The sequence below is a fragment of the Xenopus laevis genome, chromosome 3L, assembly GCF_017654675.1.
Source record: "Xenopus laevis strain J_2021 chromosome 3L, Xenopus_laevis_v10.1, whole genome shotgun sequence".
NCBI classification, from domain to species: domain Eukaryota; kingdom Metazoa; phylum Chordata; class Amphibia; order Anura; family Pipidae; genus Xenopus; species Xenopus laevis.
In genome coordinates this window covers 121592864-121664952 of record NC_054375.1, presented here as the reverse complement: position 1 = coordinate 121664952, position 72089 = coordinate 121592864, and the positions used below count along the sequence as shown (strand labels likewise).

At 38.7% G+C, this 72089-nt stretch overlaps 2 protein-coding genes across 4 annotated transcripts in view; one reads left to right on the top strand and one right to left on the bottom strand.

Annotated features, from left to right (window-relative positions):
• The window catches only part of lysmd4.L (LysM, putative peptidoglycan-binding, domain containing 4 L homeolog), a 16675-nt gene extending 8674 nt beyond the window's left edge, over nt 1–8001 (top strand). The window contains exons 2-4 of one of the 3 annotated variants that reach the window (XM_041585152.1): nt 1997–2105; nt 3339–3624; nt 4194–8001. In XM_041585152.1, coding sequence (XP_041441086.1) covers nt 2101–2105; nt 3339–3624; nt 4194–4790 — 888 coding nt within the window. In that variant the 5' untranslated portion in view covers nt 1997–2100 and the 3' untranslated portion in view covers nt 4791–8001. 3 annotated transcript variants of the gene reach the window in all.
• A 6640-nt stretch (nt 8002–14641) lies between these two features.
• mef2a.L (myocyte enhancer factor 2A L homeolog) lies at nt 14642–56848 on the bottom strand (the record flags this gene model as incomplete). Its single annotated transcript, NM_001101746.1, is given in 12 exon segments — nt 14642–16722; nt 19588–19714; nt 20929–21055; nt 25471–25655; nt 32676–32735; nt 34729–34751; nt 34754–34773; nt 34775–34951; nt 36234–36371; nt 36439–36555; nt 49519–49722; nt 56653–56848. Coding segments are annotated over 12 exon segments (1548 nt in total). The 3' UTR covers nt 14642–16406.
• Nucleotides 56849–72089: the final 15241 nt, after the last annotated feature.

The following is a 72089-nucleotide window of genomic DNA, read 5'->3' as shown; positions in this document are numbered from 1 at the left end:
AGAAAGATGAGTAATAAAAAGTAACAATACATTTGTAGCCTTGCAGATTGTTTGTTTTTTAGATGGGTCAGTAACCCCCATTTGCGGGAAAGAGTCAGAAGGCAAAAGCTGATCACTTGTAAGGCTAAGGCCACACTAGGCGATAGCGCCGCGATTTGACTCGCGGCGACTTTTCGCCGCGACTTTTAAGCCGCAATCGCTGGGGAAACTTTTGCGCTGGCGTCTATGGGGAATCGCGAAAAATCGCCAGCGTAAAAACACACGCAGCGATCTTTTTTCTATTGTCGCTCGAAATCGCCTAGCGAGGCAATTTCGAGCGACAGTAGAGAAAAGATCACACGCGGCGATCTTTTTTCTATTGTCGCTCGAAATCGCCTAGCGAGGCAATTTCGAGCGACAGTAGAGAAAAGATCGCCGCGTGTGTTTTTACGCTAGCGATTTTTCGCGATTCCCCATAGACGCCAGCGCAAAAGTTTCCCCAGCGATTGCGGCTTAAAAGTCGCGGCGAAAAGTCGCCGCGAGTCAAATCGTGGCGCTATCGCCTAGTGTGGCCTTAGCCTAAAAGAGTTGCAGTTGCCCAGTGACTAAAATGACTTTGCTGTGCTCCCTCCCTTCAGAACTTCCATGGTTCAATTCACTTGTACAAACACTCACTTGTCTTCACTGTTTTATGAGCCTTCTGTGTATGTGATAGTGCAGTGTATTTGTCCAGCCTTTCATTGGGGGAAAGATCGTCAGAGCTATAAACTCTCCTCTCTCTAAGATTCACAGCAGTAAAAGCAGGGAGAAAGTGTTCAGCTCTGTACAGAGAGACTGGCATTGCCATCCTATATAACTACATCATTAATGAGACTGAACATGACACATACGGGGGAATGTAATAAAAATCGCTAATGGAAAAACTATTCGCAATGCCTTTGCGCAAACAAATTTTGCTTTGTGCGAATTTAATATAGCTTTTGCGAGGCCGGAAACTGTTTAGCGACCACTTCCGACAGTGAAAGACCGTTTGCGAATTTTATAGTTTGCGCCATGCGCAGTCAATGTAATAAAACTTCTTACTGAAAAAGTCGTTATGTTTGCTCCAAAAGATTACGACACCTTCAAGCACTTCTTATGAGTGCGCAATTAAAATTCGCAATGCGCAATTAAAATTCGCAATGCAATAACAGTTTAAGGAACAATATTACATTGCGAGATGTGGATTTTTAGTCTTATTGGTGCGAATTGTTTTGCTCTTTGCGACTTTTATTACATTCCCCTGTTAGGGTGCTATGTAATAAAAGGTACTAAGTTTGCTCAGGGGCAGTAACCCATAGCAACCAATCAGCAGGTAGCATTCACAGGTCACCTGTTTAAATGTAAACACCTTATTGGTTGCTATGGGTTACTGCCCCTGGGCAAAGTTACTGCCTTATATTACATATGGGGGTTAGACTTTCTTAAAGGAGAAGGAAAGCTACGGAAGCATTTTATTGCCAATAGATTAGCCACAATAGTGCAAGCTACAATGCTATACTTATTTTACCATACCTGAGTAAAAAGCTCTAGAAGATCTGTTTGTTTAGGATAGCTTGGTGTGACATCACTTCCTGCCTGAGTCTCTCCTGCTCACTTATAGCTCTGGGCTCAGATTACAGCAGGGAAGGAAGGGGGGAGAGGAGTAAACTGAGCATGCTCACACCCGGGGCAAGGAGATTTAAGATGGAAACAGGAAGTCTGATACAGAAGCCCATGTGTACACAATAGAAGGAAAGAAATGCAGTGTTTCTTTTGACAGAGGACTCGGAGCATCATTACTTTGAGGGTTTACTGGTATATTTAGGTGGACCTTTTTGATAAGGCTTACTTAGTTTTAACCTTTCCTTCTCATTTAAACTGACTGCTGTTTGATCCCTGCTTCTCTTTGCTTATATCTCTCTAAATCTCACGAGAAATGACACAGAGAGCTCTTCTACACACTTTGCCGTTTATATTTGTCATATTTTTGTCGCAGTTTTTACACTGTTGTTCAAGTATTTGAGACACCTGGCTACAGTCAGACCCAAATATCATGAGTGAGAAAAGGGAAAATGAAGTGAAGGAGCAGAGAAGAATCCTATGAGGTTAGTTCTAAGCAGAGCAGCATGGCAAGACTTTAATGAATGAATTTTCATCCGAGTAGCCAGTAATAACCAGCAGGTGGCAGTGTTGTCACACATGCGTTACATGTGTTATAAATGTTATAAATGTTTCCTTTAGATGTTGGAGAATATAGAGGGGCTTCATTTTGGCTGCTGAATGTGCCACATCATTGAGGCTTATCAGATGTTTTTGTTTTGGAAGTGGTTTTCTCATATTACATGATGGTCGCTCACATTTGTCAGCTGTTTTGTCCACTTTATGTAAAGCTGGATGTTCCACAGCATTGGTGGAAGACCTCAGACAGTGTGCATCTTGTCTGTATGCATCCAAACATTTTGGGGATAAAATGGGGGATTAAAAAGTTTTTCCCATTCCTCAGTATGTACAAGCAAGCAGAAAGAGCGCTATCATGCCAGACTTCATCCTTAAGCTGCGAAAACCTCTTGAAATAAAGAAAATGCGCATAAGACTGTCCAGATATTAATATTCTATTGAAATATTCAATTATGGAGGATAAAGTTATTTCCAATCCCCTTACCCTGCATATGTTGCATGCGGCTAAATGTCTGTTACCAAAAAAAAAATGGAAGTCACCAGAGGCTCCCACAATCGTAGATTGGCTTTCCTCTGTTGAGGATTTTAAACCAATGGAAGAAATCACTAATATAATACAGGTATAGGATCTCTTATCCAGAAACCCTATATCCAAAAAGCTCCGAATTACGGAATGGCTGTCTCCCATGGACTCCATTTTATCCAAATAATTGAAATTTTTAAAAATGGTTTCCTTTTACTCTGTAATAATAAAACAGTAGCTTGTACTTTGATGTTTAAATGAATTTCTAGTAGACTTAAGGTATGAAGAGCCAAATTACGAAAAGACCTGTTATCTGGAAAACCCCAGGTCCCCATCATTCTCGATAACAGGTCCCATACCGGTTCTATAAATCTGTAGTGAACTGCTCTTGTATTCTTTCCATGGACAGTTAGAAATCTATTAATGTCCTTTGCATAGTGACAGTGACTAATGATTATTAATAATGATAATAAACGAATGAGTGGCCCTTTAATCCAAGTATTCAGATTTGGAAATCCATGGGACACTGCAGAGGTCAAGTTGTAGCAGCCAATCATGATGCACCAGAAGGCTTAGTGTAGTTTACTTTTGTTCTTATTTCCTCATATATATTTGTATTTTTTCCGTCTCTTCATAGTGATATACTGACCATGCGTCTTCGAGAAGGACCCACGCACTCTTTCCAGCCCCCCAGTTCAGTCCACTCTTCGCTTGGCAGCCATGTTTACACATTCAGCAATGGCACAGCAGAGGCAGACAGCTCTTCAGAAGAAGAATTTGATGTGATGGAGTTGCGAGCACGGGGCGGTGAACAGCAGCGGATAAATGCATCACGTGAGAAGGTTGGCAATGTCATTCTACTGGAACGCGCCATCACAGAGGATGATAACCTCAACAAACTGGCACTACAGTATGGCTGCAAGGTGAGAACATGAGGGATGTTAAGGACCTCCGCTCAAAATCCTTTACTTTTGCACTGATGAAAAGTCACTTGATTTTTTTTGATTCGGTTCAGCCAGGAACTTGGATTCAGCCTAATCTGAATACTACTGGAAAAGGCCGAATCCCAAACCAAATCCTAAATCCGGTGCATACCTACTCTCTGAGGCATAAGAAAGGGACTGGTGTTAGAAACAAATGGTTTGCCAGAATGGTTTTGTACTTGGTTTAGTATCACAAGGTAACCAATCAGCAGGCACCTGTTTGAAAGCAAATATCTGATTGGCCATTCTGGTTTACTAGACCAAATGAAACTTGATTGTGTTACGTATGTTATGTTTTAGTTATAGTCACATAAAACATTTTGTTGCTGTCCCTGGTGAAACCGACAGTTGATGTATGAGCTGTTCCAGTGTTCTGATTGGCTATAGATTGCTTATAGACCCACAAAGGCAAAAGCAGTTACTGGTCTTTAGAATTAGCTTGCGCAGTGAGGTTTCTACCCTGGTCTTGAATAGGGGCCCTTGTTTATATAATCTTTCTGCTTTTTCAGGTTTCTGACATCAAGAGAGTGAACAATCTTATCACAGACCAGGATATCTACGCTTTAAAGACAATCAAGATCCCTGTCAAGGTTCATGGACTCTTAACAGAAAGACGTGATGAGCTGACTGCTTTCAATGCAAGTGCTCCACCTGAGCCGGAGAAGGAGCTGTCACTACCCTCCATGGAAAGCAGAGACTTCACTGTTTATTTCAAAGCGATTGATCAGAACATTGAAGAAGCAGCAGCACAAACCCACGATCTGTTCAATGAATCTTTTGCCTTGGATTCACCCAGCCTTCCACCCACACGAATCCTGGGGCAGAAGCAGCCCGCTTCAGGGGCAGACTGGGGGATTCGGTGGTGGAATGCAGTTTTTATTATGCTTTTGGTGGGGATTGTTTTGCCAGTATTTTATATAGTTTACTTTAAAACACAGGGAGATTCAGAAGGCACATTTTCCATTGAAGGTAGGACAAATGTCTCCACTTCTCTGAGCCCACACACCAATACAGGGCACTCTATGGAACAAATGACACAGAGAACATCTGGTTTCTCACCCGGCCTTCTGCAGGACACTCACAAACTGCTCAATCCAGGAGGCTGATGTCGGGAGGCGGATTACGGACGTTTACAAGATCAGGTTCTAATGTGCAGAAGTCACTTTACATCCTTTTGGTGCCATATGAATCCACTACACTTCGCTCATGGGTTTCAACCAGACTGACTCAGATGTTTTATCTTATCAGTAATATTTCAGAAGGGATGGGATGAACCCACAGCCTCCCAGGTTGTCTCCTCTCTTGTCTCTGGATTTAGGAGAAAGTTGTGCTTCTGGCTCTACCCCTGAATCACTCACATAATTATCCTTCTTTCATTTATATGAACGCACTCTGTTTTATGTTGGTTCCTTTAGGAAACACTAGATTGTTTAAAAAGTATTATTTATATGTTGGAATGGGGCAGGAAGAAACTTGTCAGAGTAGTGGTTTGTTTATCTTTAACAAATACTTTGTGATCTAACAGGGGATGCGCAGTGGTACAGGCTTGTTCTTTAATCACAACCCTCTCTGCTCCAGTGGTTTATTCCATGCCAAGACTTGGATTGAAGCTGGTAATTCCTAAATAATGACTTCATGTTACTCCCATTGGGAACGTGCAAGTGTATTGGTGGGGCAGCTATTGCATAAAGTAAGACTGTCCAAACCACTGTGCTACCTTCTATCACATAAAAGCTTTGTATTTTTTAAAAAATATTTATGTATGTTAAAGGTTGAATAGATTTCTTTGCTCTGCCTTAGCTGAGGGTTCTGCCTTCATAGTTATATCACCCACAGGCACGTTGATGAGGAGGGTGCAGTTAGCATAAACAAGCATTTCAGATTAAGGATAATTAATTGTGCCATGTATTTTGGAATGTTATTCCTCAGATCCTAAATGTGCAGGGTCGGGGGCCCACCGGGGCTGACACATCAGGGGCACCGCTGCTACTCCCCAGTGGTAGGGCCCCACGCTGCCGGCACGGTTCTGCTTTGCGCATCATGCCTTCCTTACGCAAACGGGGGGAGGTCAGGAGTGCTGGGCCCAGTGTCGGAGTGCCCAGTAGCAGGGCCCCTGCCGCTCCCCCCTCCGAGTGGCATGGCCCTCTTTCCCTCCCCGTGATCTGGCGGTAGGAGGTCAGGATCACCAGCTATGTCTAGCGATCCTGTCTCCGCCTGCGGGGCCCATGAGGACTGGGGCCCACCGGGGTTTTTCCCGGTGTCCCGTCTGCCCAGTCTGACGCTGTAAATGTGTATCATAGATCACTGCCATGAAGCAAGAAAGAACTGTTGCTAGAAAGAAAGTTCAGTGGACATATGCATACCCCCAAACTTATGTATTGCACATTGTTTTAGGTACAATTAAACCCCTTTTGACAGCAGATACAGAAAAAAAAAAAAAAAAGCAAACTATTACTGAATTTCTTCAGCTATCTCAGGGCTATAAACAAGTAAATTTGCCTACAGCAACAGGTTTTGTGAGCAGAGTAATCTCTACATGTGAGCCAGATCAGAACATTTGAATAGTGGCTTTGTGTAGTGAATAAGCTGTGGGACTGCAGATTGAAGGGGTTTGTAAACACAGTACGTACCAGGGCTAGCCTAATAGTCGGCAGAAACTCCATGAAACTGTTCCACCAAGGGTTAAAGCATAGTGGGGTTTAGTACACTTGGGTTATGTAGGGTGGAGCAAGAGTGTTTACATCCAGTTTAAATACTGCCGCAAATATGTAAGTCAACAGGTCAGATGCCTCATTCCTCAGAAGTAATGCTGAACTGTTTCTCTTCAGGGAAATATAAACTAAGCAGTTCATCCAGATACACGCTGAATCACCACTGTGCGCAATGCGTTTCATGTCATTCCCCCCCCCCCCAGCTGTAGTGTTTGTTTACAAATTAGTTAATGAGCAATGATCCCAGCATAGAGTACAGGATGGTGCAGATAAAAGGCAGACATTTCTAGATACAGACTCTGGTGACATTTCCATATCCACATGTATACATTTCAATACAAATTTATTTATGAAAGTCTCACCATTCATCCATTTGGGAATATTTGCAATATTTTTCTAACTACAATGAAAGTAACATTTTGTTGGCTGTATAGTAACTCACAGATACCTCCAAGGAGAGAAGATATTGGGGCACAGGGCTGATGGGCTGCTTCTCACACCCCCCCAGCCAGTGCCAAATAATAACATTTACTGTGCCAGCTCATAGTGTAGGGAATCTGCACTCGTATTCAACACACCCTGGAATAATAGGGGGAGAAGTATTTTGCCAGTGGAGCTCTAGTCTGGAATTTGGAGGTTGGCTGTGGAAATGCTGTAATGTTCCCTTAACAGAATCGCTTACTAAACTGCAAATCTACTGCATTATTGGGATGTCACATGTCTCTAAATAACTGCCTAACATTTTTAGAGTATTGATGTTTGAAACAGCTTCAAGAGTACAGTCATTTTAGCAAACTGCAGATTGTTTGGTGCTGGACATTACCTTCATATAGCTGATCCAAGACTCATTGGAGCAACACTTGCTTTGCACCCATAGGAGATATTACCCATTCATTGCTCTACATTTGCTCCAGCAGTTCTGATTTAACCCAATTGCCCAGCTATTTGTTTACCTCGGGGCAGTTTAATGGTACTGTCCAGAATTATATCTGCTAGTGCCTCATCATTTTCATGGAAGGGTGTAGGGGGACGTATAGCAAATAGTTATATTTAAAAAGATATTTTTGTAAAAAATCCAATGTTCTACACAAAAAAATCGGTGAACACCAGAAAGAGTTTCTCAGTCATTCTCAGAGGCAGTTTACCATAATAGGAATATTTATTTGAAAGGGACGCACCAAATCCATATCTGGCTTAAAGCCACATAACTTTTTTAATTGTTTATTTCTAGATCATTATAAAAGTACCAATGGCAATAGATTCATAGAATTCTGGGTAATGAACCCCTAGGGGGGAAAAATGCATGGTGCTGCTGCGGGTGGCATACAAAGTGTTGAATCTCTTGGCAATCGGATGCAATTTTCTTTGGATTCTGCAAGTCTGGGTTGGGACTTGAATACTGCCTTGGGCCAAATCTTTTGTAATGGGTTTAATGCAATTCTACAATAGCAGGGGTTCACTGGGTGGGAAGCTGAAATGCAGGAGAGAAGTTTTGGCAATGACAAACAGCAAATGAATAACTGCAGAATGCGTTTTGTTCCAGTGATCCTCGTAATCTCTTACTGTAAGATCTGAAAGTGGTATTAAAATAAAGTAATCCGTGTAAGACTCTGGTTTTCTTTTTAATTGTTGTATTTGGGTAAAAATGGTAATTTTTTTTTATGGGTGCAGGTGGACACTTTTCCCATGGGAATACTAGCAAAGCTGCGGTATAACTCGTATCTCTCCACTAGGAAACTGAAAGGTTCACCACTGAAACTCAATTACTACTATTATACATTATGCACCATATCTATAGTTCATTCCTTGTGTAAGGAGCCCAGACAAGTGATGATACAATTGATTAAGCAGTTTGTGCAGTCCCTGGGTGTATATTGTACCTGCAGCTGCCCCTACATACGCTCCATAGCTCTGACGCTGTTCCACACCTCCACCTCTGACTACTGGCTGCTCTACTTTCACCTGTTGGAATGAAGATAAATAAATTCAATAAAATCAATAGAATACGTGCAGAGACACTCTGTATTCCACCTTTAGAATAAATAGCCACCATTTTTATGAACGAATATAGTTAATTTACTTATACAAGCTTGGGGCCCTGGCACAATATAACTGCACCCAGATGCTCTTGTGTCTGTCCAGCTCCGCAGCAAAGCTCCAGCAGCAGACCCCATACAGTATATATTCTTATTATAGGTCACTTTGCTCTTGGTAAAGTGTGGAATTCAGTGTGCCTGCCTAACATAGACATTATTCAACAGAGCAGTTACTGGCTCTGGTAACCAGTGCAGACTAATTATATAGCACCCCTCCTTCCCATTTATGTTACCCAGGGAATATTTAGAGTTAGGGTAGGACTTAGACTATTTCCGCGCGATCCGACGCTCTGCGCAAAAACAAGGTAAGTGAATGCATTGTCGGATGGTGTCGCAGCGTTGATCGGACGCTGCGTCTGCATCAGACAGTTGTGTCACGTCGGATCAACACTTCGACTTCATCTGATACTTCCATTCATCTGACATTTCCTTGTTTCTGTCGCATCCGTGATGCCTGCGTTTTTGCGAAGTGCGTCGGATCGCGCGGAAATCTTCTGTGAAGTCCTACCCTAAGACAGGAGCTAAATTGCACCACTGGGTTGGCTGAAGCAACCAATCAGATCTTGGCCTTCATTTTAACTGGTAGTAGACCCATCAAAACATTTTGTTGATTGGTTGCTAAGAGCAACTGGATTTGTGTGCAATATTGCAATATTGTAAAGTGAGTCCTATGTGTAAGCTCCAAATTCTGAGAAGGCCGTTCCATTTAAAGTAATCATTCATATATATTTTTTAAATGGTTCCCTTTTTCTGTAATAATAAAACAGTAACTTGTACTTGATGGTAACTAAGCTGCACAAATCCATATTGGTAGCAAAACAATCCAGACAAAGGTGAGCATTGATACAGATTTTTCCACCTGTACACCTTCCCTGCAAAGACTCACAGGGTGTGCCACTGCCCATCCATCTGCCATAGAAAAAGAAATTGTGCAGAACTGCACTCGCTGATGTTAGGGGGACAATGGAATTAGTGCAAGCAAATAGTGCAAGAGGATAGGGGCAATAGCAACTACCCTCTTGCAGCATGCGAATGGCACACGCATTGGTAAGCTGCAAATGATGGCAATTGTCATCCAAAAAGTGCACATTGTACCATCTTCTGCATTTGTAAATGAACCTTCTTATGTTTTGGGCTTCCCAAGGCAACCACAGCCCTTTAGCAGTAAAGATCTGTGTCTCCAAAGATGCCCCAGTAGCTCCCCATCTTCTTTTCTGCTGATTCACTGCACATGCTCTGTGCTGATATCACTTACTGAGCTTAGGGACCCACTCACAATATACAGTACACATAGAATAGAAATGTCACAATATAAGGCTGATTAGTAATTAATACTGATAATTACTACATGGCAGCACAGAAACCAGTGCAACTAGCATCAGAATTTCATAATCAGACCTGTAGCATCAGCTTTATTACAGGCCAAACTAATTTTCTGCTGGATAATTTCCGACGACCCCTAAGCTTAGCTTCTCAACAGCTGCTCAGAGCCCACTGAGCATGTGAGTGTCACAGACACTTTCCAAGATGGTGACCCCCTGTGACAAGTTTGAAGTCCTGGATCATTGCTGCTATTGACAAGCTGAAACTTTAGGCTGGTGCAATAAGTTCAGTATTTAAAACATGGTATTTTTAGCCATATTCATTTTAGGGTTTAGTTTTCCTTTAAAAGGCACGCTGCATTACAAAAAGCATCCAATGAGGGCAGTGCATATTGAGTTTACTCTGTATAATGTATAGTTATCAGTAATATGAATGTTCCCATGGTAATCATCTTGCTTCCTGGGAATTCTACACTACAGCGGTTGAGACAAGACACCTTAGCGACGTTCCTTAGCCCACAAACGGCACGTTTATTCCAAAAACGACACAACCCGGGGTGTAGTGCACAGTAAAAGCCATTATATTTAGTGAATGCAAGATACAAATAATTTACAATCTCTAGTATTTCTTTAACCATTCAACAAAAAGTCACAAGAATATCCATATGTTATAAAGAGAACATATCCAGGGAGAAAATCTCGGCTAAATGGCTAGTTGAGTTCCCCCTTTCCATTGAGTGAGCACGACAAAGGCCCGCTTCTGTCGCCAGTGAATATACACCTGCACACTGAGAACTGCTTAGAGCAACTACAAACATTGTCAATTGGTTTATTTAAATATCATTTACATGAAGCAAACAGTATCCACTAGCTATACAAAGTGAACTAACCCAAGCAAGAGATATTTGCATGTGTGGTTGATCGGGATTCTGTACAGCGTTTTCTTATTTATAATCCCAGTCCTGGTAAGTGGCTCTAGAGTATGTGGACACGTTCCACTTCATTACCCTGTGTGTGTGTGGGCACTATGCGTATCTTGTGTGCAGATCGCAAATCATATTAAACATATTTGTCTCTGCATGTAAAAGAAAGAAATGATGGATGATATACTCACCGTAAATCAGCTGCTGGAGCCTTGAGTTGGCCATCGGCGTATACAATACCTTATTTTAGACTTTTGGTGTAGAAAAAGGGTCATCTCTTGTCAGTTAAGGATTGGTAGGTCTTATGTCTATTAAATAGAACTAGAGTCTTTGCGGTTTATGTAATAAAAGGCACTAAGTTTGCCCAATTGCAGTATCCCATAGCAACCAATCAGCAGGTAGCATATAGCGATCACCTGTTTAAGACCAAACTTGTTATTGGTTGCTATGGGTTACTGCTACTGGGCAAACTGAGGGCCTTTTATTACATATGGGCGTTAGAATCAGGGGTACAGAAATCTTCACTGGGCAGAAAACACACAAGCCTTTGGATCAATTTCAGACCCAAAATAAGGCAATAACTATTTTTTATGCACGGTAACGACAGTTAGTGCTGTTCATATTTTCCAAGAACTGCTTTAACATGAACACAAGGCTATTTCTTTTCCGGGGAATTGCCAAATTGACCCTTTTCTTCCCATAGAAATGGACTGAATTGGACTGCTCAAAGCACTCAAATCCGTGTTAATCAATTGGCCTTTCTATATAAGCCAAAAAGCTTCCAAAAATGTGCCAATTTGTTAAAACACTTCTCTTAAAGGGGTTGTTCACCTTCCAAACACTTTTTTCAATTCAGTTGATTTTAGATTGTTTCCCAGAAATAAAGACTTTTTTCAACTACCTTCCATTATTTATTTTTTACTGTTTTTCTAAAATATAAGTTTAAATGTTCGTGTCTGGTGTTTGAGTCTGACATCTCAGTAATTCAGGTGCAGACTCTGAACTGTTACAATTTTGCAACATTGAGTTGATTCATTTCTCAGCAGCATCTCTGGAGTATTAGCAACTATTGTATCAATTCTAACAGCTGCCTGTAATGAAACCCAGAGATTCTGCTCAGCAGGGACAAAGATATTAATGTATCAACTAAATGTATCAATTTAGAACAGTTTACAGGGTCAGCGACCCCCCTCCCAGAGCTGCTTCAGAAGGAGAAAAATTACACCTTATACTTCAATATTAAAAAAACTGCCCTGGGTTCATTTACTATACCTTGGGGGTGGTGGTGTTACTAGATATAACTGGGCCCCACAGCAAATTATTTTTCAGGCCCCCAAAATCTTTAGCAGTTGACTTGTTTTACCAATATTTGGCAAAACTGTATATGAACTAGGGCCTCATGGGGCCCCTATACCTCCTGGGCCCTCCTGCAGCCACAGGGTCTGCTTCCTCTATAGTTACGTCTCTGCCTTGTGGCTAGTGTGCAAAGAGGTGCAAGTTAAGAAGCACTTGTGCCCCAGGGTAAGCTGTACCTTCCTAATGCACTCCATCCAAGGACCATGCCCAGTGTTGGACTGGGACACCAGGGACCCACCCAAAAACTTTACACCAGGGGCCCACTCTCAGTGCTATTATAATTCCACTCCTCAGAAACCTCTATTCTGCTAGTCTCTTTACTTTACATAATATAATCTATTACTCAAACTATTTAGTCTCTTTGTTCTCATAGAAATAGATAAGGGCCATGAAATATGTCAAATGTTTTGAAGCAGGAGGGCCCACCGACACCTGGGCCCACCAGGAGTTTTCCTGGTATCCCTGTGGGCCAGTCCGACACCTGACCACACCACAAAAAGGAGGTGCCGAGGCTGCAGCAATACAGGTAAGCAGCATGCAGTGTGCAGCAAAAAATAGTCAGAATCTGGCCTTTTTTGGCACTTTGCACACTGTGTCGTGTGTAGTAAATGACCCCTAAAATAGATTTTGTTCTGAATAAGATGGAGCAATGCAAATTGATAACAGAACAGCTGCTTCTCTTTTGTCACTCTGATATATCCTGCCAAAGTGCCCAATATTCATACAGAATGGAGTACCTGTACTGGACCTGCTTTTCTGGAAAACGGGTTTCCGTATATCTAGTAAGTTGGCTCTATGTTTTACTGAGTGGAATCAGCAGGCATTTTTTGCATTTCTCTAATCAAAATATAGTGAGAAAAGTAAATAATTATATTTGGGCTTTTGCCTTACGACTATAAAAATATTTCACTGTCCCCATGAAAATTGTCTTGCCCATAGGAGCCATTATATTGCCCTCTCCCATAATCCTCATTTCCTTTTTCATCTCTCCAGCCAGCCTTACCCTATAGTTATAATCTGAAGTCAAAACAATGGTTTAATGGCTTGATGTGGCATCACTGGAAATGGACAGAATCAGGCTGTAACATCGGTTAAGGAACCGCTAGATAGATGGAAAAATAAGATGCAGTCACATAGGGAAAATAGTTGCTATGAGCAGATTTGAACCACAAGTAACCAGGGTAATGTGTTACCACTACTAGTCTCACTCGTATTAAACATGTCGTGGAGGATTTCATTTTGCTTGACCTTAAAATGAAGATAAAATTGTTCATCTGCATAGGAGCTTCGCATACAGTCAGCATAGCCATTTTCTTAAGGCACAAAATAGTCGGTAAAGTGGAGTGTGGTTTTCCTGTATGTACACCCAAATAAAAAGAGCAGATTACCCTTTAACAACAATAACAACTCCTTTTACAAAGGAAAACTCTTAATTTCAAACCACTGGAGTGTTTAACTCACTCACAAGCACAGGAAAGTGGCAAAAAGCAATGAAAGGACTTTCTGCACAATTTTATGGTGGAAAACTATTATTTGACGCCAGTATATGTTCATATACCTGGACAAGCTTCATGCATATTTTGCATGGTGTAACTGGGGGTGAATGCGTGACTTCCTGGTGCTATATAAATAAATGATAATGATTATGAACTCATCACAACTTTTCCCCTGTAGACAAAATTTGGAGCATTTAAATGTGCTGAGCAAAAAGAAGTAGAACTCTGGTCACTTGGCAGTTAATACCAGTTAATGTTAAATTAATGTCTTTGCATACTGGATTATTCAAAATTCAATAAAGAGAATTTGGAGCAAACAGGCATGGTTTTACTTGTATTTGTTTCAGTTTAAGCATTTTCTGCCTCAGAACCACACTATTTATTTATTTATGGCAAATTGACGGTCCTGTTTTACAGACGTCTGCAGTAAAGGGTATAGTTCAATAACAATATGGCAGCTCATATGCGTACATGTAAATGCAAATATGTAGTTAAAAATGTTGCTGGGCACTAAGCTGTATTATTTGGAGTAGTAGTTGCAAGGCCCTTGGGGCTAACCCAATGACCTGGCATCCCTCAGCTCAGCCTGTGATTTTGATGGCACTTTAATAATTGTGCATCTGGAGAATGGCATGACTTCCCTCATGGCGGAGGTGAAAGGGGATCTCAGCGGTCTGGATACAATACGTTCATACAATATGATCAGTGAGAAGCTAAATAAAGCCATGAAATCATAAATAGAAATTAGAGATGTTCAGAATCCAGGCTGAAAGTATTCAGAGGAACCAAATCTGAATATTTGGCCCAGTCCAAAAACAATGGATTTCTGCACATTTCTACCCTAATTACAAATACAAACGGAGTAAGGCTTCCATTGGCACACAGATACGTGGAAGAATATAAAACAAGTATGGGATCCGTTATCCAGAAACCCTTTATTACGAATTACGGAAAGGCTGTCTCCCATAGACTCCATTTTATCCAAATAATCCAAACTTTTTTAAATGTTTTTCTTTTTCTCTATAATAATAATAATAAAACAGTACCTTGTACATGATCCAAGCGGAGATATAAGTATTTCTTATTGGAAGCAAAACCAGCCTGTTGGGTTTGTTTAATATTTACACAATTTTCTAGTATTACGATCTGTTATCCAGAAAGCCTCAGGATAACAGGTCCCATAGCTGTATAACAAACAGGAATGGAATCCAAATAAGCATGCAGAAATTATTGGGGGAATAGGGGGAAGATAATTGCCTGGTTTCAGGGCATTCTGGATAGTGGATTTCTCAACAAAATATTCCATAACTTTTATCTTCCCATAAAGTTATACTTAGTGGGTAACACCAGATATCTATTTTTGCTTTTCAGACATAAGCAAAGATCACCTTGCATCACCGTGTCCAGATACATTTCCAAGAAGAGCGACTTTTGAAGAGATCCATATATTTACTTTTTGCCACTTTTCTGTGTACAGAACATAAGAACACAGATTAAAACATGTTACGGTGATTACAGCAAAACCCAACCAATTTCTATAGTTCTCCTGAAAGGGAGGGAAACATGTAAAACAGTACTGGCAATAACCACGTACAAGGGCAGTACAGCATATCTGACAGAATTGTACATATTACTCACACAATACTCTTCTACTCTTTAACATTTCAAGTCCTGGTGACATATTTATGATGCTATGTACAGAAAGTTTGGCTCAAAGTTTAAATTACAGATACAATATAATAAACGTATCATGGCTTTTATCTTTCTGAAGTTGATGCATTTGAGTTTTTTTTTGTACATCTATTTATTTTGCTCTCAAAGCAAGAAAAAAAAAAACCTATAAAAACAAATCAGGAAAGAAAAGAATAAATCTATAGTCTACAAAAAAAAAGCCCAAACATACAGCTTTGGTTTGTATAAATAATTCATAGCAGAACGTGTTCAAAAGTATATAACTTTTATATATATATATATATATATTTATAGTCAATAAGGGCATTGTTTTCCCATAATATAAAATATACACAAGCTAAAATCGGTTCTTGTTCTTTTAGGTATGAAAGTAAAAAGAAACTTTAACATATTCCCAATTATAACTTAATATATTAATTTTATATGCCCTTTTTCCAAGGCTTATAGATCTTTTTTTTATTTATTTATTAACCTCCCCCAATACAATGCCCTATGACTCCCTAGATTCGAAACATAAAACTTTCTGACCTGATATCATTGCTGTTTGTGTCGCACGTGCAAAAATAGTTCTCGTGGCTTCAGCCCTTCACCTGCTCCCTTTCAAAGAGGGATCTGTAGGTATTAATTTTGGATAAAACATTTATTATTGTTTTACATTTACAGTATTGCTTTCTTTGTTTCCTGCATTCATTGTCCTGTTTGTTCTATCAAGCCAAGTGTCAAACCCATGAGGTTCCAGATGGGCTAATACAATGCACTGAATGCCCTTTTGTCAGCAAAGGGGTTAAAAGCACAGGGATAAGGATGGGGGGGATAGGATCCTCTCCCCAAGCGCGGAAAGGTTTCAACCCTCCACATTTCCCTTTTAAAAGGGTCATTTACTATTGTAGTTTCAGAAAAGTATGATTACACTGAGGCCTAATGCATTGCTTCCCCCGGAGTTGTTAGAAAGTCCACATTAAGTGCCACATCACTGCAGAAAGTTGTAGGTGTTTCCAGTCATTGCAGCAGGTACCTGATGGATGTGTGTATGACACAAATGCGGATATACAACTTGTGCACCTGTGACATATAGTTTTAGATATGCTCAAGGGTTCCTCGCCATAAAAGGTGTCTGGAGAAATATTTATGTCACCCAAGCATCCATCCTCATGCGTTTCACAGAGGGGCTGTCCCTGTCCTCGTTATTGGCAGGTCTTCCCAAGCCAATCGGTGAATGAAAGTCATTTCTGACGTCCTCTCGGTCGCTGCCATCATAGGAACTGCTGGAGCTGCTCAGGCTGTCCATTTCTGGGCGAGGTTGGTGTTGGTGGTGCTGATGGGATTGAAATCCAGAAGGAGTGATCCTATCACGGGGGGGTGATATGGGCTCGGACTTTATATTGATGTTCTGGTTTGTGTTGATGGACAAATTAGAACCCTGAGATAATTGTCCAGTAGCCCTGGGAAGCCAAACAGAGCACATTATGTTATTACACAGCGGCCGCCGGGATATGTAGCTCAACATTTGCACATCATTCGCAGCAAGTTATAAAAAACTATATAAATACTCCAATAAACCCTCATAGTAATGCTAACTCATAGGGGCAATTATACTAAAGGGCAAAGTGACTAACGTGATGTCATTTTGGAACTTCGCCGATTTACCGTCGCTGGCGTAACTTCGCTAGCGAAGGAGATAGACTCTAGCAGAACTTTGCTCCCTAACGCCAGGCAAATTTGCATTCATCAAAAAATTTACGAAAATTTTTCTAAGTCCCAAAAAACGCTGGCGTCTTTTCCTTTTTTCAGGGTGATAGGCTGTAAAAGAGCGTACATTTTTTTTGGAGTAACCGGCTTCCCCCCTACATTTCCTAACATATGGCACATAAACTATACACTGGGCTCATGTGTAGGGCAATATAATAACTTTTATTTTATATAGGTTTCCCGGATTTGTGTAGTGTAAAGTATTTGCTGCTACATATACGTCCATTCAACATTAAAGGGGTGGTTCACCTTTAAGGTAACTTTTATTATGATGCAGAACGGCCGATTCGAAGCAACTTTTTAATTAGTTTTCATTATTTATTTTTTATAGTTTTATAATTATTTGCCTTTTTTCTTCTGACTCTTTGCAGCTTTCAAATGGGGGTCACTGACTCCTGTCTAAAAACAAATGCTCTGTAGGGCTACAAATGTATTGTTACTTTTTATTACTCATGTTTCTATTCAAGCCATCTCTGCCCCACCCTACATCTCTAAACTCATCTCTATATACTCACCCACTCGCTTACTACGCTCCTCTACTGACCTGCTACTCAACTCTTCTCTCATTACCTCCTCACATGCTCGCATTCAAGACTTTGCAAGGGCTGCACCCCTCCTCTGGAACGCTCTCCCACGGTCTGTCCGACTTTCTCCCAACCTTTCTACTTTCAAGAAATCTCTGAAAACGCACTTCTTTCGAGAAGCCTACCCTCACTCTGCTTAACTACCAAACGCAATACCACATTTCTCACCCACTTAATTCGATCTTGCCCACTCCCACACCTTGTGTATTACTCCCTTCCCTTTAGACTGTATGCCTATGCATAGGGCCTTCCTCACCTTTTTGTACCTGTATTGATTGTGATGTTTGTTACTCCATATATTCTATGTATGTAATTCATGTGATGTAGTTGTATAATCACATTTACTTTACAGTGCTACGCAATATGTTGGCGCTATATAAATACATGTTAATAATAATAATAATAATAAAAGCCTCTCCTATTCATATTCCAGTCTCTTATTCAAATAAATGTATGGTTTGGACCCTAGCAACCAGATTGCTGAAATTACAAACTGGAGAGCTGTTGAAGAAAAAGCTAAATAACTGAAAAACCACAAATAATAAGAATATTGATCTCTACATCATACTAAAAGTTTACATACTAAAAGAAAAGTTATCTCAAAGGTGAACAACCCCTTTAACTTCCCGCAATATGCAAATTAGGCAACGCTATCGCAACTTTGCTTTGCTTGGTGCAGTAAAGCTAGCGCAACTTTGCCAGCGTTCGGCACCCTGAACACAACTTCGAATTTTAGTGAATTAGTGTTGTCCTGGCGAATTTACACCCGGCAAAGTGTTGCGCTGTGAGCGAAGCCGTCGCTGGCGAATTTTCGGAGGTTAGTAAATTTGCCACATAGAGTCCTCTATCAAAAGAAACTCCACATTTCTGTCCTTCTATTGTGTAAACATGGACTTCTGTACCAGACTTCCTGTTTTCAGCATTAACCTCCAGGGCTAGGGCTTGAGCATGCTCAGTTTGCTCCTCTCTTACAATGCATCATGAATATTGCTATTAAATATAAAAGCATTAAAAGTCAGTGGAGCTCAACGACCATATAAAAGAAATAGAAAGAATTGCTGAATGGAACTCAGAGGTGACCTCTAATATCTGTAAAATTTGAATCTGGGAATGCATTACGCCTTTAAATACATCTGAAGCAGAGTCTGATCTGTTGTTATGAAATTATGAAGCAGCAGTTTAGGTCTGTCACTTACAGTGGAAAGCAAAAGAGTGGGAACCCTGTGCCAAATTGTGTTTTTTTTTTGTTTTTTTTTTTTTGTTTCCTGTCATTTAGGACATTTCCACTTACAAAATTAACCAAACATGCCATTTGGCAAGGGGTGTCCACGTTAGCATATGTCCTTATATAGTTTTACTCTCTTATCTGAACAAGTAAATTATATAGTGACATATTTCACAATGTTTGAGACTGAAGTGGAAGAAGAAGGGGAGGCTGACAAAGTGAGGGCACTGATGAGGAAAGATGCAATGATATTTAAAGGAGACATTTTGTGTAAAAAATAAGAATGTACCTGTGCATTATACTCATTTAGATACAGAAGAATTGTGCTTAGAAAAGGCTGATTTATTGAATATTTCTGCAAAAACCCTAATAATCCCTCCCTTCTCTTCCAATTCCTGCTCCCCGAAATTCCCAGGCTGTGCAGGGGGCTGGTAGGTCTCAGCTCACTGGAACCAATCAGCAGCTAGCAGGACCTGATAGGGAACTGAAGCCTGTCTGTGCTTGTGTGACTGCAGGGCTGCGATTGACTGTCCTCTTCATATTGTGCTTCTGGCAGGGACCGTTAGGAAACGCCCACCCCTCATTTGAAAAACAGACAGGGACCAGAGAACATCTATAGGGGCTATTTTTAAAGATAATATAAATTTTTAGCACCTGTAAAAGCAACACCATATATTACTTATAATTGCCTACAAAATTAGGGTTTTTTCATTTATGTTGTATGTCTCCTTTAAGTAATGGATACTCACACAAAGGAGCTGAGGGCTGCTTGTCCTACGTGATGCTGTTGCCAGGCTGAAACCTGTCCTAGAGGCAATATTCCTGGGGAGTTAAACCCCTGCAGCATTGACAGATCTGCACTGGTCAAAGGATAGTCTGTGGAGCAAACACAAGCAAACAGCATTGTTTAAACATTTAAGTGCCTTTAAGAACTGTTAGTGCATGTAAGTGCATGTATAGTCATTGCTACAATGAAGAATACCTTATTAATACTGCCCAAAAGAGCTACAATGCCTGCTTGACCTTGACCCTTAGCTCATGCCCTCAATTTCCAGCACAAATCCAATGCTGCCTTCAACAGTACAATGACTATCTGGGAGCAAGTTGAATTGCTTTGTACAGGCACTGTTTTCTGCAGCTGGAGCAAACATACCCTGTGTGCTACAGGGGACCAAAGATAAACATCTGCATACAAGCCGTGTGTGCTTTAGCCTCAGAGCATTGCTTTACATTTAACATAGTACATTAGCAGCATAAATAATTAGGTGCAGTAACAGAAGTTTACATTAAATGCACATGTAGTAAATCATGTAGTAAATCATGTAGCTAGTAAAGCTATACATAGTATGGCTGTAGTATACCTATATACCCGTCAATACTTGTTTTGTGTGTCTTTTACCTATAATATGACCTAATATAATGTGTCTAACAGTTACAAGTAATATGGGTGTATTGTGCATTATACAGTGAGACACTTTTTTTTGGACTGTTCAAACTATATCCTTTTTTCTCTTTTATCCCTCTTAAAGGGGTTGCTCACCTTTAAGTTAACTTTTAGCATGTTATAGAATGGCCAAATCTAAGTAACTTTTCAATTGGTCTTCATTATTTATTTTTTACAGTGTTTTAATTATTTGCCTTCTTCTTCTTCGGACTCTTTCCAGCTTTCAAACTGGGGTCACTGACCCCATCTAAAAACAATTGCTATGTAAGGCTACAAATGTATAGTTACTGCTACTTTTTATTACTCATCTTTCTATTTACACCACCTCCTATTCATATTCCGGTCTCTTATTCCTATCAATGCATGGTTGCAAGGGTAATTTGGACCCTAGAAACCAGATTGCTGAAATAGCAAACTGGAGAGCTGCTGAATAAAAAGCTTAAATAACTCAAATAAACCACAATAATAAAAAATTAAAACCAACTGCATATTGTCTCAGAATATCACTCTCTAAATCAGACTAAAAGTTAACTCAAAGGTGAGCAACCCCTTTAATGCTATGTATAATAAATTGTGTGTTTTCTGGTTAGTTATAGGGGTCAGCGCTGCCCTAACCAAACATTATAAACCATGCATATACATTTACCTGTATTGTAGGCAGTAGGCATTGCAGAATAAATCAGCCCCTGAGGGGCTAAACTGGGAGTAGCTACTGAAACAATTGGGGTGGCAAGTGGCTGAGTACCTTGTGAACTGGTTACTCTTTGGGTGTTCTGTAAAGAAAAAACACAATGGCACAGTTATGGATCTTAAATATGCAAAGTAAGAAAAAATCTTAATAATCGCTGATATTGCGTGTGCATATAGGCATGTGCATTAAGGGAAAGTTAAAGAGGTCCTCCACCTAAAACCTATTTTTGCATAATGCAATTCCAGGCAATTTTCAATATATCTTCCTGATTGTTTCTGTTCTCTCCATTACTGGTCACTGCATAACAGACCTGACCTGGAGGAGAACTGAATTCTGCTATATGGTTTCACGAGTCAGAACCTGAAACCAGTAAGGGAAAATGCAAATGCAAGGGCTATGTGTACTTTAATTTATGTCTTGGGTCAATAGAACCTTGAGCACTAATTTACTTAAAGGAGAATTAATGATTAAATGTACACATGATTATGCATTTGCTTTGCAGCAATCTGCTGACACTTTCAAAGTGAAACTATTAACCAGCAGCCACATGGGGGCAGGCTCAGCCTGTGTATTAATCAACTATGTCAAGAGCAATAGGGCTCATGTACGTCTGCAAGTGAGGTGAGTAAAGTGCAAGTTTGACAGCAACTGGCTTGTTTTTCTCCCCACAATGCATTTTTTTCCCAGAATTCCAGTATCATTGCTGTTGCACGGGAGTAACGGCCTGCGTTGACTGCAATTTCAGCCGGCATAAATTACCACAACTGCGTGTGCGCTCAGGGCCGCCATTAGATATCACGGGGCCCCATACAACAACATTTTCTGGGCCATACCCCAGATCCCGCCCACCCTTTACCAGTTAAAAGACCACACAGACATCAGCGCTAAAAACAGTAAATCCCCCCACACACAGTTATAAAAAGGGCCCCCTTATTATTATTATTAACATTTAATTATATAGCTCCAGTATATTACGCAGCGCTGACCCTTATAATTTTTTTTAAAAAATCTGTGGTGCCAGGGCCCCCGATAAAAGTTTTTTAAAAAATCATTGGTGGTCAGGACCCCCAATAAGTTAAAAAAAAAAATTTGATGCCTGGGGCCCTATTATTATAAAAACATTGGCACCAGGGCCCCCCCTTACAAGTTAAAAATAAACATTAGGGCTTCAGAGAATATTTATTTTAAAAACATTGGTGGCAGGGGCTTATAGAGTATTAAAATAATACATTAATGGTTAGAGTTTAATAAAATAAAATAAAAAACTCATAGGTGTTCAGTATAATTAAACTCAAGGCTTCAGGACTTCAACTTCGGCTCCTTTCGTGGCTTCAGGACTTCAGCTTCGGCTCCTTTTGTGGCTTTGGGTCTCTTTGCGGCTTCGGGACATCAAATTTGGCTCCTTTCGTAGCTTTGGGATTTAAACTTCGGCTCCTTTCATGGCTTTGGGTCTTTTCGCGGCTTCAGGACTTCAACGTCGGCTCCTTTTGTGGCTTTGGGTCTTTTCGCCACTTCAGGAGTTTGGCTCTTCAGGAGTTCGGCAGCTGTGGCATGGCTTCGGCGTTGTCATGGGGGGGCCCGGCTATTTCGAAAAGTGCAGCCGGGCCTCCACTTTAGGACCGGGCCCCGTACATGAGTACCTCTTGTGCCCCCCTGATGGCGGGCCTGCGTGCACTGCATTGCAACTAAACCACTCCCATTGGCACAGGGCGTAGAAGGAACCCTGGAGTTACAGCCGGGTCAGGAGGTAGTAGTAGGTCCAGGATTTTCGGAAACAATAGGCACAGCAGTGCTCTATTTGGTATGGAAGGTAGGAAGGAAGCGGCACAGAGTGCAACTATTTGGAAGTGCAAAGAGTGCTATTTGAGGCAAGTACTTTTAATAAAAATGGTTTTACATGCAAATGACTGCAGAGAAATTCCGGAAAATGCTACTGCCCTTGTGGACATGCATGAGCACTAATATGTTTAAAATACGCTCTACTCCTCTCCCCCTCCATGATGGGCAAAGTAAACATAAATAGATACAACGAGAGCCAATAGTTACCAAACAGTTAAGAGATAAGATAGGGATGCAGGGAAGCAACACAAATAGCATCACCTGTAATCTCTGTACTAAAATTATAAAACATATAAAGTGGCCCAGATATTGAGAAAGTAGAAACACTCACTGTACAACATGCAACACACTAACGACACAACGGATTGCCATGCTGCATGCACATTTAACCACCTTAGGGTGCTGTGCCAGGTTAATGCCTAAACAAAGGCTGGATTCTACTTTAGATTTAAAACAAATATTGTCATTTGCTTATTTTTAAAATGAATGCATCAAACTGTCTCCTTAAACGAGGTACAGGAAAGAATAAAAAACTAAATATCTTTCAGTGTTCTATATAGCTGAATTGTAAAGGCCTATAGAAAATAAGCGGAGACCTGTTTGTGGGTGTGGAGTGATTTTACGTATTAAAGGCACAGAAGGAGTCAGTGCTCTGATAAGGCTGCAGATGAGAATGAATAATGCAGTAGAAAAGGCAGTGTGTAAGTGTATATGTGTGTCTTGGTGCTGTGTGTGTGTGTGTCTGTAGTGCAGCTCCTGTGAAAGATGAGCTCATCCTACTGTTGGCAAGCAATGACCTCACCAGGGATGATGTAACCTCGCTGGAGGAGGACACAATGCTCTGGCGCTCACAGCTAAGCTGCGGGGAATCCACAATCACCTGAGCGACAACAGCAGATGGTTGTACGACTTAGGACTCTCTCCCAGATTCAAATGTTTCAAGGAAAGGGGAGCTGGCACCCCAATTCCAGTGTTCTCTTTAAAGCCACAAATACTTAAGCATATACTCAAATTACTTTTTTTTTTTTTTTACATTTACATTTTGGAATCGATTATTTGTAAGGTTTCATTTTTAAATTGATCTGCTTTAAAGGGAACATTCAGTTCATGTTGGTTGTAGCCATGCATACACAACTCACCAAATCTAATTCGTCCTCTTCCGTCTGTATGTAACAAATGAGGAAAACCACAATTATGCAGACTGTTGCATTTATTAGAAAAGTCATGTTTTGCATGGACAGGTCCACCACCAGAAATATATAGATAGCCCCCCAGAAGCCAAGCATAAATGTGTACCCCTGATGCCTGCTCTGTGGAGGACAATCTTTAACCTGAGTCAGGCATACACATGAGCAAAATGGGGCTGATCCACTGGTAAAGCAGGCATATCACGGTGGCCAATTAGGGTGAAATTTAGGCTTATGCCTCATGGGGAGAAAAATTGGCCTGCTGAAATACACAGGCCAAAAATCATACCCAGGGTCAGACTGGGCCTGCAGGACAGCAGAAAAAAACCCAGTGGACCCAGATGACCCAAACCCGTTCCCATGTCTGGGCTACCCTGTCAAGGTTGAGGAAATGGGAGGGAAAAAAAGCTGGTGTATTCATCTCTAGCGCACAGGGGACGGGAGGTCAGAGGAGGGCCCAAGAGGTTGCGACATGGGCCCTTGAAGTTACACCGAATATACTGTGGAGCAGGCACTCAAATGGAGGCAATCTTCCACCATGTAGTTAAAGTAAAGTGAAGAAATGTATTGTGTCCACAGTCTTACTCGTTTCGTGTTACAAACAAGTCACTACCTGGTGGAGGATTGCCTTTATTTGAATGCCTGCTCCACAGTATATTTGGTTTATCTGCTCCCTGTGCTGAGGGCTCAGGGTGGTGTACTTGGGCCTCTCCCTAATGTGGTCAGTAACAATCTTACTATTAGGAGACCCTCATTCAAGTTCATCTATACTATTCCCTAAAGTTACACCCCTAGTGGGCTTTAGATGCACCATTCCAACGCAGATCATTCCAACAGCTTGTGTATAAGTACTATGCCTGGGTGCAAAAAGCTCAAGCAAATGTATGTAAGCACATCAAAGGCCTCGCACTCACAAGTCTTACAAATGAAAATAAAGTTGTTTATTTGGCAAAAAAAATAACTAACGTTTCGGCTAGTACACTAGTGTTGATATTGACTAGTGTACTAGCCGAAACGTTAGTTATTTGTTTTGCCAAATTAACACCTTTATTTTCATTTGTAAGACCTGTGAGTGCGAGCCTTTGATGTGCATATATATATATATATATATATATATATATATATATATATATATATATATATATATATATATATATGTGTGTTATGAACTACGATGGGACCCAACCAATTGTTGTCATGCAAAGGGAGGTATGAACCCACAAAGTATGGAGACTTCTCTACAGACAGTTATTCTGTTCAAAGATGACCTTTGTGGATTATAGTTTGTCTATGTTATGAAATCAGAGACACCAAGATAAAAACTTAAATGTTAGATGATGTCAGTTCTCACAGAAACAAAGAACATATAGGTAGAATCAAAAGTTTGTGGTCACAAGCTCAAGCATTGTTATACAAAACGTCGATTAAAGTGCAACATCTCTATCGCTAAGACTGCCAAATGACTACTTACCAAAGGAGGCATCATGCCTTTACTGGAAGGAGGAATAACCACACGTAGGTCAGGTTTTCGGCTGTTCATAACAAGGTTCCCTCCAGGGGGTGGGGGAGATTTTGTAGGCATCACTTTCCCCAGCACATTCCCTCCCGTTGGTCCTAAGTGGCTTGGAGAAGCGCGAGGGTTTACAAACCCATTACCTGCCGAAGTAAAAGATAGATGTGAATGGCAGCTAACAGGCTGACGCTGGCAGAGATGGGTAGAAGGTGAAAAGGACAAAGCAAGTAGCAAGGATAATGATTCAAGTTGTGTGCTAATACTTCAATCGCTTTAATTTCATTATCTAAATTTCCTTCAGGGTGCCAGTTTTTCCTGTATAGCAATACGACATGCAAACAATCATGTCTATTATAATCTCTATTACACGTTCCCTCTACAATCTAAAGCGCATCCTTTCCTGATAGTGTCAATGGTGTGTTCATAACAATTAAACACCAGAAAGGCACAGCTTAATTACTTTATATTTTTTGGTGTTACTGTTACTTTAACAACACTCACAGTTCAGTGATCAGTTGCCAAAGGTTGGAGGATTAAAAAGACAGGGCAGATTTTTTTGTCTTTGACTATTAGGAGTTAGACACAATGGCACATAATTAATATTCTTCACATCTAATGGCAAGTCCATTGTACAGATTTCAGGCAGGCAGAATTTCGCCCTTTTAGAAGGATCTGCAAACACAGTTTGGAAAGATGTAATAACATGGAACTGTAGTCCCAGATCAGCAATTTATAGTAACAATTCAGGTATTTGCTTTTAGGCTGATGGCACACATAGCGTTGGCTCCACTTCTCTAAACTTGCGTTTTTTTTCTGCAGGCTGAAAGCTGTGGAACCGATCTGATCTACAGCTGTGAACAGGTACATGTAGCGAAGGTTGACCAAAAATGCTTTCTTTCGAGTTTTCAGCCAATCTCCACTCTGCGTACCTGCACCTGCAGAAGCTGTATTTTCAGTGCAGATCAGCGAAGCTGCGAAGGGAGCGAATCTGCTTCTCTTAGTCTGCAGAGAAAACGCAAAATGAGCGAAGTGAAGCTGAAACTCTGTGTGACCTCATAGTCTTACTGTGGGGCTGATCTCGGCCTGCAGAAAAGCACAGGCCAAGAATCAGCCCCTACGCTGCTATCTCCTTCCTTCCTTGCCTGCACCCAATGATTTTCCAGAAACTAGATTTTTGGCTCCCATGGGACAGGGAGTGGCCCAAGTTAAAGAACATTCACGCTAAAGTTCTGTATAATACATTATGCTAGCACTCTATATAAAGAATGACTGATTGCTATGGTTTACTGCACTACAGCAAATCCTTATGTCACTGTAAAGCTGAAAACTGTAATTTTTAGCAATAAACACATGGGGGCTCAAGTGAAGGATTCGAATATAAAAAACTTCGAATTTCAAAGTATTTTTTTGGGTACTTCGACCATCGAATAGGCTACCACGACCTTCGACCTGAACTAAAAATCATTAGACTATTCGACCATTCGATAGTCGAAGTACTGTCTCTTTAAAAAAAAACTTCGACTACATACTTCGGTAATTTAAACCTACCGAAGGACAATGTTAGCCTATGGGGACCTTCCCCATCACTTTCCTACGCTTTTTTTGAGCGAAGAAAAATTGTTTGATCCATCAATTAAAATCCTTCGAACGATTTTTACGATCGATCGAAGTATTTGCGCAAAATCCTTCAAATTCGATATCCGAAGGATTTAACTTCGAGGGTTAATTAACCCTTGATATTCAACCCTTGATAAATGTGCCCCATAATCATTCTAAATAAAGAATTTCTCAGTTTACAGTTTACAGTCTAAAAAAGAATGATTTATACTGCTCTTCAGATGGCAGAAACCAAAAGGTTCGGCTAGAGACTGATAATATTCAGCCAGAGAAAGAGTGATCAGCTTCAGGAAAGAATCAGTGTCAGAAAATCTTTACAAAATAATGTATGTGTGCTTTGTTGCCAGTATTCAACTCTACTAATTCAGCAAGTGCTTGTGATGGGGAGTGTCGAAAGAAAGCTGCACTGCATCCTTTCTAAAAACCACATTCCAAATTGACACAGGCACATGTGAGGGATAAAGTTTCGTGACCACTAAATATGCAGCTTGAGTCACACAGTTTAGCACAGTGTTATAGGTATATGGGGGTTATAATGTTGGCCTATGAATGATCATGTTGCCATTTATTTATAAATATACACACCCACTGTATAAAATCTTAATAGTTTTTGTTTTAGGATATGTAATATATGGGCTAAAATGTTGGGGAAAAGGTGGCTGCTCCATTCTAAATGCTATGCTTCTTACCCCTTATGATCCACTTGTCAGGTCTAAAGTACAGTTATAAGCTTGCCCTCACATGTAACCTTTTAGTGTATGGATTGAACCATTAAAGGGGTTATTCACCTTTGAGTTAACTTTTATTATATTGTAGAGAGTGATATTTTGAGACAATTTGCAATTGGTTTTAATTTTTTATTATTTGTGGTTTTTCAATTATTTAGCTTTCTATACAGCGGCTCTCCAGTTTGCAATTTTAGCAATCTGTTTGCTAAGTTTCAAATTACCCTAGCAAACATGTATGACACTGGAATATGAATAAGAGAGGGCCTAAATAAAAAGATAAGTGATAAAAAGTAGCAATAACAAAAAAAATTGTGGCCTTACAAGACTAGATTTTCGGCTCCCATGGGACAGGGAGTGGCCCAGGTTAAAGAACATTCACTCTAAAGTTCAGTATAATACATTATGCTAGCACTCTATATAAAGAATGACTGATTGCTATGGTTTACTGCACTACAGCAAATCCTTATGTCACTGTAAAGCTGAAAACTGTAATTTTCAGCAATAAACACATGGGGGCACATTTACTAAGCTCAAGTGGAGGATTCGAATATAAAAAACTTCGAATTTCAAAGTATTTTTTTGGGTACTTCGACCATCGAATAGGCTACCACGACCTTCGACCTGAACTAAAAATCATTAGACTATTCGACCATTCGATAGTCGAAGTACTGTCTCTTTAAAAAAAACTTCGACTACATACTTCGGTAGTTTAAACCAGTTTGCAATTTTAGCAATCTGTTTGCTAAGTTTCAAATTACCCTAGCAAACATGTATGAGACTGGAATATGAATAGGAGAGGGCCTAAATAGAAAGATAAGTGATAAAAAGTAGCAATAACAAAAAAAAATTGTGGCCTTACAGAGCATTCATTTTTTAAATGGGGTCAATGACCCCAATTTGAAAGCCGGAAGAGTGAGAAGAAGAAGGAAAATAAAATACTATTTAAAAATATATGAAGACCAATTGAAAAGTTACTTAATCTATAGCTATATTTAAATATAATATCTATATCTGCCCCATCTCAAACATCTTCTGATTTTGCACATGCCATCCGTATTTCTCAGTGTCAGACTGGACCTCCTGGGCCCACTCTTACAAGAATTAGATGCAGACAGTGCTAAATAGAATATGTGTCTAACAGATATGGTGGGAATAAGAAGGGTTGATGGGAAAGGTCATTGGCTGGAGATTCTCTGGTGCTCACGCAGGCCAGTCTGACCCAAGTCTTCCTGCTGTAATAAGAATTTCCTTGTACTTATCGCTGTAGCATGTTTTGCTTATCCATGGGTACATCTTTACAGCTGTAACTGTTATTTACAATACAGCAGACGATGACAACCACATGTGACCAGAAACGCTATATTATTTTAGTATGTCAGAGGAAAAAACATGTTGAAATAAAGAAGGGTTTAGTCATATGCATCCTAGATGCACCCAAAAGGTGACATGTATCCCTTGTGGTACCAGAGGGAGGTACAAATCAATGTGGGTCATATTTCCTTTTAGCTAGAAAGGCTGCGGCATGACAGAAATGGTGCTCCTATTACAGCAAAAATAATAATGCATCCTTATGCTATTAAATATTTAGCATGGTCATATTTCTGTAGCACGTGGCTGAAAAAGGCTTCCTGTGCGAAAGCTAGCCCTCTTAAAGAGATACTACTTATAACATCATTTTATTAATATATACTGCATCAAAACTGTATTTATGTATTTGCACTGAATCCATGTTTCTGTTGGGGTTCATGTCCCTCCTAGCTTTCTTTATTGAATTTCTATTAAGGCAAATTCTTAGGCGAATAGCACATGTAATGCTCTTTTGCTGGCAAACTATAGTTAGCTGGAAGGAGCACTGGGCAATTCTTCTCTACTAAAAATATATCCTATTTTAAAACTATTGCAGAATCATTTCCTTTGCCTTGTTTTAAGGATGTAAGAGTGTGTTTCTAAAAAGTGTATAACATGATTCCCAGATTCTTTCATTACAAAGAGTTAATCAGATATTTATAAAGGTGTGTCTATTTATTTTACACCACACCAATGAGTTACTTGGTCCATTAATATTTATGTCACCTCACATCTTGTAAAAACCATTCAAGTCAAAGTGACAGATTCAAGTAGGAAAGGAACTGTAAAAAAGAATATGAAACTAGTCATACATGGGCAGATAACAACTGCCAACTCTGCCCCTCCAAACTGGGTCCATTATTAGCTTGTGTTTGAGAGCCTCTGGAGGTCATACTATCCTGTCATTGGCCTGAGGGGGGATCAACCCAATTTGGCCCAATATGTTGGTAGCCAAATCAGGAAAAGAATGAGGAGGGAAAGTAAGAAGGGAGGAAAATAAAGCAAGAGAAGGGAATGAAAGAAGAAGAGAAGGAAGGAAAGAAAGAAAGAAAGAAAGAAAGAAAGAAAGAAAGAAAGAAAGAAAGAAAGAAAGAAAGAAAGAAAGAAAGGGAAGAAAGGAAGGAAGAGAAGGGAAGGAAGGAAGAGAAGGGAAGGAGCTCAAGAAAGGAGGAAATATGACCAGAAGGGAATAGTTAAGAAAGACCATATATACTTTGTTGCTGTACAAAATGTAATGTTATGATATGTTAAGAGCGACTTTGCTGCACTATACATCAAACATGTACTTCCAGGATGATCAAAGAAGCAGCTTGTATCAGCAATAGAGTGTGCATCATTCCCAAATTCCTCCCCTCTGTGCATTTCCTTTAGCCATCACCGTCTGCTAATTGATGGATCGCATGCACATACACAGCCATATGTAAACATTAAAGGAACAGTTCAGTGTGAAAATAAAAAGTGGGTAAATAGATAGGCTGTGCAGAATAAAAAATATTTCTAATATAGTTAGTTAGCCAAAAATGTAATGTATAAAGGCTGGAGTGACTGGATGTCTAACATATTAGCCAGAACACTATTTCCTGCTTTTCAGCTCTATAACTCTGAGTTAAGTGACTTGAAGGGAGGCCACATGGTACATATCTGTTTAGATATGGTTTAGATATTGGTTACTGCCTGGTAACCAGGGTAACCAGTCAGTGTAAACAGAGAGAGTTGAAAAGCAGGAAGTAGTGTTCTGACTATTACGTTAGACATCTAGTCACTCCAGCCTTTATACATTACATTTTTGGCTAACTAACTATATTAGAAACATTTTTTATTTTGCACAGCCTATCTATTTGCCCAGTTTTTATTTTTTACACTGAACAATTCCTTTAATAGTTAAAATGCGGGGGCATGTGGGGGTGCAACAAGAAACACTGCTCAGGCTCACAGCTTAGTGACTTGCCATCTGTGTGTAAAAGCTGCACAGAAAGATTTTCCACTGAAAGGCAACTTGAAAGTTAATAGCTTTAACAGTGAAAGGTCATGAATATTAATGAAAATGTAACACACCTTTTACTGCATACATACATAGTACTTGAGATCTTGGATCTATTTCATTTCAAGGGCTGCAACACCCCCCCCCCCCCCAAAGCCTTGGGCTGCACAGGATCTCCAAAACTCTTAAATACATAATTTTTGGATTTGGACAAATACCAAACATGTCATAAAAGATTCAGACAAATACCAAACCTTAATTTGTATTTTTCGTTTTGAGTAAAATTTTAAAATCCTTGTAACATTCATTTGACCAGAACTTTAAAGGGTTTGTTCAACATTAAAATAACTTTTTGTATTGTAGAGAGAGATATTCTTAGACAATTTGTAATTCGTCTTAATTTTTTTTTATATTTGTGGTTTTTGAATATTTTAGCCTTGTGTTCAGCAGCTCTGCAGTTTGGAACTTTAGCAGCTCTCTGGTTGCAAGGGTCAAAACTTCCCCAGCAACCAGGCTGTGTTTTGAATGAGAAACAGGAATATCAACAGAAAGATAAGCATTAAAAAGTAACAATAAATAACATTGTAGCCTCACATAGAAATTGTTTTTTGGCAGCTGGGGTCAGTGACCCCCCCCCCATAAGTATTCATAAGATCAATTGAAAGGTTGCTAGGAATTGGCCATTCTATAACATACTATACGTTAACTTAAAGGAACAGTAACACACAAAAATAAAGTGTTTGAAAGGAATGACAATATAATGTAACGTTGCCCTGCACTGGTAAAACTGGTGTATTTGTTTCAGAAAAAAACCTATAGTTTATATAACCAAGCTGCTGTGCAGCCATGGGCGCACCCATTAAAGCACAGGACACTCTGTTTATCTGTTATTTGCTGTGTATCCTGTGTCTTTTCTCCTTTTTCAGTTTGAATGGCTGCCCCCATTGCTACACCACAGCTTGTTTATTTAAACTATAATTGTGTTTCTGAAACAAACACACCAGTTTTACCAGTGCAGAGCAACACTGCATTATATTTTAATTACTTTGTATTTTTTGATGTTATTGTTCCTTTAAAGGTGATCCACTCCTTTAAACTCACAGGACGTCAAGGGGTTTGGAATTGGTAGACTAAACATTTAGAATTAGCATTAACACAAATGAGAAAGCTAAAAAAAAAAGTTCTTGGATTGAACAAAAATCCTGAATTCAATTCAATGCTAATTTGCTTACGTTGTTGCCATGTCCCCTCAAAGACATCATTGTTTTTGCAGAGAAATTCTTTGACCGTTACTTTTCAAGTATAGGCTCATTCTGATAACAGGCTTTTTCATCATCAGAATGTGTTAATTCTATTCTACAGTTCAGAGGAAGCTAAATAGCAGCTAACAAAAAGGCTACTGTAAACACACATACTATGCAATGATGTCAGAATGCCTTCCTAAATTCTTCCCATTAGCTATTCTATTAACTAGCCACAGTTTCACTCACCTACTGGACTGGTACCTGCTCCATTTGGCACGGAGAGATCAGACGAACACAACATTACACCTGCCAACAGAACAAAAAGCAGAAATACTGACTTAAACCATTTATCAAAGAGTGTATTGCAAACAATATAAAAAAAAATAACCATAAAACCATCAGTGGTCTTATGCAGGGTGCAGGGATTTTAAATCTAAGGTTGTTTTACCAAACAGGCATATTTATCAAAAAGCTACTGCTGCACTCAAATCCAATTCTATTGGGTGTTTAACACCCCAAAAAAAGACAAGCATTGGGTTTAATTTCCAGTTTTATTCACAAATGGAGAAACTTGTAAATCTTAAATGTTCCATTATCACTATGGTAAGTAACTATTCAACTTGCTAAAAATGATAATACAGGTCATGGGACCGGTTATCCAGAATGCTTGGGACTTGGGGTCTTCCGGATAATGAGTCTTTCCTTAATTTGGATCTTCATACCTCAAGTCTACTAGAAAATCATGTAAACATTAAATTAACCCAATAGGCTGGTTTTGCTTCCAGTAACGATTGACTATATCTTAGTTTGGATCAAGTACAAGGTACTGTTTTATTATTACAGAGAAAAAGGAAATCCTTTTTTAAAACATGGATTATTTCGATAAAATTGAGTCTATGGGAGATGGCCATTCCGTAATTTGGAGCTTGGTTACTGCTATTGGCCAAACTTAAGGTCTTTTATAAAAAAGGGAAAGTTGTGATCATCACTATTTTTAAAACCTTTAGGCAGGGGTTCAATGACCACAAGATACATATAGACAAATACAAGAGTCATCTGTACTCAACCCATTACCAATATATTTAAGACATAGACATTTTGTGCATACTGCTACTGAAAAATGCCTTACCCTTTAAACAAAACAGGGATTGTTTGTCCATATATTGCAATATATTTAAGCTGGCCAACTACGTCAAAGTCATCCCATATCTGGCCAGTCCTACACTCAATTTTCATCTGATTCATTAAGAATTCTATTGCTTCATTACACATTTTACACAGGGACTAAGTTTTACCTGCAACTTACTCACTGCTTTCAAGGTTAAAACTCCCAAACATGGTTGCCCTTTTATTGGCCACCAGTGGGATCACCTGATTATAGCTGGGAAGGGTGGGGGCTACAACATGGAGCTGGTCATTGCTCCCGTATAAATTGGAAAATTGTTAATAAATGGTAAAAGAGATTGTGAACAGCCAGGAATCCTTCTGGTTTGTTAAATTTGCCCCTACCTTTTGTGAAGGTTAACAATCCCTTTAATTCTTAGAAGTGTACTTTCTTCTTCATCTCAAAACTTCTCTTTTTTCGGCCTCGTGTTTTTATATGGTCATGAAACTCCTTGGTAACTTATAATATCCTTATATTTTACAAGAGGGGGTACTTTATTCACTATATCTATACCTGGTGCACACGTATAGCAAAATAAATATTTACATCTTTAATATTCCATATTATAAAAATGATTTATTCATCATTTTGGCCCCAAACTTGAGCCGTCTTAAGGAAACCACCTTCAGTTTCCCCAAGACGGAACATTGAATAAATAATTTGTATAATTTTTCAAACAGTGTGGGTTGCTTATGGAACATTCAAATTTTAATCCCCCTATTCAAATGTAAATTCGAATTTGAGATTTAACACACCTCAACCATGGAAACAGTCCTAATACGAATATTCGCCACCTAAAACCTGCCGAGTTCATTTACAAGTCAGTGGCAGAGGTCAGTTGAGCCAGTTAGAGATGTAAATAGCCTTCCTGTCATTTGAGGTTTTTTTCGGGAGAAAAAACTTGATTCGTATGAATGAAATACGATTAAAATTTTGGGTCGAAACCATTTGATCAAATATTAGACATTTGAATTTTTTTCTTAAATAACCTCCGAGTCGAATTTTGAGTTTATTTGATTTAAAAAAATACACATGAATTCAAACTTCAACCTTTGATAAATGGGTATATAAGTAAGAATGTTTAGCCTACAGGTAATTTCAAGGATAAGATGTAAACCATACTAATGTGCTTACCAGCATTTCCCGTGCTAGGAGGCCGCTGGGGTAGCCCTGGGGAAACCACATTTCGATGCAGTGTCGTTGGAGGTGGGGACAGCATTCTTGCATCTGTTAATGATGCACTGGCAGCTAATGAAGCAGTAACCATTGTGTTCCCTGGAGAACTGTACGTTAATGTGTTTGGGTTGGACACCGGTACAGTGACAGACATTGGAAAGGTTTGCTGTGGTAATCCAGGCTAAAAACAATATAAAGGGGGACAGAATTACATTACAGGAAAAAGCACAATTGACAAAATAGCAATTCTACAACCCTTCAAATCCTTGGGTGCCTGTAACACAATATGAGATATTCTCTAACACACAAAGCAGAGCATTCATCTTTCTTGCCATTACTCAAGAGCTCTGATGACTTTCAAACGGCCCACAAATCTATATAAAGATTCCCTTTGAAGAAGACTTGATTGGTACCTTCTCTAAAGTGAAAAATGCCCACCTCAAGGTTACCCGTTTTTGTGCAAGCAGACATGTTAGGCAAAGAGGTGGTTGTGTATATCAAGTAGCAATTTTCCAGAAAAGTAATATAAATAGATGAATACATAGTGAAGTGTCAGTATATATAAAATTTATATATAATTTACCATTAGGGTGAGACCTTTGTGAATTGAAAGTTCATTCTCAATTTTCAAAAGCCAACAATAGGACTACAAGTGTTTTTGAAAGAACACACAGTTACAAGCCTTTAGCAAGGCATGCTGGGAGATGTAGTTTTATAACTGTTGGAAAGCTACAGATTGGGCTATACACACTTTGTGGATGATGTGATCCTCGGTTATCAGGTATAGGAGGTTCACATTCAGAGTAAGGTACCGCCAGACCTTCCAAACTTTCACAAATTGTAGATGTCACTCTGGAGAACCAGTCTCTTCAGACAGTAATCTCTTTATTTAGAATTGCACAACATGTTTCGGATCGAAAAGATCCTTTATACGAGCATCTGAGGAAGGATCTTTTCAATCTGAAACATGTTGTGCAATTCTAAATAAATAGATTACTGACTGAAGAGATTGGTTCTCAGAGATTGGGCTATAATTATGGTTTCTTTGTCATCTTAGCTAGCAAGTGTCTGAAAATGAACACTTTAACCCACAAATATTAATATGCCAAACGTAGTGAGGAATATAAAATGTGTAACTCAGAGGCAATTTCAACAGCAAAATAACTTTAATTTTCACAAGTGTTATACCAAGAGAATTTGCATTTTGTCCACTGCAACTTGCCGTAGAATAGCACAGTGCTCCCCAATGTACCTGTCTAGCTATGGCAGTGCACAACTACAAACACACAGGGAGTCGCACATTTTCTATAATGTGCATGTGATAAGCAATATCATAGAAAATATATTTCCCATTTCCTTGCATAACATTTTCTGGCTCCAACAAAAAAGAAAAATGACTGTACTATAATTTACATCAGTTAAAAAGATGGCATGAACCCAAATACTGTTGCGCTAGTACTCACTGAGATTTTATGACTGCGCATCATATTATCAAATTCCTCGTTAATTTTTTTGTACTTTTCCTCGGTGTGGGGGGTGAGTACGTAGGAGCCATCAGGGTCCGGGCTGTCACAACCTCTGTTTTCCTTCTTGTTCAGTGCCTAGATGGTAAAGTTAATAAAGACCATCAACACATACAAAGAAGGGATTAAGGGAAAAAATACTTACAGGGTCTCGCTTGAAAACAAAATCACTATCTTCAATTAGTTTGCTGAATGTCTCCTCCTCAAAGTATCTCTGATCATCTGGGCTTTCACAACCATTTAAGCCTTTCTTTCTGAGAGTCTGAAACACAATTAAAAATTCATATGCAAACTGCACTAACTAATTTTGGGGCCTGACAAAACCATGCCACCTCAATATTTAAAAGGCTGGTGGCAGTACCAAGCCAGGCTGGTGGATGGATATTTTTGTGCCAGAGAGGAATATGCACAAGCCTTTGTGGCAAATAGTGTTTTTTCCTTTCAGAGAAGTTTGGGCCTTTAAACATAAAGTAGAATCTACTGTATACATTTTTTTTATTTATATAGCAATATATAAAATATTCAATTTCATTGAGGAGTTTTATATTATTATACAAAGATAAGGTTGCCACTAATATCAGAAGTCATGTGACAACAACAAGCACAAGGATAAAGTGATTTCTATATACACACACACACACACCACATGCATTCCCATTTATTTATTGCACACTAGGCCTGTTCAGTGGGCCAGCAAGGGTCATTTTCATTCAAACAATTTCTTTTTGGCCTTCTTTCACAATTCTGCTAGAGATGATAGCGCTTCACGCAAATGCCATGCTGCCAGTGGACAAGTCTATGGCCCTGAATGTATCAAACTCTAGAATGTCTCTAGAGAATTGAGGGTTCAGTGGCTAAAACTTTCTGTTTGCCATTAATCTAAGCAAAAAGAAACAAAATATACAACAATGGTTTCCCATTGGAAACCATTTAAAGGGGCAATATCCAACAATGCTTAGCATAAAGCAAATATCCTATTTCATGTAAAAACCAAATCTATAATTTCTTTATGTTTCTATTACAGCACATAACAGATTATAGTTTTGCTCTTACTAGGGATGCACCAAATCCAGGATTCGGTTCGGGATTCGACCAGGATTCAGCCTTTTTAAGCAGGATTGTGTCTCGCCGAACCGGATCTCCCCGGGATGGGGATGGGGAGGGAAATCACGTGACTTTTTGTCACAAAACTAGGAAGTAAAAAATGTTTCCACTCTTCCCCTTCATGCCCCTAATTTCACATGCAAATTAGGATTCGTAATCGGTTCGGTATTTGTCGAATCTTTCACGAAGGATTTGGGGATTCGGCTGAATGGCAAATAGTGGATTTGGTGCATCGCTAGCTCTTACTACCTCCCCACCTCTATAATTGAGTGTGTATAGACAAGCCCCTCTCTTTCTCCATCTGCTTTATATGTCCCAGATTTATTGGCAAGAAGGAATTTGCTAAACAGAGGGTTTAACTGGAAAGGGAAAAATGTTTAAACGACTTTCTCCTCCACCCACATTTGTTCTAAAGAAGTGAAGAGGTATGGTCAGGCATGCAGGGGAAGTGCTTTCAGTTTCCACCTTCTGCATGGTCTAGTGCATTGTTTTCATTATTATAACAAAAACAGGTGGAATATATTTCAAAACACAATTCCCATTCATTGAGCTCACAATGAACAACAGTCTATAGTGCCCCTTTAAATTGTCAAATATTGTTTACACCACTGTAGCAAACAGTCCCTGTCATAATTATTCAGAAAAAAAGTTAAATTTGAAAATGGTTATTCAGGGTATTTACAGTATATATATATATATATATATATATATATATATATATATATATATATATATATATATATATATATATATATATATATATATATATATATTATATTTATTATTTAACAAAAATAAAGAGCATTTGTAAAAAATGGTCATTATATACTTTAGACCACAGACTGCACTGCAATAGAGCCATAGGCGATAGCAACTGTTGCAAGAAAAGGTTCTCTTATTATCTACTAGGAAAGCATAAAACAACAATTTAGGCTGGCAGGACATCTCTGAGTCTAAGGCAGGAGCACCTATACTTTACTAACGCAAGGTCTACTTTTAGTGATGTTGTCCCTTTATGATCTACATCCATAATAGTATTGTTAGGATTTTGTATTACTTAAATATTATATTTATGGGAAAACTTATATTGCTATATTTAAGAATGTAATTATTTATTATGTATTATTATTATTATTAAATTATTGTTATATTATTGTATAATAATTATATTTATTTATTATTAACTATTACTATTTCTTATGTAACCTTAACAGTATAAATATCTGAATAAAACAGGAGGGTGCTTTATTCAAGCTGTTTGTTGACAGTGTCTTGAGATCTTCTGATCACCAGCTAAAGGTCTACTGGTAGATCCCAATCTACCTTTTGGGTACCCCTGGTCTAAGGGGTTAAAATAAAAGATAAGTGAAGCCATGTTTAAGGCTTGCAGGACTTTCCCTGGTGTAAGAGTTATGGACAATACAACCCGAGCCTCCGATACTTGATGGCTCGCTAACAACAATGTCTTGGCTGAAAAACTAGGGCAATATCAACCCTGCAAAGTCTCCTGAGATAACTAGCGTCTTCCCTTCAGTTAACCTGACCCAATTCTAGCACAAAGAGCTTGCCTTGCCGTTACAGCACAGCACAGTGTTTTATGGTTTTCTTTTTGCAATACAATTCTACTATGGAACATATCAGATACAATCAGCTTTTTGGTTATTTCCAAAAAGGGCAAAGAATCTGAAAAGCCAACAGCAATACATTACAAACCTCAAGCACACGTTGATTGTGAGCCAACGATGTTACAGACTTTTTTGCTGCTTGGCTTCTGAACAATGTATCTGGCTGACAACGGGGGGGGGGGGGCTTTGAAACAGTATACTCCAATATGGCAATATTTGTGAGTTCATAGGTGATCATTAGCTAAGATGTCCTGTAAGTCCCTCTCACATTACTTGGCATGTGTTGTGTGGCTCAGCACATGGAGGAACAGGTGTAGTGTGTACTTGCACCTGTCACTGCTCTCAGCTCAGCCCGGCCAATTAGCTGGACAAGATCACAGACACGGCCATACAAGGAGCGGTTGTTTTAGTCTTTGAAGGTCGGATGTTGCTCTCCTCTGAAACCTTCTCTAACTGCCAGCTAGCAGGCAGCCACTTTATCCACTTGCTATTGTTAACCCCATCAAGCTGCAAACACTAAGGCCAGGGTATAACATTTTGCAACCACTATGATCGACTCTGCGTGACAATACCCTCTAATTGCAAATGCGTATGTTCTAAGCAGACCAGTGAATGCATGTGCCATAAATCATGAACAATAGCTGGTCTTTTGTGTCTAGGTTTTAGGGACAAAGCAAAAAAACAACAACTGTGCACCATAAGGGTACAATTTCATATACCAAGTGTTTTGCAGGGCCACAATTGTACAATATGAGCCATTCATTCGATATAAAGTGCAATTTCCCAAGCTGTGACATGGGAACATTAATATAAACTGAATTATCTGTACATAGCACAGACGCTCGGCTGTAAAACTTTTCTTTTCTCCTGTCACTGTTATTAGGGTATATTTAAGGTTTCATATCCAGGTACTGGAAAACTATTCTTTCCAGTTTGTTTTGTAGTGGCATTACTTATAAAAGCCTTGCAGATACAAGCTTTGTGGAATGTTGTAATCTGTTAACAAGGACAGGCGAGGTCTGTGGGAGACAGGCAGTCCCTTATTTTCTCACAGGCAAATAGTAAGACAATAGATAACAGGTTTCCCCCTTCACGGAAAGGTTATGGCTGCTGTCGATTATCACTAGAACGTGTAGATGAATTAAAAAAAAACATTGACCAGAGCAAGTCCGGTGCATTCAGAAATAACAGAAATTATAGAAATTTCTTCCAAAGAAACCAATTCATGAAGCAGACTGCACTACCCACACTCTAGAATACAGCACCACCCACACTATGGGTACCCCAAAGCTGATCATAAAAGGTCCAGCAGGGTTGGCCAATGCTATCTGGATCATTTTGTTTCTGGCTCTTAAGGTGGCCATAGACGTAACAATTATGATCTTTCTTGGAAAAGATGTTTCCAAGAAAGATTGTTCATTTCAATACACACGTGTAGAGCTGAATCGTCAGATATATAGGTAGAAACAATAGAATTCTACCTGTATTTGACGATTCAGAACTAACAATGGCTGATGTTTGGATGCTTTCAAAGGCATCCGATCAAAATTTTCCATCCAGCCCGATTGACAAGCCGACTGATATCCAAGTCTTCTGCCGATATCGGTCGGCTCTTTTCCCACCATACTTGCACGGAATATTGCATGAAAATTTGTTTCGTACGATATTATCTGTGCGTCTATGGCCACCTTGAGGCAGTGATCACTGACCAGAAGCACGTGCAATTGACGTCAGGACCATACATTTCAACAGCATATTTTTCTGGTCAGCAATTTCCACCAGAGAGCAAAGCAGCCAGCCAGTAGGGCATTTTACAAAGTTTTGGGGGTGCCCTGTGATATATTGAACGATACCCCAGGGTTCCTAACATTGCAGGTCTCTATTTGTGGGGTCAGCCCCACAGTTTGGGAGCCACCAATCTACAGGCTAAAATCTGGAAACGGTGTGATTTTGTTTTGCAAAAAGCTGGTGCTGCATCCCAGGTCTGGAGAGCTTCCAATAAGCTTTATCATTGAGCTAAGAGGATGATTGATCATTGCATGCTCTTTAGAACAATCATTCTCCTTACATGTGCATCGTTTCTTTAAAGAGTTTAATCTACAAGGCACTATAATGAACACACCTACAACTATAATAGCCAAGGCCCACCAGACAGCAATCAAAATTAGGCTACTTGCGATTTACGTGGCTTTATTTGGCAATCAGGGGCAAACAGTATAGGTATGTCCAGATATTCAGCTTGAGCACTCAAGAGGATGCAGTTTAATGGACTGCTCATTATGTATGTATAGTGGCATTAGAAGTCCTAATTACAATCATCAAGGAAAGACTGTACTGCTAATACCAGCAGAATGTACATGGGCAAGCTGTGGCTCTTAGTCTTCAGTTGTAGCTAGATGCATATAGATAGATGGCTTATCTCCAAGGCTCTGGGACCACACTGATGTACGGTAGTTTTAACTTCTTGGTTCTTGTAAGGCAGTTATAAGCAGGTGACCAGTCAGCAGATAAACCCCTGGCCTGCATAAAGGCCTTCTGCTAAGAATAATGGCAAAAGGGGTGTTTTGTGTTTTTAAATAAGAAAAAATTGCATTGCCATGTTATTTCTTGAGCTAAACAGGGCAAACAGAGAAATTAAAACTACAGCAGGTTTTAAAGGTGGCCATAGACTACCAATAAACTCGCCCCCCTAGAGCATGCTGGCAGCTTATTGACCCATGTATGGGACCCAGTCACAGGCCTGAGCAACCAATAGCAAACCTAATGTTACTAAGGCAGATTTGAAAATCCTGTTGAATAAGAACCACATCACCTCGTTAATACGGTTCTCATTTGAATGGACTGCTCTCCCATATGTATGATTCACTGGGGCCAATGATTGAATCGGCCTGGTGTGTTGGTAGCCAAATCGGGCTCAACTCTGCCCATTTTGTGACCTGGCAAACCAACGGATCTGGCAATGTACAGCCACTATAGGGCTATGGCACACTAGGAGATTAGACACCTTCAATAAATTGTGCAAAATGTCCTCTTGTGCTGGTAAAACATCTGAAAATATCTTTGTATTTAAAAACCTTGAACTCTCCAGTTCCTAGCCTGTTATATCTCATAATCATGCAAAAATTGCTTCCTTCTGTATTTTCATCTATTAAGCCATTGAACTTGGGACAGGGACAGGTATTTTACTTTGCTTTTACATTTATGGTACTTTCCTAGATACTTGTAAGGAGGATGTAGGATGTGGCTCTACACAGTAAAGTCTGATTGCTAAATAACCAAATTTGTGTTCAGTTTAGATTTGCAGAGAGGGATAATCTGAACATAACCACTGAATTTAATCATTGTCATTCCAGAACATAATTTTCTGACTTGCAAAGTCCATTCAGTTTTTTACATGGAACTATGTTTCATGGGGCCTGCCCATGAAAGGAAGAGACTTCAACGGAAATGAAAATAACTAAAACTGACTAACAATATCTGGCCCTTAAAACACCTACAAAAACTGCATCCAAGTTTAATGCTTTAACCACAACCTGCCAGTCTTTAATATAAAAACCAAGATGCAACTTACAGCTGATGTACTGTAGTAGATAGCAGTAGTGTATGGTTCCATTCTTAGTCATAATCAGCCTGTACATAAATATTTTCCTTTACAGGGGGTGTTGAGGAAAAAGCAATGTGGTATAGTTTCTTCTTGAGTGGCTGTCTGTGCTAAAATGACAAGACTATTTTAAAAGGAACAAAAGAAAGGGCTTCCCTGTCACACACCTATTATGTTGCCAGCAGTTCAATATTCCTTTTAGTAATCTTGATCGGATTTCTCTCTGTTTTTGGTCAGATACCAGCTGCTATAAAGTTACCAGCACTGGTGGATATATATTGAACAGGGCAATGGGAAGGTAACCAGATAGCAGCTCCCTAACACAAGATAAAACCTGCCTGGTAGATTTAAGAACACTCAATAGCAAAATCCAGGTCCCACAACCACACATTCAGTTACATTGAGCAGGAGAAACAACAGCCTGCCAGAAAGCAGTCCCATACTAAAGTCCTGGCTCTTTGTGAAAGCACATGACCAGGCAAAATGACCTGAGATGGCGCCTACACACCAATATTACAACTAAAAAAAATACACTTGCTGGTTCAGGAATGAAATTTTATATTGTAGAGTGAATTATTTGCAATGTAAACAGTGTAATTTAGAAATAAAAAAAAAATACATCATAACAATCATGACAGAATCCATTTAAATAAATGAGGGATGGATTTTGCTAATTTTGTTGACTGCCTGATGAGCTGGGAATCATTAGGGTAACAAAACACCCATTATTTGACACGTGTGCCATTGTCCTGGGATGTGAAAGGGATAAAGAATGGGGAGAAAAGAGAGAGGGAGAAACAGATAGGTGGCTTTTCAAACTGATGACTAACTTGTGTCTTATGTTTATGCTGAAATAAATGTCAGTGATTTTTATTTGGTGTAAGAAATGAATATTTGCTATATAAAGCACCACTAAAACAGAGATGTCTCCAGACATCAGTTGATAGCAAACAATAAAAAATCTGCATTTAAAAGTAGACATTATCCAGTGGTACAGTGGTTATGCACAACATCATCTATGTATAGCTTAATTAGGCTACATAGCCATTTTGACTACTGACGTTTAAATAACCCAAGAAGAAAGTTTTGTCTGAGAAAACAATCACTTGAACTTCTAGTAGCAAAACATAACTGACGTCAAAAGCCCATTTGCTTTGGGTAAGTGTCCCACTTCAAGCGGTTTCTAAGTAACAAGTGGGAAATGATCAGATGAGTGGAAAATGAGTTATTCTTGCAGAGGTACAAAATAATACTGTTCTATACATGCACCTCATTACAATAATACAGCACATCGGGGTTATCACAATCAATATAAACAATGGCAGAAAGACTAGGGTGCAGAACAATGAACCAAACTATTACAATATTACTTTCTTCCATTGTATACTTTTGTTTCAATCATGTATGATTTCTGTCTTGGTCTAATTGTCACAGATAGGAAGAAAGCATGCCAGGATCTGTACGGTGACTATTTCTATTACAAAATGATTAGTCTGACAAGGTTTCATTCTGTAATTATACAGGTAAGGAAAAATCACAATAAAAGTTGAAATGTTTATAGCAGCCTTACAGGATGGTGCTTAACAATGTAGGTAATGTATCAGTGTTTGCAAATGACACAAAACTATCCAGCCCAATTAATTCCATCCAGGATGTGGCATCCTTGCAACATGATCTTGACAAACTGGCAATCTGGGCAGCTAAGTGGCAAATGAGATTCAATGTTGATAAATGTAAAGTCATGCACCTGGGATGTAAGAGTATCCAAACCACTTATACCCTTAATGGGACTGCACTAGGCAAATCGATTATGGAAAAGGACCTTGGAGTCCTTGTAGATGATAAACTTGGCTGTAGCAAGCAATGCCAGTCAGCAGCATCAAGGGCAAATAAGGTCTTGAGCTGTATTAAAAGGGGCATAGAGTCACAGGAGATGGGGTCATTCTTCCACTGTATAGAGCACTGGTAAGGCCCCATCTAGAATATACCGTACAGTTTCGGTCTCCAGTGCTCAAACAGGATATTTTTGAATTAGAGAGGATCCAGAGAAGGGCAACTAAGCTGGTAAAAGGTATGGAAAATCTTAGCTATGAGGAAAGACTGGCCAAATTGGGGATGTTCACGCTGTAGAAGAGGCGCTTAAGGGGTGATATGATAACTACGTATAAATATATAAGGGGATCATATAATAATCTCTCTAATGCTTTATTTACCAGTTGGTCTTTCCAGCTGACACAAGGTCTCCCAATCCGATTATAAGAAAAGAGGTTCTGCCTAAATATTCAGAAAGGTTTTTTTTTATTACAATGAGAGCTGTGAAGATGTGGAAATCTCTCCCTGAATCAGTCGTACTGGCTGATACATTAGATAGCTTTAAGAAGGGGTTGGATGGCTTTTTAGCAAGTGAGGGAATACAGGGTTATGGAAAATAGCTCATAGTACAAGTTGATCCAGGGACTGGTCTGATTGCCATTTTTGAGTCAGGAAGGAATTTCTTCCCCCTGAGGCAAATTGGAGAGGCTTCAAATTTTTTTTTTGCCTTCCTCTGGATCAACGAGTAGTTAGGCAAGTTAAAATAGAGTTCAAAGGTTGAACTTGATGGACGTGTGTCTTTTTTTTTAACCTAACTTACTATGTACTATGTATTACGGAAAGAAAATATAAGCATTCCATTTAATAACTGATATACCTGTATTACCAATGGTTTAAAGGCAAAGGAATGGTTTGTTGATTCTAGTCAATGATTACAGGGATATTTGGGCACAGCAATAGCAATAAGGTGTGAGAGGATCAGCAGCAGATTCTAAGGTTTTCACTTTGTGAATAAGTTTTATTTGTGCTAAATCCTATACCTGTAGGTGTTTTAAGGCAGAGAGGTGATAATTTAGGGATTGGATCCTCTGCCAACAGGCCTAGATATGCACTTACGATGATCTGATATTTGGACGTGGGGTTTATCACATTCTGGTTGAGGTTTTAGGGAGGTATGCTAAAATAATCAAACAAAAGACAATACAACAGTAGAGGAGGCCAGAAGTGCTCTCCATTCATGTTAGGCATGCACTGTCAAAGGTAAATTAAAAATTTGCCCAGGTGTATCAAGCAGTTTCCCCATGTCTATAAAAGGTATGGGTTACTGGCCTGAGGTCAGAAAAGTACTTGGTAAAAGAAAGAAATTGGCCAAAGGACTGTAAGTGAGTTTTCTATCTCTGGGAGTAGAATTAGGCTCAGGGTAGGTTGTACAGAAAGCACGCCCACCAAGAGCCGAGGATTAGCATCCCAGCAGCACCTGCTAGAGAACTGGGGTGTCCCAAGTGATTGCCTTCTCTTTTAAGGTGGGCCCTGGATGTCAGGTCCTCTGGTGGGCCCTAGAAAGGTCAGTCAGACACTTCCTCCAGTGTCCAGTGCATGCGACACTGGGTGTCATTCATCAGAAAAAGGCAGTCAAGTCTCTAACCCAGCAAAGCCAAAAACTTTCTGCAATTTGTCTTGCACTTAAACCCTTGATCTTATTTCTGCTGGCACAGAGAGCTCTTGCCATAGCCCACTGAGTGAATTATGTGATTGTCCGATTAGTCTGCCAAGTGTATTGCTTTCGCATTTATTAAACACATGTGCAAAACAAATTAAGCTACTTGAAACACGGATGTCTTACAGTTTGCCTTTACCGCTTGAATAATATTGCTCTCCATTTTGAGATTAAATAAGAACTGCCAGATACCGAACTTGTGGATTATATTTTATTTGGCTACCAGAATTGCCTCTTTTTTTTGCATTCTGAGTCATCCAATGCATTTTTACAGGAGCTTGGACACATCTGTGAAAACACTTCACAAAGGCTGGAATTCAGAAGAAGCCACATGAGGAAGGCTCTGCCCAGGTTTTATTTGAATTCAGACATAAAATGCTCATTGTGTCTGCCCAGGAGCTCTAGCGACTCTTGTTTGCTACTATATGAATGGGGGAAATTTTAAATGTTTAACTTTTAAAAACCTGTCATCAGTGTCTAAACTGATGAAAATATATCAGGTGCCATTCCACTTAACTAACGCCTATGGTTTAAAAGCAAAGTACAAAACCTTTCCACTTTACTTTTATTTTTCGATCCCGCACGGATTCCACTTGATTTTATTTTTTCTAATTAAAAAAAAGCCCAAAGAGCTTCAGCGCCACCCCCCCGCCATGGAATGTGCAGGTGTTTCCAGTCTTCAAGAGAACATCCACAGACCTGCCAGACACCAAAAGGAAACAAAAACATAAAGAGACTTATGCTCATACTATAAGTCTTTAGCTTCATTTTCAGGCGTCCAGCTCATAAAAAGAGAACATACAGAGACTTAGAAAAGAAGCAGAAACGGCCTGTATTAAGTACAATTTCTAAAATTCAGTAAAAATCCATTCATGTAAATGAAGATTTTCCATTCCAGCTGTACTGTAAATAAATAAGAACTCCACCAATCTTCTTTCCTGCTGATTTACAGAACATGGCTTAAGTTTTACATTAAGAAAGTGTGTTACTGGGGATGCAAAACCAACTATTATTCCAAACCACCTCTCAATACATAGAACTGCTTATTATGGTGACCATCACGTTAATAATTTAGTTATAGCCATGATGACTTGTAGCTGGCTAGCAGAAATCATTTAGTACATATAGAGAACATGGACAGCATGGAATGCAGTCCTTGAAACCCAAGAAGTCAATGCTTGCATACAGCTTACTACTGGTTTGGCACTTAAAAGGGTGGTTCGCCTTTAAATTTTTAGTATGTTATAGAATGGCCAATTTTAAGCAACTTTTCAACTGGTCTTCATTATTTATTTTTTATAGTTTTTTAATTATTTCTTCTGACTTTTTCCAGCTTTGGAATGGGGGTCACTGACAGCATCTAAAAACAAATGCTTTGTAAGGCTACAAATTTATTGTTATTGCTACTTTTTATTACCCATCTTTCTATTCAGACAATCTCCTATTCATATTGCAGCCTCTTATTCAAATCAATGCATGGTTCCTAGGGTTATTTGGACCCTAGCAACCAGACTGAAACAGAAAACTGGAGAGCTTCTGAATAAAAAGTTAAATAACTCAAAAACCACAAATAATATAAAATGAAAACCAATTGCACATTGTTTCAGAATACCACTCTCTAAGCTAATTTGAAGGTGAACAACCCCTTTAAAGGGCATGTAAAGGCAAAAAAATTAAATCTAATTTTTACTTTCTTTAATGAAAAAGAAACCTATCTCCAATATACTTTAATTAAAAAATGTGTACCGTTTTTATAAGAAACCTGACTGTATGCAGTGAAATTCTTCCTTCATTTACTGCTGTGGATAGGAATTGTCAGATGGTCCCTAACTGCTGAGCAGGGAAACAATCATACTTATGAACAGCAGGGGGAGCCCCCACCTTACTTCCCAGCCATGCAGAACTCAAGCAGCTTTGTTTATGACGATCCCTAAGCATCCCAGACCACACTGAGCATGTGCACAGTCTTAGTCTTTGTCTTGCAAAGATGTTTAACAAAGTTACAAGATGGTGACCCCTGTAGCCAACTTTGAAAGAATAAATTATTTGTTTGATTAGGCTTGTGGTGCAGTAAGTTCATGTTTATATTTAGTATACAAAATACAGCATTTCTAGCCTTATTCTATTTTAGACTTTACATGCCCTTTAAAGTTACGTCTTTCTATATTTACATCACATAGAGTCATACTTCTTGTCACAAGTCAAAGCTCAACAAAATGGTGTCATGACATTAAATAAGCTATTTTTTCAGAAGAATCTTAGCATTCCCATACTTAAAGGGATTCTGCATGAGAAAATATGTTTTTTACAATATGCATCAGTTAATAGCGCTCCGCCAGCAGAATCCTGCATTGGAATTCATTTTTCAAAAGAGCAAATAGATTTTTTTTATATTTAATGTTGAAATCTGACATGATGTCAGTTTCCCAGGTGCTCCCAGTAATGTGACATGTGCACTGATAAACTTCAGTCACTCTTTACTGCTGCACTGCAAGTTGGACTAATAGTTGAACCAATCAACTCCTTCCCTTCCCCACCCCCAACAGCCTTTTAACAGAACAATGGGAATGTAACAAGATAACAGCTCCCTGGTAGATATGAGAATAGCACTCAGTAGTAAAAATACAAGTCCCACTACGACTTCTTCAGTTACATTGAGTTGGAGAAACAATAGCTTGTCTAATTACATGCAATGTACATATTGCAATTTCGTAATAAAAACTATACCATAAAAATCATGACAGAATTCCTTTAAAATGAGAACAAAAAAAACCGATGCCATTTTAAGAAAATGAATTAGATTCATCCATAACATAAGAAGCTGAAATGAAGAAGGGCAAAAAAAGCACCTGTACATATAAGGACATATTTATGGTTAAAGATGGAGCTTTGTGTTTAATAAGGTTATTGAGAGCTAATGATTTTGTTGATTAATGATTTTTGCAATTCAGATTTTCAAAATGTATTATTATAACAAATTAGAAATCATTGTAAGTCTCATCTTTCCATCTTAGGTCTATGGAGATACCATTTAAAGCAAAGTGACTTAATGTATATACAATTTACTATTTCTCACAAACATATGACTTGTCAAATAGCTGGAAATGGAATGAGAAAAAAAGTACAGTTTCTTCAACTAAACTTTATCGAGATTAACCAACTTGTAATCTTTCTTAAATAATGTCAGTCTCAAGTAATCTACCTTGTTTGAATTTCCTTGAATCTATGCAAGATAAAACATGACAACAACAAAAAAAGAAAGGCTATTTAACGGCTGCCACTAAAATATCTGGAAAGGTCCCATATCACAAATGCATATTTATTTACTATGTTAATGTAGGGTTCATAAACAGTTAACATTGCTACCTCAACAATGTCAGAGTTGGTTCTGCTCTCATGGGGCTCATTGTATTCGGTGTACTTGAGAAGGACTTTGTCCATGTCCGTACTGGCATATTGAAACAGCTTGTTAGAGCTATTGAAAATAATCAGTGCAATTTCACAGTCACAGAGTACGCTCAGTTCGTAAGCCTTCTTCATCAGTCCAAACTTTCTCTTGGTAAATGTTACCTGAAGAAAAAAAAATGAAACACCACTTATGCAATAATTATCTGTATAGTCTGTTCACAACACTACTGGGATATTTTTTGTATACCCAACAGCTTCCCCACCCGCAACTACTTTAAAAAGAAAATAAAATTAGAATACATTACATTACCTCTGAATACAAAGTGAAACACATAAAGGCAAAAGCATATCCTGCTATTAAATATAATAAGTTACTGAGGAATTCCATAAGCATATAAAGGCAGCAAACTTCATTCTGAGAACTCTGTTATTATAGTGTGATATGGATGAATTGCCATATATTAAATTAACAATTAATGGGCTACAATATTTGTATAGGGAAAAGTTGCACTATGAGTGGGGAGCTGGAGAGGTATAAGATGATGTAGGACTGCACTAAAATATATACAGGTAAGGGATCTGTTTTTCCGAAGTTTTAAAAATGATTTCCTTTTTCTCTGTAATGATAAAATAGCACCTTGTACGTGAGCCAAACTAAGATATAATTAATCCTTATTGGAAACAAAAACAGCCTATTGGGTTTATTTAATGTTTACATGATTTTTTTAGTAGACTTAAGGATTCTGGATAACTGGTCCCATATATATTTATATATATATATATATATATATATATATATATATATATATATATATATATATATATATATATATATATATATATATATATATATATATATATATATATATATATATATATATATATAGATTCTGGATAACTGGTCCCATATATATATATATATATATATATATATATATATACACATACACACATACATATACACACACACATATATATATCTATATATATGTAGTTCACTATGATCTGCTCATTTCGCAAGGTCTCCAAATGAACAGCTTTTTACCTGATTTGGTCACCAATGCACTTGGTCACTATTTGAATTATTGAATTACAGACTGTCGAGATATCTAAACTATTTTTAACTACTAAAGTTGCTGACTTGTTCTGGAGGGGCCAACTTGGAAGCTTTATTATTATTATTAACATGTATTTATATAGCGCCAACATATTGCGTAGCACTGTAAAGTAAATGTGATTATACTAGGGATGCACAAAATCCACTATTTTGGATTCGGCCAAACGCCCGAATCCTTCATGAAGGATTCGGCCGAATACCGAACCGAATCCTAATTTGCATATGCGGGAGAAGGGGAAAACATTTTTTACTTCCTTGTTTTGTGACAAAAAGTCACGTGATTCCCCTCTCCGCCCCTAATTTGCATATGCAAATTCAGATTTGGTTCGGCCGGACAGAAGGATTCGGCCGAATCTGAACCATGCTGAAAAAGGCCGAATCCTGGTCTAATCCCAAAACGAATCCTGGATTCGGTGCATCCCTAGATTATACAACTAAATCACATGAAATTATATACATAGAACATATGGAGTTACATACATCACAATCAATGCCGGTACAAAAGGTGAGGAAGGCCCTATGCAGAAAGAGCTTACACTCTAAAGGGAAGGGAGTAATACACAAGGTGTGGGAGTGGGCAAGATCGAATTAAGTGGGTGAGAAATGTGGTATTGTATGTGGTGTTGCGTTTGGTAGTTAAGCAGAGTGAGGGTAGGCTTCTCGAAAGAAGTGCGTTTTAAGAGATTTCTTGAAAGCAGAAAGGTTGGGAGAAAGTTGGACAGACCGTGGGAGAGAGTTACAGAGGAGGGGTGCAGCCATTGCAAAGTCTTAAATGCGAGCATGTGAGAAGGTAATGAGAGAGGAGTAGAATAGCAGGTCAGTAGAGGAGTGTAGTAAGCGGTTGGGTGAGTATATAGAGATGAGTTCAGAGATGTAGGGTGGGGCTGAGTTATGAAGTGCATTGAATGTCAGGGTCATTAATTTGAATTTAATTCTGAGAGGTAGTGGAAGCCAGACAGAATGGCATGGCAGAGGAGGAGTGGTTGCCTTGCAGCAGTGTTCATTATGGATTGGAGAGGTCTGGAGGGGAAGGCCAATTAAAAGAGTTACAGTAGTCTAGACGTGATATGAAGAGAAAGTGAATAAGAATGTTGGCAGCATCCTGGGTGATAAATGATCATATTTTGGATATGTTCCTTAGGTGGAAGTGACATGATTTAATAAGTGACTGGATATGAGGAGTGAATGACAGGGCAGAATCTAGGATAACCCCAAGGCACCGGGCCTGGGGAGAGGGGGTGATAGTGGAATTGATAGCTATGATGGATACTTCCGGGATGTTACTGGTGTTAGTTGGAGGAAAGAGAATCATTTCAGTTTTAGAGAGGTTTAATTTAAGGTAGCATTGCGACATCCAGGTAGAGATAGCAGACAGGCAGGAGGAGACGCGAGTTAGGAGTTCAGGGTTAAGATCAGGAGATGAGAGCTAGATCTGAGTATCGTTAGCATAGAGGTGGTAGTGGAAACCATACGAGTTGATTAATTTGCTAAGGGAGAAAGTATAGAGGGAGAATATTAAGGATCCCAGGACAGAGCCTTGAGGAACCCCAACAGAAAGAGTTAGGGGAGAAGATGCTACTCTGTTGTAGGAGACACTGAAGGAACGATTGGTGATGCAAGAAGAGAACCAGGACAGGGCTGTGTCACGAAGGCCAAGTGAACGGAGGGACTAGTGGAGGGGAGGGTGATCTACAGTGTCAAATGCAGCTGAGAGATCAAGCAGTATTAGTAGTGAGAAATTATTGTTGGCTTTAGCAGTTAAAAGGTCATTAGTTAGTCGGGTCAGGGCAGTTTCAGTAGAGTGTTGTGGCTTAAAACCAGATTGTAGGGGGTCCAGCAGGTTATTGTCAGAGCGGAATGAGGTTAGTCGGTTATAGACTAGATTGAGGGGATCAAGAGAGGGTTTTTTTTCAGAATGGGGGTGATTAGAGCATGTTTTAGTTGAGAAGGAAACAGTCCAGTTGAGAGCGAGAGATTAAATAGGTGAGTTAAGGCTTTGATTAGACAAGGATTGGTATTGCGGAGAAGTTTTTGAGGGAATTGGATCAAGCGGGCAGGTGGTAAGGTGAGAAGAGGCCAAAAGCTTTGAGACTTCCTCATTAGTGACAGGGGTGAAGGAGCACAGGAGAGACTGGGGAGTGTGGAGGGAGGGTGATGGAAGTCTAGGGGGGTTGAGTAGTGTAATGTCCCTTCTGATAGTGTCAATTTTGTTTTTGAAGTGCTCAGCAATATCTTGAGCAGAGACAGATGTGCACGGAGAGGGTGGAGAAGGGGAAAGGAGAGTGTCAAAGGTGGAGAAAAGTTGTACTGTTTTTTTAGAAAAGGAGTTAATGAGTGAAGTAAAGAATGTTTGTTTGGCTTGGAAGAGGCTGGTGTTATAGGAGCGCAGGGCAGATTTGTAGCTCCAAAAGTCTGATTCTGAGCGGGATTTGCGCCAGTGACGCTCAAGTGCACGTGAGTGTCTTTGGAGTTTTTTGTATGAGCAGTATGCCAAGGTTGAAGTGGTTTGGGTCTAGCACGTTTAGTTTTTGTAGGAGCAAGCTCATTGAGGGCAGTGGTGAGAGTACTGTAGTAGACAGAGGTAGCCGCATTAGGACAAGAGATGGCTGAAATATTAGAGTGAAGAGAGTCAAAGGAAGAAGAGAGATGTGACACGTCTACAGCTTGCAAGTCACGGAAAGTACATGTTTGGGGAATAGCAGGGGATGAGGAGGGAGTTAGTGAGAGTTGAAATGTGACCATATTGTGATCAGAGAGGGGAAATGGTGAGTTAGTAAAATTGGTGGTTAAACAGAGTCTGGTAATATGAGATCCAGAGCATTACCATTGGAGTGAGAGGGGGAGTCCAAGCACAAAGATAAGCCTAGGGAGGAAGTGAGTGATAGAAGTAGAGACAGAAGGGTTGTTAATAGGTATAATGTTGTAACGGCTATATTAAAGTCACCTAATATGATGGATGTAATGTTAGATGAAGGAAAGTATTGGACTGTGTATGGCCACCTATTCTTCTGTGGCTTATTTTTTATACTGTTGACTGGTTAACATGATCTGAGGTGCATCTGCATTCCACTCTCTAAAGGTTAACCAATCAGTGGGATTGACTACATCATTGAACACATCACGTACTACTGACTAGCTGATCTGTCCATGAAACAGAAGTTAATTCCAGTGTCCCAATCACAGACGTCTTACAGACGGAAGACAGAAGCATCACTGAAATGTTGTTTGACACTGTCTGCCATTACCAAATGACAAACAAAGGGTATATTTCCTTGTAATTATAGTTATTATATCCTTGTATTTGTTATGTTGTAATGGCAGAGAGCGACAAATATAATTTCACTAATGCTTCTCTCCCTCCACACAGACGTATGCACTGTGACAGCTGAACTAACCTCAATTTAATGGATAGATTGATCAATAAAAAGCTTGTATGATGTGCACAGTGATGTCACAAATGACAATTATTGGCTGATGATGTGATTATGAGTGGGGAGTTTAGGCATGCCTCACAGATATATCAATAGCAAGCCCCCTCCAGCTCTGGTTTGCTTTGACTCTTTATACAGTTACACTTCTTTGTGTACAGAAAATATATAGAATAAAATATATTTAACATTTTTGCATTATATTATTTTTACTTGCACACAAACATACACTTTGATTTCTAAACATTCAATATTATGGTTTACATGCACATTTTATAACATGAAGGTTTGCAGCAGTAGACTAGTAAAGTTTAGGTGCTTGGGAGTGCCAAGCTTAATCCTCATAATCCTATACTGAAATTGTTTTCAATTTAGTTCTTTTCATAACAAGCCAGTGCTAACCAGCACTTTAACATAGGGACGTTAGAAGGCAAATTCCAGTAGTCCTTCCTTTTGTGTACATCTCATATACATTTGAGTGTGACATCATACCAAGAGACCTAGAGGATCAGAATATATTTCCTGGGTGTCTCTAAAAGAATCTGGCAGTTGTGGGAAATATGAAAGGGAAAACCTAGGGGCTTGTGAAACTTTGCTGATGTAACCAGAGCACTCTTAACAAGAGCTCACAGGTAATGGAATACAGGCATAGAACTTGCTATCCAGAATGCCCAGGACCTTGGGTTGTCCAAATAATGAATCTTTCTGTAATTTGGATATTCATACCTTAAAGGAGAAGCCCCCCCCCGCTTCATCCCTGCATTAGTGCTAAAAGAGTCCATGAATGTCAATCTCACTTCTCCATGCAGAGTAGTGCAGTGGAGCTCAAGGGCGCCATCTTCTGCATCTTTGGTTTCTTCAGATCCTCTTCCTTCCCATCAGCAATTTACATCTATCCGGCGGATGCACAGTTGGTGCGAATACCGAACTGGCTCCAACTCCACATGCGCCAAATAGCTTAGTGTCTGTGAAGAAACCGAAGATGTGGAAGATGGCGCCCTTCATCTCCGCTGCGCTACTCTGCATGGAGAAGTGAGATTGACATTCAGAGACACTTTTTGCACTAATGCACTTTGCGGTGAGGAAGCAGAGAGGGGGGACTGTTGATGCTAGTGGATGGGGCTTTTCGCATTGGGGGGGTTTAATTCTCCTTTAAATCTACTAAAAATCTGGATTAGGATTGTTTTGCCTCCAATAAGGATTAATTATATCTTAGTTTTGCTCAAGTACAAGCTACTGTTTTATTATTAAAAAGAAATATTTTTAAAAAATGTAATTATTTGATTAAACTAGATTATATGGAAGATAGCCTTCCCATAATCTGAGTTTTTGGGATAATGGGTTTCCAGATAACAGATCCATTACCTGTATGCCAAGTTCAATGGAATTGATTCAAAAATCAAAGAGGCAGATCTAATCCATTATAGCAGACAGATGCCCTGCAAGTTATGGTGATTTAGTATCAATCCTTACCACGGATTTTAGCTCCCTGTAAATCATCACTGACATTTTGCCAGAACTTTCACAATTACAGCAGCCCAAGCTTTTCTTATGCATAAGGCCATCTAAATTCACAAAATAAATGTAAGCTATTCTTACTTTCAAATCCTCATGACATCACTCCCATGATCAATAACTATATTGATCAGCAGACAGTTGTTTGCCAACTTATCCTTACTCAACTGTGGATTTTCAGTGAGGGGGTGCCATTATTAATGGAAGTATGACATCATCAGTGGGGTATTCTAGCATTTTAGATTGCTTGGGTATAAAATGGAGACAGACATTTGTATTCTGTAAGCACAATAGAGGGTTTTTTGATGTGTACCAACACAATGCAGAACAGTTAAATTTAACTAAATTTCCTTTATATATATAGGACTACCTTGGCTGTTCATTCCTTCCAAAATGAAAATGGGGCCAACTGGAGTACCAATTTGTCACTGATCAGTAAAATATGAATATCAAAATATTCATAGGTTGATAAGTCCGATATCCCAGATGCTATATTATGACAATTTTATAGAAGGAAGCATATAGTACAGTTTGTATATGTACAATCAAGTTTGGTAAACTAGCTACAGAAGTTTTCCTCCTCATAGCTAGTAGGTATACTGCTGGTAAACCATATCATTCTGTTGACAAAGCAATCAATCAGAGCCAATGTTCCCCCTAAAGCTGTGTGTTCGTACACAGATTTTGGGACCAATGCACACAACAAATTTTTTGAATTTGCTGTTACAACACATTTTGTATTTATTATGACCTGATCACACAGATCAGAATAAATATAAACGTGTTTTTACACAAAATTCTCGTGCACGCAGCCAAGAAGGAATTAGAGGGAACATTGTCCCTAGCCATGCTGGTTAGAGGTAAATTTTGGTTTTCAAGGCACAAGAAATGTCTGGCTGCTGTGACAGTATTAAATGTTATACATGTAAATAATGCATATTAACAAATAAACTTTCGCATTTGTATTACAAGATAGTTAACATTAGATTTTTTTAGTATTTTGGGTGAGAGAGCAGATCTTGCAATTTTTACCTGTCTGTTTCGTTCGTCCATTATCCGCGTAATTTGTATTTTCTTCCTTCCCATGGTTGCGTTGTTCTCTCCCTTTGCCAGCTACAGCAACTTTACAGTCCACACAAATAGCTTGATCCAAAAAATTAATGCATGGCCAGCCGTGTTTGAACTTCTTATTTGTGCAGCTCAAGGCTTTATTCTTTTAGAGAAAACCTAAAAGAAAAGCAGAAGATTGTTAATACACAAGATAATAGTATAATGCAATTGGGGTGCAATACTAAGGCTCCAAATGCACAGGACGTGCAAAAAGTATTGTGCTATGAAACGGACTATTTTTGTACAAGGGAGGATAAATGCATATTAATAAAAATGGATTTAATATACATTTATTAAGATTCTGATATTAATAAAATCAATATACTGAATCAGGGAATGAGAAATAAAAGGGCATTGATGATATAATGGAAGGTTTAGTTGTTCCCATGCTGGATGTGCAAGGTACTGACCTGCCTAGGATAAGCATGGCTGTACTGAGCAAAATTAAATATTTTACTTTATAATGAGCAGAATATGAATCCTAATGTACATATTAATGTAATTATATGAACAATAAACAAAACTGGTTTATCAGTTCCCTAAGATGGCCAGCACTTTTAAGTAACAAATATATGTTTATATATATATATATATATATATATATATATATATATATATATATATATATATATATATTTTATAATTATATATATATATATATATGTATATATATATATATATATATATATATATATATATATAAACAGATGCTTCACCGGCACTCACCCTCAATCAATCGATTCCCGGGTGCTCCTCATGGAAGAATTAAATAGATATAAATAGGAGCACTCACGGTTCTGATGAAAAAAGAATGTCTTTTATTGGAGTGTTACAAACTGCCCCACATCAACGCGTTTCGGTTCTTTCTGACGACGGTTCAGAAAGAACCGAAACGCGTTGATGTGGGGCAGTTTGTAACACTCCAATAAAAGACATTCTTTTTTCATCAGAACCGTGAGTGCTCCTATTTATATCTATATATATATATATGTATATATATATATATATGTATGTATATATATATATATATATATATATATATATAATAATATATTATATATATATATATATATATATATATATATATATATATATATATATATATATATATATATATATATAATTGTCCCAAAAGTGCCCCCAAACTTTAAAGTTGCCATAGGTGCATGACCAATTGTTGTGGTATATGTTGATAAAGGGTCAGCACACTCTGTAATTTTCTGTATATGCTCTTTTATTGGTACAGCATCTTATCCGACGTTTTGGTCCCACCTGGGGACCTTGGCTATTTTTCTTTCAGAAAAGGCAACACTGAGTAGGAATGCACTGAATTAAGGATTGAGTTTGGGTGCTCAGCCAAAACAATTATGAACCCTTAGTGACTGATTTATCATCTTCAGGTTAATCAATGGCAGAAAACGTGAGTCAGTTTCTGAACCCACTTGCATTTTCTGAAATCTTTTTTTTTTTTTTGCAAAATATAAAAACCTTCTAGTAAAAAAAAAAAAAGACACTTTTTAAAAATGTGTTTGTAAAAAAGCAAAAGCTATCAATTGCAGAAAACAAGTGAATTCAGGAACGCACTTGTGTTTTTGTTGCCATCAATTAACCCAAAGACAATCCTTGAAGAAGCATAAAATCAGGCCTTGATAACTGAAGGTGACAATTTTATGTACTATCAGACCATAGAACAATATGACACACAGATTCAATCTAAGTCAACTGTACGAAGGTTGCATTGTACTGGCTTTGTGTATATTTATACTGGAGTGCAGTCAGAACCAGTGGTCGCACATGATATTCAATCCAAGAATTTATAGGGGCACTCCAATTGCATCAATTTATTTTTACTGAAGCCAGATGCAATTACGGATAGTAAAACTGTGTGCATTTCCTCACAGGCTATTGAGAGCAATCCACAACTTCTGTGCAACGATGCGAGTGGTAACATCATATTTCTACGGTCAGTGACTATATCTAACTTCAGTACAAATCAGCAGAGGAACTTAAATGTTTGTAATTAGCAAAGGAACAAGGATTTGAGACAGGTTCGGCTTTTAGGCGATTACAGAATGACACTGGATGCTGTATAACACATATCTGAACTTAAGGCATCTCATTCTATAATATAGCCTTGATCATAGAAAATCTGAGCGTCTTTAAAGCTAAATACGTAAAGCTTCATTCTGCTTTACAATTGGCTAAATGCTTAGCAGCAGCCCCAGAGAATAAGTAGGAAGAGAGAACTGGCATACCCCATCAGTTCATTTGCTTGCTGCTGTCTAGAATTATTTACCATGCAAAGTGTGTGATGCTTAATAGACTGGAAGCAGATGTAAAAGCTGTGGGAGGCATGTGGACAGTTTCTGTTGAGAATTTACTCTATGCAGTTTCTTTCTCTTAACCCTAGTTTGCTTCAAAGGGATCTACAGGAAAGACAAGAATCTTCTCATCTCTAAGGTAGTTACAATGTGGGCTATTACCATAAGCCTTTAATAACAGCAGCCCAGGATTGCACAACATTCAGACCGTTTGGGTACATACAAGTAAATAGAAAAGGTAACTTTTATTTTATATAGAAAAAGTTATGTAAGTAGAACTTTATTTATAAAGCGCTGTAAGTATATGCAGCGCTATACAATCTTACAATATGTAAAAGTACCTACAGGAAGGACACACAACAATAATAAATACAATAAATATATATTATATATATATATATATTATATATATTATATATATATATATATATATATATATATATATATATATATATATATATATATATATAATATCTGTAAATTATAGCCTTATAAACAGTGCTTAGTGATGTCAATGGTTATCATCGGAGCTTAGAGATGTCGTTTCTGTCACATGAATCACTGAAACTTGCGTATTACAATAAATAAAGTAACCGCTGTTGCAAAATATGAGGATATTAGAAGTCACCTCAGAGTTCAATGACCTGTATAAAAACTGTATATGGTCATGGAACTCCTCTGTAACTTATAATATCCTTATAATACACAAAAGCCATGAATATCTTGTAAATTATATCCTTATAAACGGTGAGTTCTGATGTCATTAGTTATAAACGGTGAGTTCTGATGTAATTTGTCACATGACTCACTAAAACTTGTGTATTACATTAAATAAAGTACCCCCAGTTGCAAAGTATGAGAATATTAGAAGTTAAATCGGAGTTCCATGACCTGTATAAAAGGACTCGGCCTTTGGCCTCGTGCTTTTATATGGTCATGAAACTCCTTGGTAACTTATAATATCCTTATATTTTACAAGAGGGTGTACTTTATTCACTATATATTTTACAAGAATGGGTACTATATGCACTACATAAATACACAGAGCTTAATTGCCATGTGGTAAGAGAGCCAGTATGTAGGAGATCCCTACCCTACAGAGCTTACAGTCTAAGTGGATGGATAACATACAGGCACAAATTGGAGGGGAAAAAGTGTACAAGGCTAAGGCACTGTCCCTAAAGTGCCAGGACTAGACTAATGTTCTATTGCTCCAGCCTTATAGTGTGACATTTCTATTCTATGTGTACAGTATATTGTGAGTGGGTCCCTAAGCTCAGTAAGTGACAGCAGCATTGCAGTGAATCAGCAGAAAAGAAGATGGGGAGCTACTGGGGCATCTTTTGAGACACAGATCTTTACTGCTAAAGGGTTATGGTTGCATTGGGGTGGTACAGAAGCCCAAAACTTTTCTAGCACTTCTTTAGTTAAGCTTTAGTTCTGCTTTAACAGGTGTCATATCCACTAGTATATAGATATAAGAACAAAAAACAGTCTATAAAATAAAGTGAATGCAGACGGCAATATCTGAATCATTTCACAAGTATTAATTTCCTGACAAATTCCAAAGCTTCACAGAGAAATTGTCAAGGTTTTTACTCACACACTTGCCAGTTTTCGCACATACACTAACAAGCCAATTAACGGCTCCACACTTTTGCTGCTGACAAGAACTCTGAAAACAGTTAAGTCTTCCAAGCACAGAAATATTTTTTGCATGAGTCCGATAAGGGCCTCAAAGTATGCCACCTTGTTATGAAGTCATACAGTGACATATAAAAGTAGCATAAGAGGAGTACAAAAGCCAAGCTAACAGATGAGACAGTACACTTGCAGGCTTGATCTCTGCTGGAATTTGTTTACGTCTGCACTTGCCCAGCCTTGTCTACCTGCGTACATTTCAGTCGGTTGTAGGATTCAAAACTGCAACAAAGAATAATCGACATTGCATTTCAAAGTTCTTTATACCGTTATGCCTTTGAAGATGGCAATGTCCAAATCTTGGATAAAGAAAACCGCTGGTTTGAAAGAGGTGAGAAAAAGAGGCGATTCATGTCAAGGTGGAGAAACCATCCCTGAACAGAGGTGGGGGCCTTTGACAGACCTGTCGGCTACATACAATGGTTTCCTAACATCTGTACAGGTTGAGAACACTTCACACATCCATTCATGCAACTCTTATAAGTAACACCTGTTCCTAGTAGGGATGCACCGAATCCACTATTTGGCTAAGGATTTGCCCAAATCCTTTGCGATAGATTCGCCTGAATCATAATTTGCATATGCAAATGAGGGGTGGGAAGGGAAAAACATTTTTTCGTTTCTTGTTTTATGACAAAAAGTCACGCAATTTCCTTCCCCGCCCCTAATTTGTATATGCAAATTAGGATTTGGTTCGGCCGCCAGAAGGATTCGAATCCTGAACCGAATCCTGAATTCGGTGCATCCCTAGTTTCTAGGAGTTGCATGACACAATGGTAATCCTATCACAGAATCAACACCTCTGTGAATTTCAGATGTCACCTCTCTGAAGAGTTATAATGTGCCATTGTGATTGGATTAGTGGAAGAGTTTATATGCCAAGAACTTCCCACACCAGTCAGTTGAACTGAAGAAGATGCTCAGATGATTACTCAGCAAGTCCAGCTGTTTTAGAAGTACTTATATTAGATATACCATGACCTGGATGAATGAAAATCTTCATAGTCAGAAAATGAGAGGTTATGCTTTATTCCCCCAAAATTAAGAACTTTTTGGTTAAACAGATTAGGGGCACAGCAATTCAGCATTTTGGTGCTTTTTAGATAACAACATAGAAGTGCTATCATCTTTTAACGTGAAACACGTATCACTCTTTACTTGTTCTAAAATAAAATACAGTACATCAGAACCCCCATTTTCTATATTGCCGACATATCTTGCTACTGATCTGTAAATGGTAACATTAGAACCACTTTAGGGCAATGACAGCTGGAATTTTCCTGCAATAAGACGAATAGCTGAGCCTGTGAGTAATGTAATTAGTTAGTAAACGGAATTTTTTCAGGGAGAACTCTCTTGTGTGTCATTGCCCTTAAAGGAGAACTAAAGCTTAACTAAAGAAGAAGGCTAGAAATGTTGTACATTATGTTCTGAGCTTCTGTACCAGCCCAAGGCAACTACTGATTCACTGCACATGCTCTGTGCTGCTGTCACTTACTGAGCTTAGGGACCCACTCACAATATACAGTACACATAGAATAAAAATGTCACAATATAAGGCTGATTAGTAATTAATACAGATAATTACTGGCAGCACAGAAACCAGTGCAACTAGGATCAGAATTTAATAATCAGCTCAGTAGCATCAGCTTATATTACAGGCCAACCTCATTTTCTGCTTGATAGTTTGTGACAATCCCTAAGCTCAGCTTCCCAACAGCTGCCCACTGAGCATTGACTGTTACAGACACTTTCCAAGATGGTGACCCCCTGTGACAAGTTTGAAGTCCTGGATCATTGCTGCTATTGAGGAACTGAAACATAAGGCTAGTGCAATAAGTTCAGTATATAGCTTAGAGCATTTTAGCCATATAAATTCATAGGGTTTAGTTCTGCTTTAAGCCCCTCTACAAATAAATCTTCTTGGTGAAAATAGCATTAGCAAAGTCTTCTATTTAAGGGGCTTGCCAAACGGGGTACTTCATTGTCTCTCAGGAAATGTCCGCTCCCTCATTTGTGTTTTACATGCAGAGATTCAAATGAAAGTGAAGAGGCAGCTATTGTCGGGCCATGTGTCAGCGCCCTAAATGGAGTCCCTTTTGGCTTGATAGAACACAAACAGCTGCAGGGAAATGCACCTTCTGTGTGACTGACACAAGATGCAGGGAAGCTGGAAAACAGACTCAGATTTATAATTTCCAAATACTAGACATTCGCCCATAATGATTACTTAGAGCACATGCAGTTTTATTTATTTAGAGATAACTGCAGCTACAAAGCCATCAGAGTGGAGTATAAGCCAGAGACACATGAATGCTATGCAAATATTTGCTACAGATAGGATTTCCTGAGAATTTATGTTCCAACATAATGAGCTGATCTAACAGTGAAATATACACTATAAATCTTATTCTTTGAAAAAACATCATGCTAATGTGTTGTGGAGTATTAAAAATCCCAGACTAAAACTGTCTTGCTGGTTTCAATCACCCCTCAGACAAAAAGCAAAGCTGCCTGCTGAGCTCACAGTACTTACAATCAGAAATAAAGAATACATGAAAAAAAAGAGAAACGATAAAAAGTGTACCCTCAAACTAGAAAGATCTATAAAGCTCATTCCATTTACACAGTTTTACAGATATGCAAATATTATTTGGCTCAGTGGTTAGCACTGCTGTACTATGGATTTCAATGCCAACAGTGTAAGACATTTGTATTGTCTACTAATGCCCACGTGGGGCTTTTTTCAGGGAATCCAGTTTCCTCCAAGACTCAAAAAACACGATGGCAGATTACCTGGTTTCAATTGAATATCATCCTTTATAAAGTAAGAATTACATAATACATACATACATACATTAAAATGCTATATTCAAACATATACAATGACAGTTCTTTAAACAGTATATGTAGTACTGACCATAGAGTACTCAATACTCCATAATTATATAATACTCTATACTCCATAATTATGTAGTACTGATCTCCCCCCCCCCCCACAACCACACACTATATAAAGCAAAAAAAAAAGGAAGCTATGGGGATCCCCAGTATCACAGACAGGGACAATGCATTGTCAAGATCAAACTTGATGAGATCAAGATGAAACCAAATTATTCATAGTAAAACTGCAAGTGGAAACTTACTGCTGCACCCAAATAAGAACCCACTTCAGTTATTCCTGCCAGCTCACACACACACACTTCTCTTACACACACACACACTTCTCCGCCCTATTGGATGTGTATTCAAGCCATTCATATACAGAAATGTGGGCAATGACACCATACTATAATTAGGACTAATTATTTTAGAGCCTCAGGCTGGAAAAAAAAGTCTAACGTGAACCTATACTTATTTACCTCTAACGGTTGCATTAGAAACAATCCTGTAGAATTTTCGGCAGTTTCATTTTTTTTTCTCAGTTATTAACACTATCCAGCAGTCACAAAGCAGATCAAGGTGTCAAGTCTGTTAAAACTGGATACCCTGCTTTGAGCAATCAAATTCAGTTCTTTCTTCACCGAACTCGCTCACCTTACCTTAAAAAAGTGCCTGAAAAACTGTTGTGTGTTAAACGCAATTCATGAATCATTTTCAGCTAGTTAAAATATTCTACAATGCTACCAATGCAGACTATTTCTATTTTATTTTCTATCTTTTTATTTTCACGCAGTAATGAGGTTTTTTTTTTAAGTAATTTAAAAAGGATATTCATAAATGTATGAGAGTTGATTTACCTGGGATGGGCAGCCTATGCCCCTTTAGCTATTAAACTACTACGTCCACTTTTTACCTTACATTAAATATTTATTTAAATACTGTAAAACAGATAAGAGAGGAAAAAAAGCATTTGGTGCAACCAGCTAACCAAAGCACAGGTATTGGAACATCACTGTTTGTTAAAGTGGGGCAACCTCCATGAGAGCAAAGTCATGCTTTATCACTGCAATGGAAATTGACAACACAGACAATCAATAGTCTACTTCTATTACTGAAAAAACACAAAAAGATCATATACTGTGGGATCCTGTAATGGTGCATTAAGGGAGATAGATTGTGAGCAAGATGCGAAGGGCAAGCTGTCAAGAGCAAACAGGGCATGTTTCAAGTCAAGATAAATCACTACATACATCTAGAAAACCAAGGATATTGAAATTCTGTCCATTGATATAGAAAACTGTCCATTCTTGCCTTCCCAAGAAACTAACTTAGTAAAGACATTTCTTCCTGTTACAAAGTTAACAATTATATCCCAGTACCAGCCAATGCAAGACCAACAAAACATTTAAAGGACTTTTTACCTTATTTTTCTTTCAATTCCCTTAATGAAACATATTTCTCTTGTTTCTATACATATATTACTAGTTCACATTGCACGTTTAATCTTGAGATAAACCAACAATGATGGGTTGGCTGGCCACACACACTTCAATAACTCCTCCCATTGTATTGTTAAAGTGGCCGTCGCTAGCGAATATTCACACGAAATCACATCCGCACGGACATCACCAATTTACTAACAGGTGTAGAGGACTATTCGCTAGCGAAAGATACAGTTGCTAGCGCAGTTCAATATCCTATAACTCAGGCTAACGATCGTTACTCCGCAAATTCACTGAAGTGCAAATTTTACTGAACATTTCGCCAGTTTCCTTTGTCACTTTAGACCAGAAGAACTGATAAGATAAAGCTGCATCTTTCTTTATTAGGACCTTTCTCCAGGAATGATCTTGAGAAAGGCCCTAACAAGCACCGTTGGTGATTTTATGGTCAAAAATCAAATTTTTCAAGAAATATTATACCCTGACCCTGGAAATAGCAACAATCTGAAAATACACAGTCTAGAACCTGTTGAGGTCATGTAGGAGGCAATGGCAGGTGTCCCTTGAATCATCTGAAGCCTACATGGTGTTTAAGGTTTTTTTCTAGGGTTTTGCCTGAAAAATCGTTCAATTTCAGCAATTCATGTTTTTTCCTGACGAAAACTGTAATGATTCTAGTTTTCGGGTTGTTAACTCTGAACTTGCTGAATCAAGATTTTTTCCATTCCATTTTTTTCTTAAATTAGAAACCATTCCAGTTGAGAATTCATTTGAGGTGTATATAAAACTCTTAAAATGTAACCCCCTAAACTTGCTTCATTAAGACAGATTGCTTTTCGTGTAGCAACAAAGAGAACCCTATTAAGATACAGTTCCCATAACATAAACAGTTACTGTGCCTTATTTGCTGCAGACATTGTTTATCATGCACTTGAATGCACATAGGTCAGCAGAAAGAAGACTAATGGATCACAGTACAAAGTCATACCACGATGTTCCAGGGACTTGGGATGTGAGCTGTGTACGTGCTCACATGGCTTTTACCAATTTATCAAGTGGAAGAATCACGATACAAATGGATCAATGGGAATAGGCTGGTCTCAATGGTCTTCATATTACATTGCAGTTTGTAATGCACTAGGATTTATTTCTATCCTGCATGTTAGACATCTTCCAGTAGACTTTCCAGTGCAGACTGCTACGTCTCAATACTTTTTCCTCAGTGTTTTAAAATAATAAAAATGTTAAAGTACATATTATACTTTATTCAAATAGCACCAACACATTTACATAATTCTATTCAGAGATTGTTCACTATTCATTTCAGTCCCTGCCCCAGTAAAGCTTTTTTTTTTTTTTTTGCATGAACCTAATATCAGAGGGCCATGTATGTATTAAGGATACCTAATTTGTAGGCAGATAGTTTTTTTTTTGGTGCTAATTTTCCAACTAGATAAAAGACAAACCACATTCCCTGGAATTCACTTTCCTAAGGGCTCTTACAGACGAGCACTTTTACCTGCGCTCCTCTGCGTTCCGGTTTCATGCGTTCAGCTGCAGGGGAGTTATTACCGCCTGAACGTATGAAACCGGAATGCAGGGGAGCGCAGGTAAAAGTGATCGTCTGCAAGAGCCCTAAATCACTTGATTATTAGGTCTCCCTGGATCAGAGATTATTATAGGGAAAATATACCCCACTTTTCACATAAACTCATTCATTAGGGTAAGGCCACACAAGGAGATTCGGGGAGATTTTGTCGCCTGGCGACTAATCGTCTCGTCTTCTGAGCAACAATCTCACCGAACTGCCTCAGCGTGTTTTCCCATAGGCTACAATGAAAAGTCACCTGTGCTAAAGCACACACGGCGATGCATTTTCAATCATTGCCCAAAGTTTCCTCCATGAGGCAACTTTGGGCGACTACTGAAAACGCATCGATGCGTGTGCTTTAGCACAGGGGACTTTTCATTGTAGCCTATGGGAAAACACGCTGAGGCAGTTCGGTGAGATTGTTGCTCAGAAGACGAGGCGATTAGTCACTAGGCGACAAAATCTCCCCGAATCTCCTCGTGTGGACTAACCCTTAGACTTGTACAGAACATAAACACTGTCTGACAGGTCAATAAAAAGTATGTGCATTATATTGTACACAGACATTCCTTTATATACCTTTATTACAGGGGTCAGCAACCTTTACTATCAAAAGAGCCATTTTGCCCCCTCTTCCACTAAAGAAAAATAGTCTGGAGCCGAAAAACATAACACAGCTTATAAACTTTTAAAAGTTTTAAACTTTTTTAAATTTTTAACTGTTACAACAACAGAATACAACAAACAGAAGTGCAGTGTGTATGTGAAGGCCTACTTTGAAACAAATTAAACACTGAATAGCCCTACGCACATTTACTAATGGTCGAATATCGAGAGTTAATTAACCCTCGAGTTAATTAACCCTCGATATTCGACTGCCGAAGTTAAATCCTTCGACTTCGAATATCGAAGTCGAAGGATTTAGCGCTATTCGTATTTTAATCCATCGATCAAACGAAATTCAATCCCAAATTGGTAGGAAAGTTTATGGGGACCTTCCCCATAAGCTAACATTGGTGCTCGGTAGGTTTTAGGTGGCGAAGTAGGTGGTCAAAGTTTTTTTTTTAAAGAGACAGTACTTTGACTATCAAATGGTCGAATAGTCGAAAATTTTTTAGTTTGAATCATTCGATTCAAAGTTGTAGTCGAAGGTCGAAGTAGCCAAAAAAAAACATTCGAAATTCGAAGTATTTTTTCTTCTTTTCCTTCACTCAAGCTAAGTAAATGTGCCGCTTAGTGTTCTCATCTGTTTAATGTGACTGTTTCTGAAGCTCAATGCTGATCTTCCCTCTCTTGTCTTGAGTGTGTGACCGCGGTAAGGACCATGATGAATCTTCTTGCTGCAAGACCGTGTCGCAGCAAGCAGGATGAAGAGCTGTAGAAAATATGAAGGTGTGGGACACATCCAAGGCAGCAACTGGACTGCAATAGTTTCTTTATTGGGGGTAAAGATACACAACATGTTTCGGGCGGCGCCCTTTGTCAAGTGACACTTGACAAAGGGCGCCGCCCGAAACATGTTGTGTATCTCTACCCCCAATAAAGAAACTATTGCAGTCCAGTTGCTGCCTTGGATGTGTCCCACACCTTCATATTTTCTACAGTTTGACTAAACTGGGATATCAAGCACAGGATATCCCGTGGGAAAATCCGACTAAGAGACTAGTTGAGCTCCACGTGTATTCTTATTTGCAGGATGAAGAGCTGCATGAGGCTCCGGAGCCGCAGGTTGCCTACCCCTGCTTTATTACATAACCCCAACTCAATGAGTCCATTAACCTATGGCTTGGGAGTCAAAAAATCGGTCTCTATTCTGTTTAGCGAAAACCTGCATAATGCCCCCATGTTTACAAAAGTTTAATAGAGATTAAAATAATAATGCCCCCATGTTTACAATAGTTTAATAGCCATTAAAACATTAATTAACACATAATACAGTGGGTAAAAGGGTAAGAAGGATCTTCCAGATAGAAGCCCTGCAAAAGCTATGGTTTTACTACTTGTTTAAACTATACAGTTGTAGATGTAATTGCAACCGAAAGCATATTTGTCTGTGCATTTCTGCACCGCTGGTTCTGACTTAAAACAATGGAGCAACTGCCAGATCTGTTTTAGTGAATATTTCATTTTCCACAATACCTTGCATGCTTTTTCACAAGTCACAGGTTAAAAATCGAGATTCTGCTACATAGTTTCAAGAGAATACAAAATGACAGACTTTTCATTAGTTGTTACATTTTCCAATAAATAAAACCAATGGAATCTGTTAAATAATGTACACAGGAAAGTTGCTTAAAATTGCATTTTCATTCATAATACAAAAAAAGGGATGGGATTTTATTCCTTGCACTAAACAGGTCCTAAACACACACACTATTTTACAGGGACAATAGTTCACAAGCTCTCACAAGTTGGTTGGGGAATCGTCTCTAAGATTTGTCACAGATTAACATGGATACTTTGAATTCACTCACCATCAGAACGCGTCATTTACTCCACTATTATAGCAAGGAGAAAATTACGCAATACATTTGCTCTAGCTTGAAATAAGACTTAACCTGTTGCAGTTACAAGCCACTCAAACATGGACTAGCAACCATGGACCATTGTCAAAGGAATAACCTGCTAAGTAATGTACCTTGAGGAGCAATAACTATCTATATTTACAGTATATGACTAAATTTGCTGCAGAAAGCCAATTTATTCAGAACATGCTGTACTTCTTTATCAGGAATTAAAATAAATTTACACTCCCCTTTGAAGGAATTAGTTTGTGTTTTAATCTTGATGTAATAATCAATGAGCACTGAAATAAGCCAGTGGTTCCAAACTGTGGGACCGGCCCCACTATGGTGACCCAAAAATGTTAGCTTGAATCTGAAGGGGTAAAAGCTTATTAAATGTGTTGGATAAAGCAAATTACTGCTAAAGCCAAATTTGTATACATCTGTTACTTGTTTCTCTGCCAAAGGATGCTCTAACTAAATCATAGAGTACAAATAGGTGTCTAGCTCTGAACGCAATGAGACTAAAGATTAATGTTGAATTTTTTCATAGAGAATTTGGTATTACTTACCTCATGGCAGCATTGAAATAAAATGGAAAATCGCGTCCCCACTACATTTATGTGTATATACAAAGTAGTAATGTGCGGGTCGTGTTTTTCTCAACCCGCACCTGCCTCCTCCCCTCTATGTATAGGTCCGCGCCACCTGCCAATGACATCACTAAAGGGGCGGGGCGAGTATGCGCCTATAAAAACAGAAGCAGGAAGAAGGCAGTGAAAGTGCAGCGACCCACAAATGGAGTGCTGAGGTCAACCTGAACCCGTGGGTATTAGGCCAGCTGCACATCACTAATACAGATGTAGAAATGCCCTAGATGGCATAAGAGGCTATAACAATATTAGCAGACATAGTCATTTTACCTTTAATCTGTTATGAGTGTTGTACAATACAGCATAATCACATTATAAACTACATTCTAGCAGAGTTGCAGTGGGGCAAGACTAATAATTAGTGGATCTCATAATCAGCTTGATGCATCTTTCCCCAACTATTATAAAATGCAGGGACAGTGCACTTACTGCACTTTTTTGGGTAAATCACATGATGACTACAAGAGGATTGCAAGAAAAATACTTCCCATCAAAGCTCATCAAGATGCCGTTTAATACTTTAAAGAGCCTTTAAAGGGATGGCTCACCTTTACATTAACTTTTAGTATGTGATAGTATGGCCAATTCTAATCAACTTTTCAATTGGCCTTCATTTTTTCTTTTTTTAATAGTTTTTGAGTTACTTGTCTTCTTCTTTTGAACCTTTCCAGCTTTCAAATTGAGGTCACTGTAGGGCTACACATTAATAGTTATTGCTACTTTCTATTACTCTCCTATTCATATTCCAGTCTCTTATTCAAATCATTGCATGGTTGCTAGGGTAATCTGGACCTAAGCAACCAGATTGTTGAAACTGTAAACCGGAGAGCCGCCGAATAAAAGCTAAATAACCCCCAAACAATATAAAATGAAAACCAATTGCAAATTGTCTTAGAATATTACTGTCTACATCATTTCGTTTGAACCACAATTTCACTTCCCTCTGTATCGGACCAAAAAGATTTTCTTTCCAATTCATCCAGACCAGGCTGGCTGGCTAAAACATGTAATGATATAAGTCAACAAAGGTGCAGAGATAAGCAAATACATGAATAGTCAGTTTTATTTATGTATTTATCTTTAAGTTAAAGAGGATGCTCCTGCTCTGATCTAATGTGTTATTTTGGTGGGCACTGCTGGCCCAAAACAAGCATATATTAACTGCCACCACCCTGCTGTAACACTGTACAGTGAATTCAACAATGTGATGGAACATTCAGGCTATGGAACATTTTTCCAATGCATTCGTTAATGTTACATCAGGCCCTTTAGAATGAAGATAGGATGAATTCAATAGGGCCGATGAGGATAGATTTGCTTGTGAAGAGGGACAGACAAACAGAAAAGGCTGAAGATTTTCTGCACTGAACACTAAAGTCTTGAATTTCTGTAAAACTGCTTGAGGAGATTTGACTACACGACAGTTTGAGAGAACATCACATTGTTCAGAGCATGTTCTACATCTACACGTTCTACAAGCTGTAAAAGAACGTAAACACCAACACAAATGTAAGTTTGTATGTATAAATATTTTTTATACACAGCCCTGTACAGAAGTACAACACAATAACAGAACAAACAGGGGTCAATACAATAAAAAAAAGTTAAAATTTAAAATTCATAAATACACAGACTACAAAGATTATCATCTGGCATCATAAAGAAAATAAATGCAATTCTAAGCAACCTTCAATCCTTGTGTATATACAGTATGTATGTGGCACAGCTATGCCCCAAGCATAGGTCTTTGTAGCAGGCTTGACATGGAGCATGTAGTTCCCAAACATTCTCTGTTTTTTTCCCCCAAAAAGTTCTCCATTGACTTTATGGTCTGCAAAGCATACTGCTTTTAACTGTAAATTTTACAAATAACTCTAAAAAACAAAAGTTTTAATTCATGTATACTGGGAAGTAGCTGCTTAAAATCATATTTTCTTTCCAAGTCACATAGTATCGTCTCTGCACAGTTCAGGGGAAGGGGTACTATGACTCAGAATCGTCAGTATATTAATATAAATACTGTTCAAAAACGTAATGAGTAACTCGGAGTTTCTGAAAATTCAGAATAATCTGAATAATAAAAATTTTCCCAGGTACCAGTGCTTCTTTACAACGAGGATCCATAAGACCAAGGAAGACTCTGGCAAACCGCAGGCAGATGTAACCCACTGATAAGTTGCTGATTCAGCTAAACACCTACTTGTTTAGCAACCCAGTCAAACAAAAGTATATTTATGTGTAGTGCTTAACAACAGTTAACAGCA